Raw genomic sequence first — 72,089 nt, forward strand, 5'->3', positions numbered from 1 at the left:
GATCAAAGGTCAAGGAGCTTGGAACATTCGTGTCAAAGGGTGAACTTCGAAAACTTATAAAGGCAAATCTTTGGAGCGAAGGCTAAGATAAAGTTGCATAAAGATTTTATTACTTAATATTAAAATGTATTACAAAAGCAGTAAATATCTATTTTAATCACCAAATAATGAAATTTTATTGCGAGTTGTGTATGTGCATGATCTATTTTTATTTATAGTTTTTTATATAATTTTTTTTACATAAATATATATATATATATATCAATATACTTCCGTATATCGTATACGAAAATATACAGAAATATATTTCCGTATATTATCGAGCTCTGTTTCCATATGCAAAGTTGAGGTTTGTACTAAAATTTATTTTTTCTACATATTATTTATACTTGAAAAATCTATTTTAGTTATCAAGTATTTATTTCCAAAGCAGCTATTGGTTAATACAGCACTACAATCAGTTGCCATTAAATGACAGTATTTTCATGCTGCATTTAATTTATGCATTATTAAACACCACATGTTTATCTGGTCGCTATACATATATCTGATTCACTTCTTGAAAAAACAATTTATTTACTTTAAAGTTTCAAGAGAAGATAAATACTGTTTTTTTTCTGAATCCAAATATACTATTTCAGCAACTTTGCTATCATTTTGTTTTTCACTATTTCAACTTTACTAATTAATACAATACATGTTAACTTGTTTCACTTTAATTTTTTTTGATTTCCTTTTCTTAAGTTGTCAAAATAGTATATTGAGGTATCATTTCATGCTACAAATAAAGATCACTAAAAATTGTGAGATAATCTTTATGAACATCTAGTATATTACTAGCTGAGTGCCCGGTGTTGCACGAGTAACAAAATAATTACTTAATGAGATTGAGTAACTTCCTTGGTAAGCTACTAGCTCTAGCTAAATAATAAGAGCCATGTGTGAAGCCAGCTTAATTATTGTTACGTTACGCGTAATGATCAAAGCGTGCTAGTTAATAACCTCAAGTTCTGCAAGTGTGAGTATTTTAACACATTCGGACATGTGTCTAATTGTTCAGTTGTCACATGGTCAATTGTACACATAGTCTAGTTGGTAGATTTCCTATCTGTATACCTGGAGGTTCCAAGTTCAAACTTAGTGCAAAACAGAATTTTCATCCTTAAACTTTATTGCTATTATTCAAGATGGTCGGTTCCCACAGATTAGTGGAGGGTAACTCCAAATTAAGTTTCGCAAAAGAATTTGCTTCTTCCTCTGGTGTAAGGCTTTTTTACTTGATTTCAGCTGGATGATTTTCATCAGAACTCTGAGCTTTTTATCATCAAGTGCAAATTTTGTCTTGCAAAAATTTGTCAATTGAGGCCTACCTCGCTTCTTTATTTAAAAGTGATAGCTCATTTACGATCTGATTGAATAAACTTGCATGTGATGGATTCAGCCAGTTTAGCCTTAGTTTTATTTACTGGCTGACCTTTGTGTGATGAGGCTTAAGCTACCTTTCATGATTGAAGCTAAAAGGTATACCAGAGTGTATCAGAGTTTAAGAGCTGCAAAAAACTGACTCAACCATATGAAGGTGGACATGTATTGTGTGTTGTGAGAGATGAACTTAGAGATTGTTGAACTGAAAGAAGAGAGATATACCAAGGGGTGGAGAGAAAGAAAAAGAATCTTAGAGCATTATGACAGTCCAAGAGCAAGATATTGAAGTTGACTTTTATCTGTGCAAAGCTGTAGTGAGATGTTGTACTGCTGTAGAGAAACTTTGTATTGATGTGGATAGATGTGTAGCCTACTGCTGTAGTGAGATGTAGCACTGCTGTAGAGATACGTTGAATTACTGTACAGAGGTTGTATAGTGCTGTAGGGAAATGTTGTTCAGTTGTAAAGAGATGTTTTTCAGCTGCAACGAGAGATGTTTCTGAGCTGTGAAGAGTGAAGTTTCTTCGATGTAAAGAGAGATGTTTCTCAACCACAAAGAGATGTTGTACAAATGTAGAGTTGTTTCTTAGTATTTTTATTATATGGCGAATCCTTTTATAAATGAATGTATAACTTTTCGTTTAATGTTCATCATTGTATGCCTACTTCAGCTTCTCTGCGTGACACTTGATTGTACTTGGCAGTATTTGCTTGCCCTAAATCTTATTTAACACAAAGCAACAAACACTGCATGCATATCTCTGTAGGTGTTAGCAAATATTCTTAAGTGAGATGACAACGCTTCATTTTTGCGAATCATTTGTTTAACTGCTTGTTAATTAAATAATCATGTTTTGTCTTGGTTTAGTGCTACATAGTTGATTATAGCAACAACTAAAAGGAGGGGGCTTAATGAATAGAGTAGCTTAACATTCTCAGTTTTAAAATAGCTTCAACTAAAGTTTTATAAAATAACTAAGCGAGATATCCTTATGCAATGTATGGTAGTCTATTTGAGTGACAATATCATTTCAACATAAGTGCATCAATACAAATTACTACTATTCTCTGTGGAAATGCATTTCTTTTACTTTCGATTTTTTTTGTTCATCTCTTTCAGTATAAACAAACAAATAGGAATTTAAAACCTTTCAATTTTAACTCCTTTCTTTATCACACTCACATTCAGAAATAATTACAAAATCTGGCTTCAGGTGCAGTAGAATGCAGCTGCCTTAACAAAACTAAAGACAAATTTAGTAGATCTTCTCATCTTTTAGTTTGACATCGAATTTTTATTTTTAAGTTTCTCATTGTTAACTTTGTAGAAATATGTTATACTGCTGTAGAGAAGTTGTACTGCTGCAGAGATTTTGTTCAGCAGTAAAGAGTGATTTTTCTCAGCCACAGGAAGATGTTGTACAACTGTAGAGAGCTGCTTCTAAGTATTTTTATTTACATGTTGATCTATCTTACTCATGAAAGTGTAACTATTTGTTTAATGTTCATCATTGTATGCCTGCTTTAGCCTCTTTGCATGGCACTTGATTGTACTTGAGAGTTTTTGCTTGCCCTAAAAATTATGTAATACAATGGAACAAATATTACATGCATATCTCTGTAGTTACTAGCAAGTTTTCGTGACTATTACATAAACGCATTCTATGCTATAAAATATATATAATTTATAAACTGCCTACTGCTCACACCAAACCATTTATTGTTCTGACTATAATAAAGACACTCACTTCATCACTCCTGACAAGCTACAGCAAGTATGTACCTTGTGTACCTTATATGTTATCACATCCGGAATAAAAAATCAATTCCCCTTGTGAAACCATAACTATGATTTTAGATGATGTACATTAATAATAACAATGCTAATCGCTTTTGAGCGGCACTAATGCTAGCGCTCAACAATAGGGGAAGTCCTGATAAAGAATTTTTGTAGGGGAATCCCCAGTTTGGAATTTCAATTCATTATTTAGTTAGTTATTGTACGCATGACTAGCAAGCGCATCAGCTAATACAAGCCATTCGGTTATTGATCTACGCAGCGTAGCGTGCACACCCAGCACGAGTCAGACTGCCTAGTTGACTAAGCTAAAAGCTAACAAGTCTAGAATCCAATTGCATTCATTCTCTGAACAGCAGGTAAGTGTAGCGTAGTTGTTTAGCTGTAGTCTTTCTAGGGCATTTGAATGATAGAACTTTTTTTCGCGCTAATCATTAGCATGTGCTTCAACTAACTGTTCTCCTGCTCCTAGTCAAGATCTATATCAATTTTGTTTAAGTATTAGCTAGTAAGGTCTGGTTAACACCAATTTCTTATGTTTGGCATGCAACGGCGTGTGAGGTTCTGGGCTCTGCTATCCAAACTTATGCGGGTTTGCGATTGATGTGAACCAAGTAGCCACTAACTCGCAGGGTAGCTCAACTGAATAGCGTGTGCACTCCGCAAAAGCGTTTGGTTAGGCAATCGTGCGTAGCCATGGATTTGTTACCCTATGCTAAGATTGGCGTGAATCGAATTTGCCACACAATTTCAGGTTGATTGTGGGGTTTTGTCCCTCCATCGCAAAAGAGATGAGTCAACGACTTTGTTCATTTACTAACAACGTAAGGTTTTTTGTTTTGTTTGTTTGCTTTAGTTTTTATTTTTTGTATGAATATGAAAGATTTTGCAACTGTTGATGAAATACAATTTTTAGAAGAGATACTGAAACACGAAGTTTTATATGATGCAAGCATTAAACAGTATTGTTTAATGCTTGCGTTAAATAAGCGTTCAATGTATTAAATGCTTATTTGCTGCCTGTTTTCCTTTATTTAATCTTTCGAACAATAGGAAAGCAACAATCCGTCTTTTTGGATGTTGCAAAGAAACAGCTTTAATAAATTTAGATGTTGGAAAACGCTAGTAATAATGTCATGTGACATTTTTAACCTGGCCAAAAAGCAATTCGCGCAAAGTGCGCTCTATGCGAATTGCTGTATCACAAATACATTTAACTGAGGACATAACTGCTCGTGTGAATTGCAGCACGTAATTCATTATCCAAAAGTTTTGGTCAGAACCAGGCCTAATACCCAGTCCAGCAGAAGCCAGGCAGCAAGCGTCATAAAATGATTCAAGGTGTTTCTGCAAGTTATGACAAATTTGGAATAGTGCATGAGCTTACCGCTTTACATTTTTATTCTGATCTACAAAGTGTTTTACAGCTCAGAACCAAAACTACTTTAAAACTATAATCATCGCAGTTCACTCTTGCTAGTTCAGGCTCATCAGATAATTAATTAATTGCTTTTTTGTAAAAATGCCACGCATTGATGTCACCTTTTCGGCATGTAATCATTTTTGGAAAGTTTCTAAGACAGACATCTAACTTGTGGACAGTTTTTCTCTTCAAATTTAGGTATTTTATGAACTTCACCTAAGGTTTCCTTTCTGTGTCTAGAAAAAAATTAGCTGTTTCTTCTTTGTCAACTATAACACAGTTTTTGTTGGCCAAAATGTTACCCAAGCCTTTTAATTCTTTCAGTTTCTTTCTCAGTTTATCCAGGTGCCACTCAATTAACTCTTCCAAGTTCTCTCATTCACGTAACAGATGTTCTCAAGTCACCTGGAAAGTTGAATATTTTGGGACTTTTATATCTAGTAGTGCATTTCACAAATGAGATGTAGCATTTTTTCACTGAGATGTTCTGCACCCGAAAAGTGTTTTATTTGGAAGTTTTTCCTAGCAAAGGTAGTACTGTATAGGTATCCAACACAGGGTCAGCTTCGGCAGTTTGCTAGCACACCCACACTATTGTATTTTTTGCAGAGCATGGTCACTTGTACTGTTGTATTTCATGACAGGTACACTGTATAGGTACTTGAGTAGACCATTAAGTTTCTATAGTGTAGAAAAGGTCAATAGGTAATGTTATCAGCAGCATTTCGCAGTAAGGTCAATAGGTACTATTGAGACAGGGTCAGGGCGTTTAAACTATTAAAGCTACTATTAAAAATAATAGTTTGAATCAAATTCCCCATAACAGAAAATTGAGAAAAGGGGAGTTTGCTATTGCATATATCAGCAAATGTTGGTGACATTATCCATGATGCAATCACTCTCTATTTAGTCAGCCTGTTTACATTTGACATCTCTATATGTAAATATTAGATTACTACTACTATTAGTACAAGGTGAGCTCAGGGCAACAAACAAAGAGACCATTAAGACCGATTAGACCCTTAAATTTCTATAACGTAGGGAAATTCAAGGGGTAATGTTATCAGCAACTTTGCGCAGTAAGGTCAATAGGTACTACTGTGACAGGGTCAGGGAGTTTAAACTATTAAAGCTTTTAGTAAAAATATTAGTTTGAATCAAATTCCCTACAACAGAACACTGAGAAGAGGGGAGTTTGCTATTGCATGATGCTGATGCAGCAGATGCTGGCGACATCCATGATGTAATCACACTATATTAAGTCAGCCTGTTTAAATTTGACAGCTTTATACGTATAATAGACTACTACTATTAGTACAAGGTAAGCTCAGGGCAACTAGCAAAGAAAAGGGTCTTAAAAAAGAGAAACTATTAAGTTTTAGCGGGACTTTTGAAGAACATAGAAGAATTAGGATTAACACATTAGATATGGCTTGTTAATACTTCAGTTTGTAGTATATCAAAATAATGTAACATCATCCAAATTTATTACTCTTAGCAGCTAGGAAGTCAGCTGTTGATCATTATTAAGAACAAAATTGGCGTACTGCCATAATCACTTCTACCTTGTAAACTAAAAAGCACTTGTGCGCTTCACTTGTCTCTGCTCACATGAAGCGGAATTCCAGTGATACGTTTAATCCGGAGGCAACGAGATAATAGCCAGCTCCAAGCTCACTCTTAAAAAACTAAACTGTATGTCTGTATTCTGACTTGTCCACAAAAAAGCAAAGTAACACAGATAATTTAATGCTCGGCAGAGATGAGGTGAGACCTAACTATCTAAAAGCACCGTTCAAGCCATGCTTTAAAAAATTACCTGACGTTCACTATTTCAGAATGATGAGTGAAAGAAACGAAGCCAAGATTAAGACACTGATGGACTTATGCAAGTGTCCGGTTTGTAAGCAGGGGTTATGCCAATTGAAGTTGCTGCCGTGTCAGCATGCTATATGCATGGAATGCATTAAAGGGCTCCATTTGAAAGGCAATCGCTACTTATGTTCTCAGTGTGATGGGGTTGAGGTAAGCAAATTGTTTATTTGAAAATATGTTCACATTGCCTATTTAGGTTTGACGCTAATATTATTTCATTTTTCTATAGCCCTGTGGATGCAAATTGAAGACATACACATATATGCAATTATGTGCGACTGTTTAGCTTGATAGCTGTTTAAGTGTTTTAAATTATGGTTTTATAAGCTGTTTGCGATTATACTGTTCTTTGTAATATCATAAAAGTTAAAAGTCAAAGGACAATAAAGAGAGGCACTCCAAAACGCTAGCGCTAGCATCAACTTTGCTATGAATAATCTGTGAAAACCTTGCAAAAACACCAAACGCTAGCATAATATGATAACCCTGACATTTACCAAGATTTATTTTTTAGGATACTTGTAGTATAGATGGTATGCTCTTAGTATTACTTTTATTGTTATTTGTAAAACAGTTTTAGTGAGAGTCATGTTGTATTGTTTTAGAGAAAGTAAGTTTTGATTACAAGTGAAACCGTTGCTTTTGGTACACTTTAGATTTTGCTTAAAACATGTTATTAATCATCAGCTAGTTAACTACTGTATATCCATGCAGCAGACAAATAATATCCAGCACTTTTATACACAAGTGTTTGCTGAAGTTGATAGCGGAACTTGCCTAGATTATTACTGAAACTAAACTGATTTAGCTGTACCTGGCAAGAGAGCGATATACCAGCTATGCAACAGCTAAAAGAGATAAACTCACAACTATGTAAGGTTCAAAGTTACGACTAGATAACGCACACAAGACAAAGAAAAAAAGCAGACATTAAAACGTGCAGACACATACCCAAAGAAACTATCACTTGACCAACGGTATTTACTGCAGGTGAACGTTGCCACATTATTGCCAGCAAATTTTTCCATGAATTTGCTTGATTTTTTTTAGTGAACTTCGGTCATAAGCTGAGTATACACTAGTCAATGATCTATTATTAACTCCTAGCCGGCTTTGTGAGTAACAATTCTCTTTGCAACTGAGCATAATTTTGTTTGAAACTTTGTGACTGAGTACCTGCCTGGCTGCTCAGTCGAATGTCTGAGTTTGAGTTCCGGGTGATGCAATTCATTTTCCGACATCAAACCGTCGCTTTGGACAGATGAACAGAAGGACAGTTAGCATGACTCTAATTGCAAGAAAGATTGGGGCATGCTAGGTAAAAAATATGACTCAACTCAACCTGCTCCTACCGGACGTCATAATTTAACATTTATTTGGAAAAATGAACAAGTTCAAACTATTTTTTGACTAATTTTCCAGAAACCTTTTTTGGAAAATAAAAGCCAAAAATAAGAGACTTGGAAATTATCAGTTGATTGGTAGGTTGGCAGATTTGTCTGATTATCTATTGCGTACACACCGCTTTGGGGATCTGATGTGTGTCTTTGAACTGTCGTTTTGTTAAAAAAGAAAGCATTTTTTCAGTGAAATGATCTACCTAGAGGCCTGGCTAATAGCACTTTAACTCTTTCAAATAAATCTAATTTACTATTTACTTATTTAAATATCTAATTTAATTAATTTAATTATATAAGATTATTTAATTATCTGATTAACTCTTTTTTATCTCTCTGCCAAGCAATTGTTTCACCGAAACAGGATAAATCATTTGGTAAAATATATTATAAGAACACATGTAACTTGTAATAACTTCCAAACAACACGGTTTATACAAATATTTTGATAAGAATTTAATTAGCATAAAATTTTACATTATCTGATGCCATAAAAAAGGCTACAAATATTGCTTTAGAATGAGCTCAGACACTTTTATGGTCATTCTCGCTACTCACCTAGAGTAGATTATGAGCTAGACAGCTTATCAATATTATTATAGTTCGCGGCATTATTATTTGTTGCTGCTAAAACTAAGATAATCACTTTCAGTCATACTATTGTTTATAAAAATCACTGAGAGTCTATTGATCTACAAATAGTGAATCCTCAGTCACTTTAATGCGTCTGACCCAACTGTTTTTTTTAAAATAAAAATGACGATAAAAACAAACTTTTTTCAAAGCAAAACTAAGCTCAGCATTGGCCGAAAACATATTTTCTATTGGTTCCACGCAGGTAAATGATTGTTTCCTGTTGTTTAAGTACAGTCGCAGTAAGTGAGTTAATCAGATACTCACTAATTAAAAGTCTTTTACGAAGCCTCCTAAGACGACACAACACTGAACGTTGGTCACAAGGAAACTCAGTATACCATACAGTATGCAAAGAGTTAATAGGCAGTACAGTTTATCACTTCCTAAAACTTACATTAAAATGCTACCGTATATATGTATAGTTTTGTGTTATGTCCTACACTTTAAAATTCATCCATTGAAAGCTTTAAATATAAAAAGCAAAAATAAAAAATTAACAACATGTTAGAACTTATCATTTTGATCTGGCTGTTTAAATTTTAAATTTAAAATCTGAATGCAAGTCGTTGAAATCACTTTTCAATAAATCTTTGACAAAAGATATGAAAATGTTTTTGTTGGTTCTTTTTTTTGGCATTGTGACCAGCCGATTTTTTCGGTTTATGCGTGCTCAAAAATGCTATCATAACATATTATTCAGGAATATCCGATGCCAAATGGAGGATTCAGCTATCTTCCTGACAGCTTGATATCCCATCAAGTAGCTGAGTTGGTGAAAGAAAAAGGAGCAGGGAATGGTGAGAACCAAAAACAGCAAACTTTATAGAGTTGCCATGAAAACTAAAATTTAAATAAGCTAACCGGAGATCGTTGCTCAAAGTCTGCCTTAAAAAACAGCTTGATTAAGCATGTGCAGGATTTGTTTTACTTTTTGGTCGCACCTCTTTGTTCAAATGCGTAAGACTTCTTTGTCATGACATGCTGCAAAGTAATAAAAACAAACAGCAGAATGTTCGATACTTGTGTGCGCTTGCCTCAAGTTAGTTATTTATCTAATTCTTCATTTGAGGAAAAGCTAAAAATTTTGTAAACAGTTATCTCCCAGTCTATCGACTTGTTCAATGATATCTAAAAATTTGGTCTAGAAAGCTTCAAGTAGCTGAGCTTTTAAAAGAGTTGTGATTAATGAAAAAGAGAAGACATCTTTAGCATAAATTCGAAGCTGTTTTGTGGTTTTAGTTTTTATTATTACACTTGATGAGCTACTTTGCAAAAAGTCTATTCGAACACGGATTAGAATTAACCGAACTCGGATTAACAAATTTACATTGACCCAACTTTAAAAATCAATCTAATCGATGCACATATTACTCACGCATAAAATGTGATGCTACAATAGTAACAAGATTGTAGTGAGAAGTACATGTATTTTTGTGAAAAGAATAAATCTAGTCAAAAATGGGCCAAAAAACTAGGCTCTTCCATTTTGTCTTGCTACTAGCCTCAGCACATCCCCTGCATATCTACTTCAGTTATTAATTTAAATTTTATTCACAGTATGAGACATCATGGATTAGATTAAAAAGGATATATTTTGAAAATTGTGTAACACTAATTGGCAGTCCATAATGTTACAAATAATCCTGCATTTTGGTAAGTGTTGCCTTTAAAGATTTGATCAAATTTTGGCTATTGGCAGAGACTAGTTGAAATCATTTGCTAATGAGAGGAAGAGGTATTTTGAATTTAGCATTATCTACTTGACAAACCTTGTACTCTCAAACTGCACTCTGATAATTAGATGGTAACACAAATTAATTATATTTCCCAAAATTAAATTATACAATGTTTCAAATCTTATGGTAAATTTGCTCTTTTCAAGATTATAAACACCCAGTTTGAATTTCCAGTGCAAATGGACGATATTGACAAAGAAAAGTTGAGAAAAGTGCTGGTAGAAGAGTTGACACTGGCTCACAGATGGGATTTAAGAGCAGAAGCTATGGTAAGCAGAATACTTACTAAATATCTTTTTACTAATCTCATATTATAGAGATTTGTGCTGTATACCAACTCAGCCTATGGATGATTCTTGTTCTCTATAAAGTTGACAAAAATAATTGGTATGCTGTTTATAGGTCTTGACATAATTCTTCCCACAGTTTAAAAAATTCAAACATCTGTTGTTTTATTTTCAAAAATTAAACTACTATTATTGCAATTTTTAGTTGTTTTATATTTTAAAGTAAAATCATATTTTTTCTGATGATGTTTTACCTTGCGAAATAATGTATCATGTATTTTCTTGTTAATATAGATATATCGCTTGTTTATTTTTTAACTAATCGAGTGATTAGTATTCTTGTTTGTGTTATCAGTGTTGTAGGACCAGCCTTGAGATGTTTACAGTCCACTTCGATCTCGGTGCCATCCGTGGAAAGATAAATAAATACGGCAAAGAAACAAAAGAACGATGCCACCAAAAGGTAACTAGCAAAATCACTTTTTCATATTTTAATTATTTTAACAACAATTTAATACATGCACAAAATGGCAGTGCATATAACAGAGGTGGGTATGACTTTGTAATCGCCAATAAGGGCTTTATTTAACCTAAAATATATTGTCCACCAGCTTTAAATCAATAACGTTGTTTTACAGTATAACCGAATCTTGTGTTTAAAATTTTATCCTTTAATAATAAAAGACAGTTAAAATGGTTTATAAAAATTTGTTTACTAAAGCATCAACTCTGAGCTTCTGTTCCATAAGTTTATAAGCGCATGTTTACTAAAGCACCAACTCTGAGCCTCTGTTCCATAAGTTTATAAGCGCATATTTTCTAAAGTACCAACTCTGAGCCTCTGTTCCATAAGTTTATAAGCGCATATTTACTAAAGCACCAACTCTGAGCCTCTGTTCCATAAGTTTATAAACGCATATTTACTAAAGCATTAACTCTGAGTCTCTGTTCCATTAGTTTATAAACGCATATTTACTAAAGCACCAACTCTGAGCCTCTGTTTCATAAGTTTATAAACGCATATTTACTAAAGCACCAACTCTGAGCCTCGGTTTCATAAGCTGCTAAAACTCGTACCGTATGATGAGTAACCCAAACCAAAAACGTATTATTATACATTTTGTGTACATTCCCATACATAATCAAATATCTTTTATTGAGATGACTATTATTGCAATAAAATAAAAATTAAATATGATAATTTTTCGGCTGAACGTATTTTTGCAGTGAGTCAAGGATATGTCCCATTTAACAAAATAGATAATTGCTAAACATAAACATAGAAGGACAACAAGTTTTCAAGCAGATGGTAAACTATCTTATGTAAGTTATCACCTGGTTTTAATTTTTATCCCTAATTAACTTCAATGTTATAAATGCAAAGAGTATTAATTATATAAAATAGGATAGAAACAAAAATGATCCTCATATTTTGTGTAATTTGTTGTTTAAGCTCTCAGGCATTACTCAGCGACAGAATGAGGAGACAGCAGAGCTGGAAGAAGGAATCAGCAAGGTCAAGTTCTTGAAAAAGCTGAAAAGTGCTGTGGCGCAGGCGATTCAAAACTTAAAAAGTGGTAAATGCTCAGCTAAAAACTTTAGAAATGCCAAAAAGCTTGCAGAAGATCTGGAGAAGAGTAAAAACAGCGTACAAGACATGAGAGCTTGTAAGTTACACAATTTGTAAAAAGGAATGTTAATTTTTACACTGTGGCCATTTTTTTTGTAAATTTAAATGTAGTTTGAAAGCCAACGATGACTTTTAAAAATTCAGAAAATTCTTCTTGTGTAAATTACCAACTATAAAACTGAGAGCAAATTCGTAAATGCTTGGAGAAGCATGAGTGTTCATGAAAGGAAATTGGTATACATGCATGACTTGTTGTCTATAAATTAATTTTTGGTACCCATTAATGAGAATAAAATAGGCCTTTTCAAAATCCACAAATTTTTTTCCTGTATAAACTATGTATTTAAAAATTACTAAAAAATAACTAAAAAGTTGCTACAAAACTAAAACATAACTAAAAAATAGATGGAAAGACGCAATCTCTCATTTTAAGGAGTTTGTGTGCCTAGTTTTTTGCCACCATTTTACATTCAGACCCCTAATATTTTCAAATATATATAAACTAATGGAATTTTTACTGTTGCGCGAGTAATAAGAGAACTGCCCAATAAATTTGAGTAACTTACCTAATAAACTAGTAATTTAAGCTAGTCTAAATTTTTGCTGTAATAAAAGCCATGCACGAAGCCAGCTTAATAATTGTTACGCGTAATAATCAATTATGCTAGTAATAACAAATAGGATTTTCCCAAGCGCTTTAATCAAAAGTATTTTACCCAATGTAATAAATATAGGCACAATTATTCACCATGGCTAGTTGGACACATAATCTAGTAGTTAAGCGTGCCTGTCTGCGGGCCTGAAAATTCCAAGTTCAAATACAGGGCAAAGCAGATTGTTCATTCCTAAAACTTTATTACTATAATTGGACAGACAAAAGACAGACAAACACTGAGATGCGTATATTTACACATACACATCTAGTTCTCATTATATAAAAACTATGTTTTTGCTAATGAAGTTTACATTTAAAAAATATTTGCTATTTTTCATATTTAAACTGACTTGACAGCAAATTTTTAATTGAAAAAGTAAAGTTGCAATAATAGTGAACAAAATTTGTTTGCAAATAAGCCAATGTTTTGGTTAGTTTAAAGTTTACCATCTGACATGAAGAACAAATTAGCTATGCAAATATAAAGATAGCAGCCTTAAAAAGAGTTACTACAAGTAAGTTATCTATTCTATAATTTAAATAAAAAATAATGATAGATTAAGTGTTTTGTAATACGCTTTTTTATTGTTTGTTAAAATGCAAACAGTAACATCTACAACTGAACAATTTCTACACAACTGCCACACGGAATGCTGTATCAGCTATATGATATGTTCTTAGTATACATGTATAGATACAGATGAGTCCTCAGAGCTTGAAGTTGGAGACTCCGTGAGATTCAAATACGACCTTGGTGAAAACTTTGATGATTTCATTTCAAGTGACGTAACTCATCTGAGTGTTGGAATCCTGTTGGAGAAGCCAGAGAATGATGAAGCGGTTCGTTGCTGCAAAGTTGATTTTATAATCGGAAATAAGTTTTGCTTTGACACACATGTCCAGTCTCAGCTATTTAAAATCAGAAAGCTACATATTTTCAGCGGCTTTCTTACTCCTATTGCACAGTTCATTTGCTTGTTGCATGGCAACCACTAGCAGTAGCTAAATATTGTTTGTTGCTGTAAAGGAATTTGCCAGCCTTTACTTAGGCATGATCTAGAATTTTGGATAAAGAAGAGAGATTAAGTACGGATTTTTCGTTGCTTTTATTTATGAAGGGAAATCCATTAGTTGAGGAGCTTACAACAACTGCTCTTATCTTTTATCGAGTGCGTTTCCTTTTATATACATTCCTTTACCCAATCCAGATAATGGAACTGAGTAAGGAAAAACCAACTAACAATAAAAATAAATGGAATCGCTAATTTGTTGGCATGGTTATAATAGACAAACATTACAATAATGATACAACAGAAACGGACGCAAAACATAATAGCGATATAGTATAAACGAACAATTTATTAACAATACGATAAAAAGAGCCAACACAACATGCAAGATATATATACGAGTATTTTTAGGATTAAGAAAGTCAGGGCCCAGCGTCTACCACACCATATTCATCTTAAAATTTTCTACAAAGTACAACCTGTTTGAAATCAATCCTATACCGCCAATATGAGAGGTTCCATATTTTTCCAAAATCGGTAATCAAAAACAAAGGCTAAATTGCAAGAGCCAAGTATCCAGTTGATTTTTATTGCTATGAAATGGGCAACAGAATCAATCTGCATTTTGTTATGCAAAATCTCTAGGAGTTTCTGATTTTATCTTAACTAAGCAAAAATGTTTTAGCAACGTCTCTGATCAACCAATATAACTGGCTAGTTTCCTTTTTACCCAACTAGCGGCTGTGCAGGTATTTTTGATTTCGTAATTTTCTCAGTTAGTATCAGATATGGAAACATATTTTTTTGTTTTGCGCAGAAAAAATTGTTTTACAACATAGACTGAGTTTTTTAACTGCAATACAGGTTGTTTTGTCTCGCTATATATTTTTCTGTTCCCGCTTTTTACTGAGGTAAGATCTTGTTTTTGGCAAAGTACATGTAGCTACATGTAGGCGTGCAGGCGTTTATAGCGCTGACTACAATCAAAAAATTTATATTTGAGAGCCAGAGGCTAGAATTAACAGTGAAATAAATAGTGATAGTGATTTTGAGTTAGATGACCCTCATTTTTTATCTGGTTTAGATAATTTACATGGCAATGAAAGTCATTCTTCTTATCAATACGATGCAAATTTTGCAACTACTTGCAATAGTAATGCTAATAACAACAAAGCTGCTAGTACTAGTATATCTTTTGATAATAGCATGCTCTTGGCAGGTACTTTAATCTAATTGTACCTTCTACAAGTAATTTTAACCCTAATGGGCCTTCCATGAGCTGTTTCACCATTTCTGATTTACCTTTTGCTATCTCTTCTGCCACAACTAGCAGCATTAGTAATAAAACTTAATATTTAAAATTTGATTATTGATTAGATTTAAATGTAGACTTAAAATTTAATAAAATCAAGGCCAATAATGACTTAAATATTTTTGTAGAGTGTGGGATACTTGCGTATTCTGGTATCAAAATTTTTTCAAAATCCCAAAACTAGAAGGATAATAATCATACCAAATATGATCTCATTCATAATCAATGCTGCGGATTCTTGTGATAATTATTTTTTTATACTCAAATTTTATCATTTTGCTGCAGAGTATTTAAATAAATTCAGGTAGAATCTTCTACAATTGCACTAACATTTTGTCTATATAATTTTGTCATGAAAAAGAATTCTTTGTCAAATTTTTATGTTATTCTATTATTTAAAATACTGAATTTTGAAATCCCAAGTGTCCCTCTGTTTTTAAAAATGTTTACCTATCTGCTTGTTTTTATATGTTGGTCTTTGTAAGATATTATAACAAAATTGTCTTTTGTGACTTTTTACACAAAACCAAAAAGATCAATATATGTTTTAGGTTAGGGTAGTATTTCCAGAAGATTTGATGTGGAAGGGAAGCATGAGCGTGCTTGAGAAATCTCTAAAGAAGTCAAAACTGCCGTACATTGGAGATGATGTTAAGATACTTGCTGAGCAGCCACACTTTGGCTGGCAAGGTGTCCGCAAAAAGAATTGGTAATTTATAATGTATTGTTAAACATTATATCATAAATCATTCATGCATACAATACAAACGCTTCCATTATCAGAATTATCAACAATGTATTGTGTTATATAGTATAACTTATATAACACAATAGACAACATATAAAAATGTATTACACTTTCAATTCATTATTTGAATTAACGATTTTACCCGTTTTCATCAGATTTGATTTAAGATGTAACCAGTGGCAGCCATGTAACAGATATATATATATATATATATATATATATATATATATATATACATATATATATATATAAATCTTACTGTTTGTCAGTCGTCTGTCCAATTATAGCGATAAAGTTTTGGCAACAAAAAATCACATTCGCACCTAATTTCAGCTCGCGACATTTAAATTGCAAATCTACTAAAAAGTGCTCACTAGGCTAAGGCAATCTTACCACAATCATAGTTCTTATCATATATTGTATATCCCTTTTGAAATTGCACTTGCTAACTTATTAATTAATACAGCGTGCTTTCGAGCTACGATGTTCCTGTTACACAACTTCTTTTTGCTTACGAATTAGATTACGATGTTTTTTCATCTCATGTCAAGAAAAAAGGTTTTTTACTTTTCACACGTAAAATATTGACATAAAATTTTATCAAAATTAAGATTTAGCAGCCAGTGCGCAGATTATTTCGTAAAGAAAATTTGCCAAAGTCCCTCCCACAAGATTATATGCTCAATTTCAGTTTGGCGTTATTTGTTATAAGTTACAGTACAAACGAAACCAAAAGAGATAAGTGATGAAACTGTAGCCCATCAAAAAGGTGAAGTTTAGTTTATTAAAATACATACTAAAACTTAACTTTAAGTATGTGTTCAGTAAGCTAAATTCAACATTTATATTATACATTTGTCTCGAAGGTAAGAACTGCTTATTCCCTACGTTACGTACTGCATGTATTACATTGTAATGTTAAATTTTGTTGCAGATAATAGTGCGCTAAAGTTACTGTAGGTAACTATAGTTACTAAGGTTAACATATAATTTGTTACTAATTATTAATATGTACAGTGTGTAAATATAATTTTCTTGAGTTTTACCAGAAGGTGTTTGCATTAGATAATTACTATAAATTTGTATACTACTGTATATGAAATTTTAGCCTGAAACTAATACACTGAACACACTGAAACACTAAAACAAATTAAAATCGTATAATTTTCTACCAAATCATTTTTCATTGAAATCATAGCAAAGCATACTCTATCTAGCCATTATTTGTTAAATACTTCACATTCAAACACCTTTAAAGTTGTTTTACTTTTTCTCATAATTTAACTCAACTGCACAAAACAATTTTTTTCACGATATGATATTTACTTGAAAAAGTTTGAAAACCTTTACAGTGGTTTTACTGGTTCTCCTAATTTATTTAAGCTGTACAAAACACTTTTTCCATGATACAAAGTTCAAAAGTTAGAATTATAACTGTTATTATTTTTACACAAAAAGAAATTTTTTGTGCTAAAACTTTTTTATACCCAGGCAACATCAGGCACTTATCTAGTATATATAAATTTGTGCTATGCGTGCATGGTTATAGCGATAACGTTTTGAGAATGACAAATCTTTTGCGCACTGGATTTGTACTCCAGCCTGGAGCCTCCAGTTCTGCAGACAGACTTATATCCATTACATTAAAATGCTGTCTAATTGGTTATTCTATAAAATAATTTATACACATACATATTACACCTACCATTATTTCATAACTTTACACTTATTATATCAGCTCGAAGTATGCGTGAAGCCACACAGAAAAAAATATGCACCTGTATGTAAAGAAAAATGTTTAAACTATGACAAACTATTGTTATTGGTAGAGAGCTGTAGTAGACACTGCAACCGTTACAGTAAAAATTACACAAAAATAAACATACATGTAGTACACAGAAATAAACACAATACAAAGAATTAAACAAATGTTTCATCTAAGGTTAGAATGATAAATGTTGTATATGCTGATTAAAAATTAATTGTTTGTGCAAAACCTTTTTAGTACTCGTGCAGTGACAGGCATTCAGGTAGTTTCATTATATAAAATATTCACACAAAGCATCTTTTAATTTTTATCAAAAATATGTATTAAATTATATCATATTACATCGCATCATATGACAACCTATTATATTACATTGCAGTACATTATATGTTATACTATAATATATTACATGCTTATGTTACTATATATATATAGTAACATGATAATAATAACACAATAAGTAACACAATAATAATGCTAATAATATATATATTATTACCATTATTATTGTTATTATTGGTCATTATCCATCTGTCTGCCCTTTCATCTGTTTGCTTTTTATCACAAAGAAATCTTTGTTCCATAATTGAGAAACTATTCTAAGGCTTTGAAAGGGGGCCACTTAACACGTTTGTTTAAGATGTTGACACCATATGCTGAACGTTGTGAGTTTGACCCTTGCATTGGCCAACATTGTAGTCTTCCTATCAATATTATTATTGGCTATTTTCCGTTCATCTGTTTGCTTTTGCTGCCACTGCACAATGAAATTTTTATTCTCTTGTTGAAATAATTGATAGATTTGAAAGGTAGCTGAGTAACTCAGGCGGTTTGATTGCCACTCTAATAAGTTGAATGTAATGGCTTTGAGTCTCATTTTGGTCCACATTCTAATCATATTATTAGTAGAATGCACAAAATTTATCATTTGCAAAAAAGTTGACACATTTACCGCAATGGCTGTAGTAATCGAAAAATAAAAGATTTTAACACTCATTCTGTTCTGTATTATTTTTGACGGTTCAACTTTTATTAACAACAAAACTGGGTATTTTTTTAGATAATTCCCAAATGAAGTTAACTTTAGGTGGAGGCATTACAATAGAAATTACAATCTTTTTAATAAGGACCCTCAAATTATATATAAAATATATATATAAATACATATAAAATAAAAAAGTTATTTCTCCCTCGTTAATTTTAAAAGATAATGTACAGAGAGGAAGGTAGCTATCATTTTGATTGACCAATTGTAATAAAGAAAAGTACATTTGTTAAATCTTTTTTGTTTTACTTTTGATTATATGCAGGTTGAAGGAAGTTTTTTGAACTTCCAAAATTATAAGCAATTGTAACTCTTTAGCGACCGTAGGCCGATGTATTGGCTTATCAATAGGGTTTCACTTTTCTTTTTATTACGAAACCCTCACATTAGCTAGACTAATTAAAATTTGTCTCCAATGAAATGAACTTGTTGCCAAGCATGTGCAATCAATAGAAAAAAGATTTAGCTCAACAATTCTATTTCTGATCATTTTTTCAAAACGGCCAAAACTAGATCGTTATCGTCATGGCAAAGAGAAACACACCGTGTTAGTTCAGCGCAATTAAAGTGTCCGAAAAATTGCGAGATTGAAATTGACTTAATGGTTTTAAACCTATCTTGTAGATAATTTTTTCTGAATAAAATGTGTCTTACAATAAAACTACATATGTTTTTATTCTCGAGATATTGCTGAAAAACTAGCGATACATCGGTTTTTTGAAAATCCGTTTGAATTAATTTGGGCAGAATAATCGTTCGGTCAGAATTTAAAGCGGTAGCGAAAGAGTTAATTAACAGCTCCCATAAAAATAGCACAAAATGTCGATATGCAAATAACATATCATCATTTTTTATTTCATCAGAATTGGTACAACAATCGTTAAATTTTAATTTTGAGAGAAATATTTGTTGAAATCTTATGGCAGAAAAATTTTTTGCGTAAGTATGGCGAACACGAAAAAGCATCGTTTCAAAGAGTTAGGCGTAAAATATGTTGTAACAATGGCATCATAACCCATGAGTGCAAAATATCCATTAATACGTCATTTAGCGCATACAATCGAGCAAAGGGTATACGGTATATAGTAGGAGTTATAGAATTCTAAAAGCTGTATAGCTCAGTGGTTAGATGCTCGTTTAAAATCTGGCTATTGCAATCTTTGTGAGTGCAAATCCAGTGCGAAGAGAGCTTTTCATACCAAGATTTTAATAGCTATGGGCAAACAGACCGAATCACAGATGACACACAAACGTTGAGATTTATATATATATATAAGTTATATGCAGGTTGTAGGAAGTTTTGGAACTTCTAGAAATATAAGCTGTTTTAACGTAACAGCTTTCATAAAAAGACAGCGCAATATTTTTCCTTTTTATACATGGTAGCTAAAAAACTATTTTTTTTATTACTTTTGTACAATTGTAAACTTTACAGCAAATATAGTTTGAATAGCATAAAATTAGATGCATGGTTTCACTTAATTTAGCTTTATTTTTTTTTTGTCCATTTTAATAATATATTTGCTAAACTTAAATCACGTCGCAATTCTGACAAAAATGCTTATTTTGCAATCAACCCTTCATGTTTAGGTGTCATATAGTAAGTTTCTAAAAATTACTTTTTTAGTCCAGGCACTTTGACAAAGTTTGATCTCTCTGATGCAGCCTCTGGAAACAGCCCCATAGTCTACGTAAAATTCCCCGAGGCTAACCAGTGGAAAGGGTTATACAAAGATCTACTGGAGCAAACTGCACCTCAGGAGGTACCATAACATTATTTTTATCAGAATAGTAAGATGAATTCCGCTTTTAATAACAATTAGATATATTTATCATATTCCTTAATGATCTGCTTTTATATCGGCTCCGCTTTGCAAAAATCAATTGACTCTACAAAAAATATAAATAACAAAAATGTGTAGGAATAACACAAGTTTTCATGAATAAGGAAAATTAGAATAATGAATAGAATAATGAAAATAATTACATTTACAAATACTTTAACATAACAAAACAACATTTTGTTTGTTTACCTTTTATTATATTGTTAGTATAAAGGAAAATAACATGCAGTATTATCTTGTGGTGGTTATTTTGTACATAAATATGAATCAATATTATTTGTATTATTTTTTTCTAATAAGAAAAACACAACTTTATCAATTTTTTAAAATTATGTAAGATTTGGCTATACAATGTTTCTTATCTTTTAATATTTTGATTATAGACAAAAGTATTTTATTTTTTACTTGCTTTTTTAAATTTCATCTAATGTCAAAGTTATAGCAATTTCATAAAGTTTTTTAGTAAAAATCTATTTTTAGAAAAACACAAAAAATAATTATTTTTAATTGCAGGCATGTCTGTTGGCACCATAGCCTATATCTCTAAACAAACTTCAAACTCTAAACAAAGGAAATATATAAAAGTGTCATGTGTTAGACTACTTACATATAGCTATTATAGAATATTAGCATTAATCTATTACAAATTTCATCACAACAGTTATTAAATGATTAGAATAAATATGCGTAAATGTATGATAACATAGCATGTGAATAAATAGACAAATTTCTATTAACGAATATAATTATAAATAATATACATACAGTGTATATTAGTAAAATATAAAAAGGTAATGAAAGACTGGTCTATATATAGGTTATTGTGATCATACATATTACATATAACTCTTATTACCATCTTAATTTTACTTTAGAGGCTGACTGAGGGGGACTGGCTGTTTACAACTATGCTTCTTGGTTTGTTTGGACATCCTGAACTTATGCCACCAATAGCAGAGGTTTTTGAGCATCCAGCATTAACATGGACAGATGAAGTTCCAGGTATCTTCATATTTTCTTTTACACTTGTTTATGTTTTGCGGGTCTGTATTTCTGTGCAACTTCGGTTAATAATTTTATCAATTCAAAAATTGCATTTATAATAATATTTTTGTTACAAAGCGGTATACAGAAACATATGCATCAAATGTTAAACAAAAGCTTCTTTAACAAAAATATAATTAAATTTTTTATGAGATTTTTGAGCTCTTGAGTTCTAAACAGAGAATAAAGTTATCTTACCATGCCATGTTTGGCATAAAGTAAAATTACTCAGCTAGTTTGATAAGAAACGGTTGACTTGCAAACAGAAAAAATCTCTGTAAAGCGTTTATCTTATTGCTAAAGTCTTGTAAGAAAGGAGTTGTCATTTCAAACCAAAACGTAAGTTATCTGTTATCAGTGAAGCAAATTTGATTTGTAATACAGAGGTTCATGCTTTATGGTTTCTAATTGTTGATTTTAATAGATTATACTAAAAGATGATTGAAGATCTGCTATTATACATAAAACACAACCATAGACAGTCTTACGCATCTGGACTGATTGTGGAATAGAGTGATTGTTAGAAGTTACTCGCTGACTTTTGCAGAACCAGCGAGTCAGCAAAAAGCTCAGAAGAAGCGAGCTGTAAATAGAGCTATAGCTTTATCAACTGTTCAAAGCAAGCCTTCCGAAATCGCCAAAAAAGGTAAATTGCAAAAGAGCCTTGTTTATTTTATTAGCTCTACTATTTTAGTAACAGGTAACCAAAGTTCACAAATTTTGCGAGAATTCTCAGTGCGGCCAACATCGTAGTTAATAGTAAATTCCTTATTACGCAGCTTGTAGGCAATTAACATGCTAGTGTACAACTATAAGGCAAACACAAGTTATTCTCATTATTTATATGTAGCTGGTCATTTTCATCGCTAGATATAAATAGGAAGTACTAACACAACTGGTACTATGGCAACGCATCCTTATCTCACATTTTGTTTTTGTCAGAATAATTTCCAGACCATTGTTAAAGATATGCGGAGACTGGTCACAGAAATAAATTCTCCTACAAAGTAGCAAAAATGAGTATGAATATGTTGTTAGCTCACTAGTATTGACTGCACTGATAAACTGATGACAGCTACAGAACACTCTTTATTAATAGAATTCAGATTAGATCTATTTAAATAAAGTTTGGTTGGCTTTTGCTATTTTGTTAAATTAGCTTATATGTTACAACAAAAGTGCAAGTCAAACCTCTTCCTTCAGCTGCGTTAAAGTATATAGGCGAAATGATTTTTTTTTATTTTTGTTAAAAATTGTATTATCGAGCATTGCAAAGGAAGCGGTAAAATATGGACTTACTTGTTCAGTTGCGTAAATAAATACCAAGGGATTAATAACTACAAATGGTTTTGACATAAAAATGTAAAACTAGTCACTACTTTGTTGAGTTCCTATAGATCATGTGTCCCATTTTTTAAATAACAAATTAACATCGTTTACAAAAATTATGGTGCTCTGTTTACTTGGTGCTAAAAATCTGCTGATTTTAGAAATGAGGAGCCACCTGCAAAGACTCAATGACAGCTGTTCCAAGTTGAATGAAGAACCAGACCTTTTGGTAAAGTTACTTTAGTTTTTTTTATTTGGGAGTGTGATCACGTAGTTAGCGTCAGGCAGAAATAAAATATTAATTCAAATTAATTTCTAACAAAAATTAAGAGCAGAACATTTTTAACTATGCTAGATATCAAATATTATTCAATGCATTAATATAAATCCTATAATCCATCATGTTTGATATTGTCTACTTACTATATTTTGGCCAGTCATATAAGTTAGCACAAATATTTTGTTGCATTTGGGCGTTGAAAAAATGAACTACAGTGAAACTCCTGTTCTGAAACTCCAAGATGGCTGTCATCCAGACACCGATATTGGATAATCCTATATTGCTAATTGGTTTATTTTTTATGACAACTATTCACCCATTTTTATCCAAGACAAAATTGTATAAGCAAACATTGTTTACATTTAAAGGTGAACTATAGAAGATACCCCCAATTAACCAAATTAGATAACATTAGAAAAATGGTCTCAGCTGTCCTGATATATGTGTCGCGGTCACAGAAACCATGGTTAAGTCACAAATCACGAAGTTGAGTTATCCGACTTTGAAGTAGTACCAACTGAATTTACAATATTGGTAACGATTTCTGTAACACATGCATCTGGACCAATCAAAGAGTGATCTTTCTGAATCTTAAGTCAGTTTAGCCAATAGAAGTCTTCAACCCTCGGCAAAAACCCTCTTAAACCGTTGCTAAGCTAAACAGGAAGTACTGAAAAATGGCGTCCGATAAATATAATCGTTTCTTTTTTGCCGATTTTAAAGATAACTCTGACATTTTGCACACTTATAATGAGTACTTTGGTGTTCCAACTGATGTAAAAAAACAGTAAAAGTAAAGGGAATTACGATGATAATTTCCTAACAATTCTTAAAAGATTATTACATTATTTAATCATAAGAATAATTATTCGATTTTATAGGATTATTATCAGATTTAATTATAAGAATAATTATTCGAATTTTCAAGATCGAAGTATATAGTGACCGATAGTGCGCAATATGTTACTGTTGTTACTTTTTTAAAGATTTTGATGATGATTTGGCTGTACCTGATATTGCGGTACTGCCAAGCCCTTTTAAATATCTACAAAGTTAGGTAATACATTTACTTATAAATATACAGCTATTTCTGTGACAACCAGCTAAAATCCGTTTAGATTTTTGAATTCAGCATAATTTTTGGATAGAAAGACAGAAATATAGACGAATATCACACCCTCTTGATATTGGTTGCTATGACGTTTTGAAATGTAAACAAAATTGGGCATTGGTTTTCGTTTCTCAAACTTTAACACCAGTTTTCTCGGAACTATTTTTTCGCACTAATGGTAAACGCGCATTCAGTGTATTGACCATGAAATCTGCTGTAATTAAGCTAGAATCAAAACTTTTTTGCAAAATAACTGTGAGAATTTTCTCCTTCTGCTAATGTAAATAACTCCAAATGTTACAATCCCGACTTAACCATGGTTTTTGTGATCATGACCCAAATATTCTGCAAAGTTTTCAACTTTGGATATTGTTTATGATTTAATAAAATAATGTGATTCATAGAAAGCTTCAAGGCTTAAATGCTTTTTTCTTTCAAAGCAAAAGATTGTTTTAAAGCAAATCTTTTAATTGTTATTTATTGAAACTGCAATTATATAACAATGCTGTGAAGAATCATTCTTACACATAAAAATTTCCTCGAGAAAATTTTTAGACCTCCTAAATAATTGCAAGCACAAAAAAGCTTTTAGAATCGTTTACATTAAAAGAGGTTTTTATGTTAAAATAAAATTAGTTTTGCTTTTGATGTACTGTTCTGTGTGACTGCAGATCAGCAAAGCCAAGAATACTAAGGATAGCTTACCAAGCAAAGCAGACAAGCTGAAAAGGAAAATTGAGGATGTGATAGAAGTCACTAAGGAAAGGTGTACAAAGAAAGTAAGCAATTTCGTTCCCTTTTTTCTAAAACTAATAACTAAAATTGAGGAAAATATTAAAGTAGCGTGAGAGAGAAAAGGAAGAAGTTTAAAGACTGGTATAATATATGGCCGTAACTTTATCCATTGGATGAGTACAAGAAGAAAAAATTGATAAATTCCCAACTATGCTTTTGAGAGTGATTTAGATATTAGCCATTTTAAACTACTATTCATAGAATTAATTCTGGCTAAAAAGGTATATAGGAATGGTCATTTTTGTAGAAAGTTTGAATCTCATTTAGTCAGATAAACGTGTGTTAAAAATTTCTTCCCAAACTTTAAACTCAGTCAGCTTTCAGTTGCTGACCCTGTGAGACTAACGAACCCCTAAATATATGGGTATGGTCTCGGAGTTAGCATCTCTCGAGGTTGTTGCTCTCTCAAATAAGGAATACCAAAGTTCCCAAGTAAATAACAAACACAAAGAGAAACTTTGTTTTTTTAATTTATAGGAGAGATATAGACAGACAAAGGTGGCTGTAAACAAAAAGTACATGCAGGAGGTAAAATAACCTAAAGGAGACTGTTCCTTTGCTCATCTCTACAGATAAATCCTCAATTCTTTTCAACCGATACTAATTATATTCTGAAGAGACTTCCTATATTTACTGAAAGCTCATGTTGTGATAAGCATAGAGTTTGACGTTTACTGCTACCAAAACTGTAATTGGACTCAAATTAAAATTTCACAGCATGTAAACAACAGAAACTCAGAAAAACTAGTTACAGATCTCTTTTCAGTTTTTTGCTTGGTTTAGAAACTTTTAATGAGCCATCACTGCAAAGAAGGCATTGTAAACAATATAACAGTACTGTTATGACCTTATTGTCAGCTAACACTATCAGTAACTGTAATGAACAAACGAGAGGGAGATACCAGGGCTGTGGTAACCATAAAATGGAGATTCTTCAGTGTGACAGAAAAAATATTTTATTTAATGTACTATTTTTTCAGTATGAGCTGGAGCCTATATATATGTACCTGTATATGTATCTGTACAGATTTTTGATAGGAAAGTTCAAAACTAAGCAAATCACTGAAGGCAAAAACCAAACAAAAACAAAAGTTTACCTTAAATAAAGCGAAGATCACCAAGTAAATCAGAGAACTGGCATCTAAAAGTCTGAGTTAACCCAATGGCGTTATGCTATGACCCGGCGCAGTACGCAAAGACGTTGAGTATTTGCTACCGTATAATGAAATATATCAGCTAGCTTTGAAATCAATCTCTGTGGCCTAATTGTTACGGTGCTGGACTTGCGAACGAGAGGGTCTGAGATCAAATCTTCTTCGATGCAGATTCCTTATTCCAAGATTTTAATAGTTATAGCCGGTAATAAAAAAGCTTTGAACCGAAAATTGATTTGTATTTAACATATAACAATATTTGCCATTCTAACTTTCAAACTACATATCATGAGGGAAGTTTTTTGTGTAGTTGAAATAAATTAAGAGAGAAAGTATAAACAAATGTAAAAAATTTCAAACAACTGTAACTTTCAAACTTCATATCATGAGGAAAAGATTTTGTACAGGACAACTAAATTAAAAATAAATAAAGCAACTGTAAAGGTTTTCAAACCACTGTAAATTTAAAGTTTCATAATTGTCAGTGATTTACTGTATATCTTTTATTAACGTACCATGGAAGAAGGTTGTTCGAAAACCGAGTTGTTCGAGATCCGAAACAATTTTTTCCATTAGAATAAATTTATGTAAATGTTAATTCATTCCAAATTAAAAAAACAACTTCAGTAAAGTATTTTTTTAACATTTTACACCATAAACTGTACTTTATACTGCATACTATAAATAGAAATAGGTAAATGTAAGTCAGGTATAACTTTAATAAAAGGTTTTTCATTTATGATGATGGAAAATAAAACAAAAGCAAACATTTCATATGTTCGTCTCTTAAAGCATCAAAAAATTAAAGGTTAAGATACAATACTAAAAATTTCAGAAATTGATAATGAAACAGCAAAAAATCCAACAGATCATTTACATCAAAAATCATAGGAAAAATAAAATATAAACAGCAATGGCACATTTACTTCACATCTCTAAAAGAGAATCCTCCTCCAAAACAATTCAGAGTAACTCAACTGGAAGGCTTATCTCTTTGGCAAGGTTTTTTGGTAGAAGAGACGCCGTCCCAGATGGTTCCTCCCTTTTTGGTAGAAGAGACGCCGTCCCAGATGGTTCCTCCCTTTTTGGTAGAAGAGACGCCGTCCCAGATGGTTCCTCCCTTTTTGGTAGAAGAGACGCCGTCCCAGATGGTTCCTCCCTTTTTGGTAGAAGAGACGCCGTCCCAGATGGTTCCTCCCTTTTTGGTAGAAGAGACGCCGTCCCAGATGGTTCCTCCCTTTTTGGTAGAAGAGACGCCGTCCCAGATGGTTCCTCCCTTTTTGGTAGAAGAGACACCGTCCCAGATGGTTCCTCCCTTTTTGGTAGAAGAGACGCCGTCCCAGATGGTTCCTCCCTTTTTGGTAGAAGAGACACCGTCCCAGATGGTTCCTCCCTTTTTGGTAGAAGAGACACCGTCCCAGATGGTTCCTCCCTTTTTGGTAGAAGAGACGCCGTCCCAGATGGTTCCTCCCTTTTTGGTAGAAGAGACGCCGTCCCAGATGGTTCCTCCCTTTTTGGTAGAAGAGACGCCGTCCCAGATGGTTCCTCCCTTTTTGGTAGAAGAGACGCCGTCCCAGATGGTTCCTCCCTTTTTGGTAGAAGAGACGCCGTCCCAGATGGTTCCTCCCTTTTTGGTAGGAGAGACGCCGTCCCAGATGGTTCCTCCCTTTTTGGTAGGAGAGACGCCGTCCCAGATGGTTCCTCCCTTTTTGGTAGAAGAGACGCCGTCCCAGATGGTTCCTCCCTTTTTGGTAGAAGAGACGCCGTCCCAGATGGTTCCTCCCTTTTTGGTAGAAGAGACGCCGTCCCAGATGGTTCCTCCCTTTTTGGTAGAAGAGACGCCGTCCCAGATGGTTCCTCCCTTTTTGGTAGAAGAGACGCCGTCCCAGATGGTTCCTCCCTTTTTGGTAGAAGAGACGCCGTCCCAGATGGTTCCTCCCTTTTTGGTAGAAGAGACGCCGTCCCAGATGGTTCCTCCCTTTTTGGTAGAAGAGACGCCGTCCCAGATGGTTCCTCCCTTTTTGGTAGAAGAGACGTCGTCCCAGATGTTTCCTCCCTTTTTGTAAAAAATTTATGAAGCATGAAATGCTTCTCCGTTTGTTAACGAATGTTTCCATGCTGCTTAGAGAGCTGTTCTAATTCCAATGTGCATGCTCTGGTTTGGTCGAGAACCGAATTAGTGTTCGAGCTTCGAGATGAACAAACCTCAAAATCTCTGGTTGAAAATTGAGTTGGTCAAGAAACGACGCGTTCGAAAACCAAAGTTTTACTGTATATAATCAGTACACCAATCCCCAAATTTTAATTTCCAGATGAATTATTGTTGATGTCGTGGGGCCAAACAATTTAGCACTAATGAAAAAAGACGAATAATCATTACGTTGCATATACTTAGGTCCCAAAATATTTCTGAACAGGAGCATCGTAATTCGTGGACGCAAAGCTAAAATAATTACCGTGCTCCTGGTGTATCCGGTATATAAAAGCGTACCTGTTCGCTATGGTGTTCTAGGTCGGTGGTAGAGCGCCCGGATGAGAAACTTCTTGACGCAATCGTCGTGAGTTTAAATCCATCGGTACGTGGAATTTTAATATCTAAATTTTAAAATCTATAGCCGGAATGACACACATATCCACAGACATACATGTACATTAAGAAATATATATATAGATATACTGCTTTCGAACTATTCTCATTTTTTTAAGATTTGTCTCCTCTCGCATCTGCAATACTGAATGGCTTTAACACTGCTCTTATCTTACCCATCAGCTCCAGAAGGAGCCACTTGAAGCTCGAGCTCTGCTAATAGAGTTTGATGCCTACATTAAGGAGCTCCGGGATCTTCGAAAGAACCTCGCACTTGTGTACAAATTGGCCTCTGAATCTCTGAACGCTCTCAGTGGGAGCAATACCTCGCCTCTCCATTTGAGGCAAGCAGAGGCAAATATGTATAAACTGAAGTCTACTAACAACGCTGTACGGAGAATGCAGTTTGGTAAGAAATTTGTCTTTTTTTGTAGTCAAATGCTTAATTTTTTTAACCTGATTGCATATAACTGGTAACAGACAAATATTGGCATTTGAAGAAATCTTGGATAAATTAGTCTAGTATTGAATTCTGTACCCGATAAGCATGAAATTTGCGATCTATATTAATAAATACTACTTTGCTACTGTGTGTAGAGTATGTGTGTCTTTTAGTTTGTGCAAACCTTAGCGTTTTCAACTTTTTTGCCGATTTCATCCAAAGTTTACACACATGTGCTCTGTGCCTTCTTTCAGTGTGCTTAATATACCGTAAAATCTTTATTTGAATGCAATGGAGCTGTATTGTTAACCATTCCCTTATAGTAGCATTTTATTACAGGTGCAATTAAAAAATATGGTGGCGCTATAGTTTTTGAATGCTCGTCAAATTTATGGGGAGATAAATTTAACCCTTTCATAGGCAAAGTGATGCCAATGCTTCCTGTATTTAGCAATCTCTTTCAGGCTAGCGACATTAATCCTTTCAGTTTCAGCATTTTTGTTAAACCATTTTTCGTATACCTCAGAGTATCAGACCGAGTTAGACAAGAACTACGTTGAGTGAAAAATATTATCAATATACCATTATTAGTTATTTCGATGTGGCACTTTCTAAGGTTTGAAAAAAAAATGTAAAGCTTTCGCCTTGGAAAACAAATTTTGATACGCCATGGCAATGGCTGCTATTACATTGTTCGGTGTTCTTGAAGAGTATTATCATTGCTCATCAAAAAGCTTTAAAGGTTTTCAGGTTGTAAACCGCACTATGGACTAATCAGAAGATAATGGATTGGATTTAGATTTAGTGACTTCAAATCTGACTGTAGTTTTGATGATTGTGATGATTAATCTTTTTAAGTACACCGTCACTAAATTCGTGACAACCATTACCAAATTAAAATAATAACAACAAAATAATTAATTGTTAATCATAAACATCATTAGTTGTATTGCTATAATTATTGTATTGCTATAATTGTTATAATATTGCTATAATTGCTATAATTGTTACTATACATCATTATTAATACTCCTTGTGAATACTTTTTGTATACAAGGGTTCATAAAGATCAAAGAATGTCAAGTGGCAGCCAAATAGAGAAGTCATTCAATTAGAGGGTGGCTTCAAATTCGAACAACTTTGGTCAAAGTTTAATCAACAGCTAATGGACATGAAAGAATGTTAGGCGCTACATGTGTGAATATACAACAACAGTGTGATATAGTTTTACTGCATAATTGAAGTTTGAAAACAAAAATCTGTGCTGTTTCAGGAGTAGACAGCTTCTATGAATGGAAGGAAGGAGCATGTACTAGGTTAAACCCTTTAAACTTTACTCAGGAATCAATGAGAAAGTACATGGAAGGAGAAACTACTATTGGCACAATTGGATTGCAGCTAAAACTTGGCCAACATAAGCATAAAGGAAAAGTTCTAGTAAGTTAGTATAGACTCTCCTCTATATGCTTGTGTAAAGTTACCATTTAAGAAAACTATTTGCTAAAAAGTTTGAAGACTTTAGAAATTGACAGCACGAGCTATGGTTTTAAAAAGAGATTTATGGCAATATTGATCTGCCAGACAACATTCAAATGAACCTGTAAGCCTTAGATCTTTAGGATAGACAAAGATCACTGCCCTAATAAAAAGAAAAAAAAACTGCGAATTTTGTTGTATTATTGGCGCGAGTTATGGCGAAAACCCCTCAATGGCCAAGATACCCTTTAGCAACAATTTTAAAGAAGATTCTAGACTACTAAAATCACTGCTCTATAACTGCAATATTAACTTTGTATGCAAGCCATAATTCTTCTGTTGTGGCTATTATTTTATTTTCATTTGTAGTTTTTATTTTTGGGACCAAGATAAAGGCTGTAATAACACAAGGTCATTAGATCAAACAACAAAAAAAGTTTCTCAAAGCACACTCTCAATTATTAACGCTGCAGTTGGCCATAATTTAACTCTGTTCATACTAGTAAATATTATTATTGCTCAAAAACAGATTGTAGGGCCTATATGTTAAACCTAGATAATTCAGGTGTTTAGTTGTTATCTTAAAAATAGCTCATCACTAGATGAGCTGGTAGGAGAATTGGTCTCATCACAAGTAAATCTTTTGATGCTTTTATAGTTTAGCTTAAAATTATAAAATAAAAATTTGTTAATTATCCCAGATTTAAATTTGAACTTGCACAAACTTTTAGTAAATTATATTAGAAAGTGTCAGTATTTTTCTATCATCTGTGATTGTTTTTGATGTTTGAGGTGATCTGATTGCCAGAATTTTTTAAGATTAAAATCGATAAAATTTGATCACGATTGAAAAGCATAGGCCAAGTCAAAGTGCAACTAGAATGTCTATAATTGCAAAGATTTCAACAGAATAGAGACGAGTAATGGGGGCAACTTGAACGCAATAGCTGATATCAACTACCACAATGATAAAAACTAGTTTGCACATATTTTTCTTCTGAGCATTTGAACCACGATCACCTTTTGCTGATTTTAATCTTGAAACATCCTGGCAATCAGATCAACCAAAACATAAAATACACTCACAAATGATAGAATAATACCGATACTTTCCGAAAAAATCTACAACAATTTTGTGTAAGTCCTTATGAACTTACACAAAGTAAGTACTTATAAACTTACATAACTTACTCCGACTTTGTTTTGATCGTTTGGCTCACTGAAGTATGTTAAGTCATACCAACCAGCAATACCTTTGATAAGCTCATCCAATATATCTTTCACTGAATATGTTATATTTTTGTCTTTTATAAATGTTAATATGAAGTATTAGCATTTATAAATGTATAGTAATTTTTTGCTGCTTTATTGATGTTTTTTATTACAAGGTAATCTTTGACAACGATGAAAATCCTCAATGGGTAGATGGAAGTGATACAGCTTGGATACTGGCTCGACGACAAATTCCTTTCAAAGGAGACAAAGTCAGGTTCAAAAGATTAGCTATAACCATGGAACCTCACAGTGAGCAAGCTACCACTGAACAAGTCAGGTAACAGCAACAGTTTTCTTTGCTCTTTGTTTTCTTTTAGCGTTTATGTGTGGTCTTAGATGTTGATTGTTTCAGACAGAAACTTTAAATAGTTAATTACTCATTACCAAATGGTAAATCTCAGAAGTGCCTTAGTCATCAGTTTACCGTTGAAAATTTCTGCAGCCACTGCCAGAATGAAATCAATATTACCAATTTTGTTTTAAATTACGTGACAATAGACATAAAAATACAATTTCTGATTGTACAATTTTAGCTTTAAGTTTACAACCAGATGCTTGAAAAGACATTGAATTCGGTTTGGCTGATACCAGTTATTAGATTCTGATATTAGATACAGTATAATGAGCAATGTCCAGCTTTGCATTAGTCAGCAGCTCACAAAATATTAATAATTGACAAGGAGTACTCGCTTCCTGATATTGCTTAATAACAGCTGCGAGTTAGCAGTCAGCTAATAAGAGAGGCTTGCAAGTTCTGAAGCTGTTTCAACTGTGCTATGTTATAATTTTCAAATTTTATTTAGTATCAAGTAATTGGTTATTTCATCACTCTTCTGAGATACAACTGGTTAAATTCTTACACTCGTAGTATTGGTTAGCCCCTTGAACCAATGAAAAACTATAATTGACCTCTTATCACTTTTTAGACATAATTGGTTAGCTTTTCAAACTCATAAGAGGTGACTGGTTACTTTCTTTCATTAATGAGCTACCATTGACTTGCTCCTCTGACTCACTGAATACCAGTGGTTAGCTCATCTGACTAACTGAACACCATTAGATAGCTACTCCTACTAGTGAGCTATCATTGGCTGACTCCTTCCGTTCATAGATACTATTGCTTAATTCCTTCTTCATTATTTATATTGGTGTTTGAAATCATAAAATCAAACAATTTAATGTGATGGTAATACCTGATACTAATGTCAAATATTGGTATATGCATAAGCAATTATATAACCAATTGCAGCCCTAATGGAATTCTCAAAAACATCTTTCCCAAAGCTGTGGTAGACTTTCCTGGTCATAAAGAGCCTTGGGTTGGACCATATAAAGACATTGAACTTGTTCCGGAATGTGAGTTTGAGGTAATATATTTTATATGTTTAAAAATATGCAAGCTCTGTTAAATAAACAAAGTGTTAAAGTTATATAGTAGCTGAAATAAACAAAGAATTACAAAATCTCATGTTGTTGGAGTTATTACCTCCTGTTGTTGGAGTTATTACCTCATGTTGTTTGAGTTACCTCATGTTGTTGGAGCACTAGTAAATATCTCATTTTGGTAAATCATATGAAAGCAGTTGTCCTCTCATGAATTACTTCATGTTAGTTTCTTTGTAGGTCAAAATATTTTACTTGCTGACAAGAAAAAAAATGCTTCACTAACTGACACTTAAAAACCAAAGCAACTTAACTCAGCTGTTAAAACTTCATGTTTAGATTTAGTCATGCTTTAACATTTATAGGCTTGAAGGCTGCTGTTGGAGTTGTGCATCCATTACATGTTTTACTGTTTTGATCAATTAGTTACAATTTTTGCTGAATGATGGAACATTCAATTCAATTTGGTGTTTACATTTGCATTAAAAGCACAAAACTTCCATTTGCTTTACCAAAACTTCATGATCGGCTGACTTGAAGATGCTGATTATATTTAGTATATTTTTTATATATGTTACTTTCGCTGCCAAATTTAATATGGCTGCTACCTAACAAAACTCTACCTAATGATGCACAATGTGCACCATTCACAAAAGAAAAGAAATTAATTACATAAACAATAATGAACCCAAATAACTTTACTTATGGCGCTCAACAAAAGCAGTCTTGGGCATGTTTAGTTTTGTAATGATAAGATGTCCAAACAGACTAGTTTTGGTTTTTCAATACATCTAGAGCTGAAACAGATCAACTGTTAGACATATTTGTTATCAATGTGCAGCTGAAGACAACTGCCTAGTTGAATAGTTGAAATGGGGGTTGGGATAGTAAATTGAATAACTCAGCACAAGACTATTCATACAGATAGCAATATATATATATATATATTATATATATATATATATTATATATAATATATATATATATACATATATATATACAGTTTTATTATAGCTAGCAACATTGGCATCACTACAACTTAATTTTTTCTGCCACATCTATTGGAATGGAAAAGCGTTAAGAATTTTTATCCATTTTAAAAGAAAGGTTGTAATTTAGGAAACCATCAAACTTATTTAACACAAAGATTCAATTCTTTCAGAATACATATTCAACATTCTAAATATTTTGTGATGCTAAAATTGTCACAAAACATTAAAGACTTGGTTAAATTTTAAGGCCGAATGTAAAAAGCTGTAGGTATTACAAAGAAATCTTGAAATTTTATACAATTCGGCCCGAAAGCTCAATACTGTGCTACAAATACACTTTTACATTTGAAAAATTTAACGTAGGCCTTCTACTGAAATGATTAAAAAAGAAAGTTTAAATATTGTTTGTAGGGTTGGTTGACAATCTATGAAATATGCATATATGTTGTGAGTTGAGAATAAAGATCCCAAAGCAGCATATTTAAGAAATTAAAGAGCTTTAAGAAGAACTTTAAGAGCTAAACTGCAGAAACTACATGAAAATCTCGTCTTTTTTGGCTAATAAAACATCATTTTTATATTTTAAATGCTTTTGGAGAAGGATACACAACTTCAACTGCTGTGCTTTCAGCTGAGAAGAAGTGTTAATTAGTATTGGCCCTATGTCAGAAATAGGCATTCTGTCTGAGGAATCAACAGTTTTCAATATTTTATTTGGTAAAAGTAACATATGTTACTTATTAGAAGCGATGAAACAAAAAGATACTTAAAAAACTGCAATTTTCTATAAAAAAAATAATCCCGCTGCAAACGTCTTTATTACATCATTACAAATTGACCGCATCTTCAAATGTCAAAGTTTTGCTAATTTTTTCTAATTAAAATTTGTGTTGTTAGGCTGTTTTCAAATGCTTATCTCAATACCAAAGTTTTAATATGTTACATGTATCTAGTTTCTTTAGAACATTTAATTTTTCAGGTTGGAGATCGTGTTTGGGTGCGAAAGATTATTCCGGAACCATCTCGAGGTTGGGGTGAAGTAAATGGCAGCTCTGTTGGAACCATTACAAACATCACGAGAGTAGAAGGCAAGGAAGAGATAACAGTAGATTTCCCTGAATGCGAAGGCTGGATTGGACTGCCAACAGACATAGAAAGAGAACGGCTTGCTAACAAAGAAGACGAAGTTCAAGTATGTTACCTTTTCCCTCAATTCGTACATTACGCAAGAAAATGTTTAAATTTTTATAGTTTGTATGTTACCAAAATAATTAAATTACTCAGCTCTTTTTCTGTGCGTTTTACGTAGTAGCAAATATTTGGGTTCATCTTGGTAAAAACTGTGGTCTTACCACTACTTATATCGGTATGAAAACTTGCAGATTTTATCAGTGCAGTAAAAGGAAATCGGTAAGGGTAAACTATTCCTCCTTGTTTTTTGAAATGGTTGCCAAAATTAGTTTTCTTTTGAGCTTATACTGTCACCTCTTTATTACAAATGGCAGTTTAGTAAGTTACTGAAAACAAAAGTACACTAAAGTGCAAATCTGTGGTTTCTTGAAAAATGAACAGAATACATGGACTTGACAAGCTGATAGTTTTAAGAAAACAGTATTTCAAATAAATTATGTTTTACACCCGAATAAATATTCTTTATGGTCTTGTTGATTTTTGGATTTCAGATAAAAATTATTTTTATAAAGCAGAAAACTATTAACCTAGTAAATTTGTGTATACAGTAGCTCTCTATCATTCCACAGTCTGTCATAAGAACGATTTTAGACCTATTTATTATATACTGATCAGATATAACCGATGTTTGATCGAATAAGTCTCCTTGTCGATGAAAGCCATCTTGCTGATGATGTCATACTTTGCGTATTGAATAATCTCTGTAAAGTTTTACCGATCTTAGTGACATTGCTCAGTTTCAAAGGAAAAATAAAGTTACTATTTAATTTGGTTTGAAGAGTGGTGCCATAACTTTTCTTTTACAAACTATAACCATCTTTATGTTTTAAAGCTCAGAAAATGAAAATGAAAAATTTAAATTCAAACATTAAAACATTAATCCTTAACCCTTTGGCAGGGGAAACGACCAGAATGTCGTTTACCGGTTGCGTGAGGAAACGACATTTATGTCTATTTCGGTAGGCGTTTATAAAGCTGTCGCCTAGTAACGTTAAACAAAGGATATGAACACTAGTAAGTTTTAAATATCATCAACAAGATATGGGTCGATGATTTACAATATGAAACGATTATTTGAGAGGCGTTGCTTTGTGCTAAAAGCTAAACAAATCGCGATTCCTTGGAAAAGATTAAAAGTTGGAAAAACCAGTCAACATCGGCTCGACTTTCAAAACGGTAAAATAAAAGATTATTTTATCCTGCAATCGTTAGTGATTTTTTGTCTGATCAGAATAAAATAATTCAAATGATAGAAGTGATGTAAACTTTTTGGACTTTTAATATACTTGGATTATGCAGAGAAAATGATCGTTATGTTGGCTCACACGGCTACGTTATAGCTTTTGACTCTACCGAAAAAAATGCTTCCAAGCATTTCATATCATACAGGGACAATTGCACATGGTTGTAATTTTTTTGAGTAGTAGACATGTGAATGAATGTATATGTACAAAAAATTTTGTTCATAGAAATAAATTTAAGATTTGAGCTATTCATGTTCATCAAATATCGATTTTATTGAATTTTCGAAAATAAATTACATGAGTTTCGATTGTTTTTGGGGGGCTTATACCTGGCCAAAGGGTTAAACATTATTAGCAGAAAGCAGCCTTTTTGTGAACTTGCTTTTTAGTTCAAACTATGGGCAGTTTTTATATTTAAAACATCTAGACATAAAGCTATAATCATATCATAAATTTTGTTCGTTTAGGCAAGATGAGTGCACCAGCACATTTTCATTAGTTTTTCTGCGTTTCTGCATGTTCTTTGCATGAACAGTTAAAAACTCTTTGAAATGTATCGCTTACTTTTAAAATAATTTTATGTCCAATGCTATTGCTGGTTTCAGGTAAAACTATCTATCAATGAGCCAAGGTATGGCTGGCAATCTGTGTCCGAGCGTCATGATGCAATTGGAATAATCGTCGATATGAATGAAACTGGAACAGGTGCGTAGAACCCATGTTAGTAATTATTTTCAATTTAATATGCAATAACATCAGAGTCTCTGTTTTAGTGATAAAAGCCACATCATATAGCTAAGTATAGCATCAGCACTATCTCCATTAAAGCGGTTGGAATTGTGGAGTTGCTCCCTACTGGTTTCAAAGCATCAGTGATATTTCATAACATTTTACAGACGTCATTGGCTTTTTGAAAATCTATAAAAACCAGTACACTGGTAATTTTCAGTAAATTGGACAATGAGCTATTAAAAATGTAACACTTCATTAGTTATTGCTGCTAGTTACCAACAAAGCAGTGTAATTTTAGCTATCAATGTTCGTTACATGTGTTTTGTAAATGGTTTGGTGATTGGCAAATTTATACAGCTGAGGCTTAGTTCTATACAAGATGAGATTTCAAGGACACGTCATTGTGAACTCTAGTAGGTTCTTGATTGTGATAAACTTATAAATATTATTTTACATGTTCAGGTTGTTTCCAAGAGTCAAACAACCTGAATTGATATGATGGTTTCTGTTAGAAATATTTTGTTTCAATTAATATTTAATGTTGTTTTGAAAGTTAAGAAGTCCTATTGAGTGATTTTCATTTTTATTTTACCAAATTTTAGATTTCATAAAATTTTAAAGTGCTACTGCCAGTAAGCATGAAAAGATTATTTTCAGTTTTACTGTTGCTTTTCTATCCTTGCGACTGGCTGTTGCACTGACGGATTTTTAATGTTTAGCTGGTGAAAAGCTAAGTTTTACTCAAAAATATTTTTTTTAAAACCTGGTATTGCTTTATTCTATGGAATTTATGCAGAAACATTTCATAGCTCAAACTGGATGAACAGACAGTTAATACCAATAAAACAGTACCACAGATTTATGCTGTACAAGTAAAGATTGATCGAGAATAGATAAATACAATTTAAAAACAATCCCGTAAAGAAATTTTGTCTATTGATTTGGATCGACCATAAATATCAAATTTGCTGCAAAAGATTTTAACTTCACAAAGCAATTAGGTCAGCAGCGTGTAGATGCATGACACTAGGTCATCACGTGTTTCAGTAACCATTCACAATGTATCTCTGTATCACTTACAGAATGTGCAGTCGCCTTTGGAAACACCAAGTTTAAATGCTCCATTGATGAAATAGAGCCATACAGATATCATCGAGCACACTATGATATGCCAAGATCAGAGGTTGACGAGCTTGGAACATTTGTGTCAAAGGATGAACTTCGAAAACTTATCAAGGCAAATCTTTGGAGCTGAGGCTAAGATCGAGTTTCATAAATATTTTATGAATAAAAGTTGAAATGTATTACAGAAGTAGTAAAGTGTCTATTTTAATCCTAGAATAATGAAATTTTATTGTTAGTTGTGTATGTGCATGATCTATCTCTATTTATTTTTTTATAATTATATATTTATCTATATATTGACGAGCAAAGTTCAACTTGTGAACTCGGTTTCCATAGGCGAGATTTGTGCAGAATTGTGAGATTTGTGCTAACATTTATTTTTGCTACATATGATTTATACTTGATAAAATTTATTTCAGTTATCAAATATATATTTCCAATGAAGCTATTGGTTAATACAGTACTACAATCAGTTATTACTAAACGACTGTATTTTATACTGCATTTCATTTATGCATTATCATCTTACTTCTCAAAAAATTAATTTACTTGCTTTTGAGTTTCAAGAGAAGATAAATACTGTTTTATTCAGCATTCTTATACACTGCTTCAGCAACATTGGTATTATTTGTTCTTGCTCTGTTTCAATTTTAAAATTTATTACATCTTAACATATTTCACTGTTATTGTGTGTTAATATACAATTCTTAAGTCGTCAAAATTGTATATTCCGAATTGACATTCATTTTATGCTACAAATATAATACTCTAACAAATTGTGGAATAATCTTTATTAACATTTAGTACATGTGGATTACTACTTGAGTGGAGTGCCAGGATTGCACAAGTGATAACATAACTACCCAATGAATTTGAGTAACCTCCTCGGTAGGCTAGCAGCTTTAGCTAAATAATAAGAGCCATGCGTGAAGACAGTTTATTAATTGTTACATTACATGTAGTGATTAAGCTTGCTAATTAGCAACCAATAGCAGTTTTAATAGTGCTTTAAGAGTTAGTATTTTAACAGGTTTAGACAAAACTCTAGTGGTCATGTGGTCGATTGGGCTTGTAGTCTATTAGACAAATTTCCTGTCTGTATACCCGGAGGTTCTAAGTTGAAATCTAGTACAAAACATAATTTTCATCCTTGAAACTTCATTGCTATAGCTGGACAGATGACAGACAGACACAGAAATTTATATACAAACAGGAGGCATGTCTGCCCATCTATCCAAAGCCAAAACTGGATCTGGAAATAAAGAATTGATTTAAACAGGATTTGAACACGTGACATTTACCTTGGTTGACCAACACACTAATACATTCTCTAATTGACCACCTTTGGGTATCTCAGAACCCTTGAGCAGATAATTATTTTTAGGGACTACCGGCTCACCTGACAATTTCTCACAGCGCACTTAACTGCCAGAATATTAGTGTACAATATATAAGATGCAATGATCTACAAGATGTATGAACAGAAGTGAAAAATCTTTAACATACTAGTTTATGAATAAACATCTGTGAAAAATCTAACAAAAATGAAGAAAGTTTATATGGTATAATTATTATAGGAGCACTATATTTTGCACATTCTTCATAAAAATTTTAATGCTCAATGAAAATTATTTTTGTGGTAGAACGGCGAAAAGCTCAGCAAAGTGCCTAAACAGTAAAAGTTGACAATACGCTAAATAATGTATATCGAATATGTTCTGTAAAGCGTTACCCACCTCGGAGCCATCACTCAGCTTAAAAGGAAAAGTAAAGTTACGATTTAATTTGGTCTGAAGAGTGATGCCATAAATTTTCTTTGACTAAGTTTAACCATATCTATGTTTTAAAACACAGAGAATATTAAATCAAAACCTAAATTCAAAAATTGAAAAATTAATTCTTGAACACTACCGTAAGTCCTCATGCTCAAGCCATGCGGCTTGTCGTTGGGCGCGGATTCTGGTTCCAGGTCATAGACCGCCCGGCTAAGGCCATTCTTTTAAAACTTACGTGGGGCTCAGGGCGGCTTCTCGATAAATGCAGTTTCTGCTCAGATCCCGCGCTATAACCATGGAATCGCATTCATAATAGACTTTTATGTACGGTGATTTTAGCGACCTACTCGTTTATCTTCAAGGTCATGTTTATGGAATACTTTAGACTAAAGAAGAATTTATCGCTCTAAATCTTGATGAATTTGTGACACACGAGTGAAAGACAAGCGGTTGGGAGCGTGTTAATACCTGCTGACATCAAAGCAGAAACTATGTACCAAACTGAGTGCAAAACTCACCGCATCAAAATGTTGCAGCAAGCCACAGGTATTTGCAAAAAACAGACTATTTGTGAACTTACTTTTTAGTTAAAAATATAGGAAACTTTTAAATTTAAATATTTCTAGACATAATGGTATCATAAACTTCATTGGTTTAGGCAAAATGAGTGCAACATCACAATTTTATTCATTGTTCTGAATATCTGCATGTTTTAGCATGAAAAGTTAATAAAAAACTTTTTAAAATGTATCACTTGTTTTTAAATTAGTCTTAGGTTAAAGGTTATTGTTGTTTTAGGCAAAAATATCTATCAATGAGCCACAGTATGGCTGGCAATCTGTGTTCAAGTGTCCCAAAGTAATTGGAACAATCGTTGATATAGGTGAAACTTGAACAGGTGTAAATAGCAGCTATCTTGGTACTTATTTTTAATAACTTTTCAATAACCTTAGAGTCTCTGTTTTTTGTGATAAAAGCCATGTCATATAATAGCTCACTAAAACAACTTCACTCCAGGTCATTTAAAATGGCAGTTGGCTAGTGATAGACCCTCCCTAATGTGCAGATAACAATGTAGATAACCTAATGAAATTATTCAAGATTGTCTGTTTCCACAGATTAGCGGAGGACAACTCCAAATTAAGTTTAGCAAAAGAATTTGCTCCTTCCTCTATTGTAAGGCTTTTCAATTGATTTCAGCTGGATGCTTTTTATCAGAACTCTAAGCTTTTCATGATCAAGTGCTAATTTTGTCTGGCAGAAATTTGTCAAATGATGCCTACCTCATTTTTTCATTTAAAATTAATAGCTCCTTTTCAACCTGATTGAATAAATCTGAATGTTATGGATTCAGCCAGTTTAGCCTTAGTTTGGTTTACTGGCCAACTTTTGTGTGGTGAAGCTTACTCTACATTTCACAACTGTGTCTCAGAGTTTAAGTGCTGAAAAAATTGTTAAGACTGACTCACCTATATAAAGGCGGACATGTTTTGTGTATGCTGTGAGAGATGAACTTAGAGGTTTTTGAACTGAAAAAAAGAGATGTACCTTTGGTACATCTCTCATGGGTCAAGAGGAATAATAGAAATCTAAAAGCACTATCACAGTTTAGGAGTTTGGTATTGAAGTTGCTTGGCTATCTGTTCAAAGCTGTAGTGAAATGTTGTATTGTTGTAGAAAACGTTGTTTTGTTGTAGAGAATTTTTGTACTGCTGTCGAAAGATGGTGTAATGCTGTAGTGAAATGTAGCGCTGTTGTAGAGAGACATCGGATTGCTGTAGAGAGATAGTTTACCGCTATGGAGAGATATTGCACGGCTATCGAAAGTTAGAATACTGGGGTAGAGAGAGGATGTTCAGTTGTAAAGAATGATTTTTCTCAGCTGTGAAGAGTGATTTTTTTCAGCCACAGAGAGATGTTGTACAAATGTAGATAGTTGTTTCTTAGTATATTTATTATGTGATGAATTATTTTGCATAAGAATGTATAACTATAAAGGTCATCCTATAAAGGTTAAAGGTCATCCTTATATGTCTGCTTCAGCCTTTGTGCATGACACTTGATTGTACTTGACAGTATTTGCTTGTCATAAAGCTTATTGAATACGAAGCAACAAACACTACTCGCATATCTCTGTAGGTGCTAACAAATACTCTTATGAGAAATAATTCTTCTTGTTTGCAAATCATTTGTTTGTTAAGATAATGCTTCAAATCTTTTGTATGACTAGTTGCTAATTAAATAGCAATGTATTTGTCTTGGTTTACTGTTATATAGTTGTTTATAGCAACACATAAAATGAGGGGGCCTAATGAATAGAGCAGTTTAGCATTATCAGCTTTAAACTAGCTTTAGCTAACATTTCTATAAATAGCAAAACGGGATATCTTTAAGCAATCTACATGTATATAGTAGTCTGTTTGAGTGACAATAATATTGTAACATAGTTGCATAAGTATGAATTACTACTAATATCTATGGAAATGCATTTCTTTTACTTTTGACTTTTTTATTTGGTAATCTCTTTCAGTATATACAAACACTGGGAAGCTAAAGCCTTTTAATCTCAAGTCCTCTTATCACACTCATATTCAGTAATAATTACAAAATCTGGCATCAGGTGCAAGTACAATGCAGCTGCCTTAACAAGACTAAAGTCAAACTGGATAGATCCTCTCATCTTATAGTGTGACTTCGAGCTTTTTTAGTTTTCTCATTGTTAACTCTGATAATGTATTGTTATTTAAGGGATGTAACATTCATTATAGTTAACATCCATTATAGTTAACATTCATTATAGCTAACATTCATTATAGTTAACATTCATTATAATTAACATTCATTATAGTTAACATTCATTATAGTTTGCATTTATTATAGTTAACATGCATTATAGTTAACATTCATTATAGTTTGCATTTATTATAGTTAACATTCATTATAGTTAACATTCATTATAATTAACATTCATTATAGTTAACATTCATTATAGTTAACATTCATTATAATTAACATTCACTAGAGTTAACACTCATTATAGTTAACATTCATTATAGCTAACATTCATTATAGTTAACATTCATTATAATTAACATTCATTATAGTTAACACTCATTATAGTTAACATTCATTATAGTTAGCATTCATTATAGTTAACATTCATTATAGTTAACATTCATTATAGTTAACATTCATTATAGTTAGCATTCATTATAGTTAACATTCATTATAGTTAACATTCATTATAGTTAGCATTCATTATAGTTAACATTCATTATAGTTAACATTCATTATAGTTAACATTCATTATAGTTAACATTCATTACAGTTAACATTCATTATAGTTTGCATTTATTATAGTTAACATTCATTATAGTTAACATTCATTATAATTAACATTCATTATAGTTAACATTCATTATAGTTAACATTCATTATAATTAACATTCATTATAGTTAACACTCATTATAGTTAACATTCATTATAGTTAACATTCATTATAGTTAACATTCATTATAGTTAACATTCATTATAATTAACATTCACTAGAGTTAACACTCATTATAGTTAACATTCATTATAGCTAACATTCATTATAGTTAACATTCATTATAGTTAACATTCATTATAGTTTGCATTTATTATAGTTAACATTCATTATAGTTAACATTCATTATAATTAACATTCATTACAGTTAACATTCATTATAGTTAACATTCATTATAGTTAACATTCATTATAATTAACATTCACTAGAGTTAACACTCATTATAGTTAACATTCATTATAGCTAACATTCATTATAGTTAACATTCATTATAATTAACATTCATTATAGTTAACACTCACTATAGTTAACATTCATTATAGTTAACATTCATTATAGTTAACATTCATTATAATTAACATTCATTATAGTTAACACTCATTATAGTTAACATTCATTATAGTTAGCATTCATTATAGTTAACATTCATTATAGTTAACATTCATTATAGTTAACATTCATTATAGTTAGCATTCATTATAGTTAACATTCATTATAGTTAACATTCATTATAGTTAGCATTCATTATAGTTAACATTCATTATAGTTAACATTCATTATAGTTAACATTCATTATAGTTAACATTCATTACAGTTAACATTCATTATAGTTTGCATTTATTATAGTTAACATTCATTATAGTTAACATTCATTATAATTAACATTCATTATAGTTAACATTCATTATAGTTAACATTCATTATAATTAACATTCATTATAGTTAACACTCATTATAGTTAACATTCATTATAGTTAACATTCATTATAGTTAACATTCATTATAGTTAACATTCATTATAATTAACATTCACTAGAGTTAACACTCATTATAGTTAACATTCATTATAGCTAACATTCATTATAGTTAACATTCATTATAGTTAACATTCATTATAGTTTGCATTTATTATAGTTAACATTCATTATAGTTAACATTCATTATAATTAACATTCATTACAGTTAACATTCATTATAGTTAACATTCATTATAGTTAACATTCATTATAATTAACATTCACTAGAGTTAACACTCATTATAGTTAACATTCATTATAGCTAACATTCATTATAGTTAACATTCATTATAATTAACATTCATTATAGTTAACATTCACTATAGTTAACATTCATTATAGTTAACATTCATTATAGTTAACATTCATTATAGTTTGCATTTATTATAGTTAACATTCATTATAGTTAACATTCATTATAGTTAACATTCATTATAGTTAACATTCATTATAGTTAACATTCATTATAGTTAACATTCATTATAGTTAACATTCATTATAATTAACATTCACTAGAGTTAACACTCATTATAGTTAACATTCATTATAGCTAACATTCATTATAGTTAACATTCATTATAATTAACATTCATTATAGTTAACATTCACTATAGTTAACATTCATTATAGTTAACATTCATTATAGTTAACATTCATTATAGTCAACTTCGTCATTGATACTCATATCACATGAAGAACGTTGTTCTGTCTTTTAGTGCCTACACATATGACTAATCAACTGATTGTTGCACCTACAGCAGTCAAACATTTCTATTGAGTGAAGCTTGAGAGACTATAGAAAATTGCTAAAGCTACATGCGCCATCTCTGAGTGAGTCAGATTGGTGAAACTTGTCAAACTGAACTTTTTCGGAGAAATTGCTGAAGTCTCCAGTCTTTTAGCATTAACCATGTTGAGTGAATCAAAACATAAGGTGGAGTCATTGCTCTAATTCACAGCAATATTTTGTCAACTACCAGATGCTAGTTTCCTATGAAGCCTAATGGAATAACCAAACTTTTTGCAACTACTTTATAGTAATAAACAAAAACCAGCAATGCATAATCGTTATTGAAAAGACGTTTTTTTATTCATACAGCTCACTTGAAGTTTAATACTGGCCTGCACCATAAGACATTTCTTTAGTTACTGATTTGCTAATTCACCTAACCCATAGCAATCTTTGCAATAATAGCAATAGGTTGTTTTCTACTGAATTACCTTCTCCGTAATCACAACCAAAGCAATTTCCAGATTATATTAACTTTTTAATGTATGTATAACTTTTTGTTGGCATTAGTAACACCATTTACAGAATAATGTTTTTTTTATTAATTTTCATAACAAAACTGATAAAATAACAGATGATAAAAAAATGATGAAAATCAGGAGTTATCGAATAAGTTGAACTAAGGCGTTTAAATATTGGTAAGCAAATAGTGAGACAGAGTAGTGGAGATAGTGGCATGTAGGTTGTAGTAACAGAAAGTTCATAAACTGAATCATACAATGATGGATGTAGTATTTTAGCGTCATGGAATCCAAAAGAATTTTGTCATATGTATAGGAATATAAATTTAAATATTCAGAGCAGAGTTTAACCAGGAGTTTGAAGTCTGTAACGCAAACGCAGAAGCAAACAAGTTTGGGATAAGGCAACATGTTTTCAGATTTTGTAATGTGATAGGTAAAAGTGTGATGAACTGCAACAAGTGACCAGTAATACGTAAGCCTTAGTAAATAGTTCTGCAAGAGGGAAACCTTTTTCTGCAGCTGGTATGGTAAGACAGATAAACATATACAATGGTATTGATCAGATGACAGTGCATAAATTAAAAGTGAAACAGCATGCGGTCTTGCTGTTCATAAAATATCCTAATTGCATCAAAAGAAATGATTTTCTCAGACTTCACCATTCTGGCTGTTTCTGTTCATATAGTACCCAGTAGATGTTTTTGTGACCTAAATTGGATTCAGCTAAAAGGATTTTTTACTTGTTTACTATGTGTGCCATTTTATTTACTTCACAATCAGTCAGGTAGCAGCAAGCCATGATTGTGCACAATTTTTTATGCTTCATAGGTTCTGCTTTTATTACAAACTTTTTTCTGAATTTCAAGCAGCGAAAGTGCACTTGCTGGCGATCTTCTGTTTTCTAGGCTCGTAATCAGTCAACTGTTTTTGATCGATGTTGCAACATAAAATGGTTGACGCAAACATTTTAAGACGAGAGACAATAATTCACTTAAAGTAACCTGCCTTAAAATTGAACTCTTCTAATTTTCCTGAAAAAAAAAAAACATTTTAGATCTGCAAACACTTACACTAGTAGCTCGACAGCAATTATTTGAAAAAGCTGCAACCGACCTTAATCTATAAAAATCCAAACTATTACAATGTCTCTGCAAACAAAGACTGTGCTTCTTCAAGGTAAGACGTGCTCATTTCTATCTAATGTCTATCATGTAGGCAGAGCTGCTTTTGTTCTTAGATGTTCGGTTACAATGTTTGTTAAAAACAAACAGATCTTATCCTCTTGCAAGCGCATATGCGACAATCTAGTTTGCCAAGAGGGCAGAGACTATTTGGTCTGGCTGATATGGTGGATTCAAAAATGCATTTGTTTTACTTTTCACTTTTCTTAATTATCAATTTTTTTCCGCCTAAGCAAAACTGAGGAGCTAAACCTTTCAATCTCAAGTTCTTTCCTTATCACACTCATATTCCGAAATAATTAAACAATCTGGCATCAGGCACAAGTAGATAGTTGCTGCCTTAACAAGACTAAAGTCCAATCGGTATCCTTTCTTATCATAGTGCGGCATCGTTTTCTATGTTCTAAGTTTTCTTGTTGTTAGCACTGGTTTATGTGCTTCTCTTTGAGTAGCATAACTTTCAAATGCTTATGCTATATGTACCAACTGTAGGGAGAGTAAAATAGGTAGACCATGTGAGAAGTAAATTTTTGACTGCAGTCATGTGCAAAAGTATAACACCGCCAAATAACTACCAGGATTTTTCAGATATTGAACTACAAAGCTCAATAATTGCATCACAGTCAAGTTAAATGAAAAAAAGTTATATATCATTTTAATCTTAAGAGTTTACACTTTTCTGCAATGTTAATGTGTTTTTTCAGAGCTGAAATTTATTTCGTCTAACTACAGAGTTATCTCATGTGATGAGTTCTGCTCTGTTTTAATGAAATATTAACAAAATTTACAAATTGTTAATTTTTTTCCTAAATGTTTTATATTGCTACTTCTCTAGTATTATTAATTTAGCAATTTTTTGATAGTTTCAGCACTCGTTTCTCAAAATAACTTCGGTAAACAAAAATATTGACATTTGAACCTGCCTAGCAACACAACAGCAGAATATTGTTTTTCAAGATTAATAAATAAGAAAAACGAATCAACAAGATTCTGCACATTAAAATTATACCAGGTTTCTGAATTTTTGTTTTTTTAAGACATCTTTCAAAAGTAAGCTAAACTTTATTTCATTTATCTTATTACATTTTGTTATGAAAAATGTTGTTTTATTATTACTGAATGTTCTTTAAATGTACTATTAACCAATATAGATTACTTATACAAGCTTTAATTATACTTATATAATCCTTAAACATACGTTTCATACAAAATCACAAACTGAGACAATTTACGAACAAATTTACTTAATGAACGGTTGTTCAGAATGTATTTTGTTTGTATGTTGAGAAGTGTCTGCTTGTTTCTGAAGCCTCTAGTCTCTTAGCATGAGCCAAAATGAGGAAGCCATACAATATGGTGTTAGCCACTGCCCTTTAGTTTGAAATGATGATTTTTTCAATTTTTGGACGCCAGAATTTCTATCAAACTACCGAAAAACAAAACCCTGGTAGCCAAAAATTATTGGCACTATTGATAGCACTCTATTGACTTTATAGCTCTTATGCCTCTGTTTGTACATATAAGCTTCGTTTTATGTAAATTCCACTTGACAGAAAAATTTAACAATTTTTTTGCATCATATTACATAATAAATTATATATATCTTGAAGCATAAAGTCGGTGCAAGCTCATAAGTTTGATTTGAACAAAGAGAATCACAGTTTGCCTAAAAATTATTGTTTTCACTTTTGCATCACTTGAAAGTGGAAACGACATAAAGGGGCATCTCTATTACGTATACTAGTACTGCTGTAGCCTAGTGTGTCATGAGAGATTGTCAGGTGCGCTTATAAAGCACAGGTGATAAGTAGCTGCCCAACTATTCATAAATACCTAAAAGCAGTCGATTAGCACAGCTGTTCAGCGTCAAGCTGAATACCTGTGCTAAAGTCTTGTTTTAAAGTAGCCTTTCATCTTAACCTCTAATTCCTTAAAAAAATGGATGGACAGGTAGTGGACTGGCACTGTTGTTATTATAATAAAAACACACTTATATTTTACATTCTTCTAGAGCTATACAATATTTTTCTCCTCTAGCATAGACAGCGCTGTGAAAATATTGTCAAAATATTGTGTCAAAATTCACTTATTAAAATTTCAAGAGATTGCATTGTTAATGTAAAAAGAAACATTGTTTTAGACCCTGATACTGTAAAATCTTTACTAGAATGCCACTGTTATTTGAAAGCCACCTCTAATAGAACACCTCTATAGTGTAAGGACTAGAAAATACAGCACCATGGCACTCAAATGAAGGTTTTACAGTAACTTTGCAATTAACAAACCTGTTTGAAACAGTTTGGATTAGTTTGAACCAGGTTGGGCAACTTTTGGCATCCGAATAATTCTAATTTTTGAGCTATACTTAAAATTCTTACTATGGACTAAGATATAATGTTAATAAGAATAAGATACAATAATCCACTTAAAGTAACCAGCCTTAAAATTGAACTTTCGTAATGCTCCCTAACAGAGATATTTCAGGTTCGCAAAAGTTTGGCAGCCCAACAGCAGTCATTGACTACCAAATCCACCACTAATCTTTTTTCATACAAGCCTAAACCAATACTGGGTCTATATAAACAGTCATTGTGTTTCTGCAGCGTAAGACATGCAATTCCCGCTTCATGTCTAGCATGTAGGCAAAGCTTTCTTACCTAGATGTGTAGTTACAACGGTTGTTTAAAAAAACAAACCTTATGTCTAACAAAATCCTTAGCAACAATCTGCTTTGTTCTAAGAGCAGTAACTATTTGGTCTAGCTGATATGGTGGAATAATTGTACAACGAAATTTCAAAAAGCTTATAAATTAGCTCAACGTTAAGAAATACAGTTTGTGGTAATCACGTTACCATGACTGCATTTGTTTGACGCAACATGCTTTTGGTAATAAAATAAACACTTTGGCTGTATATAAAGAGGGGCGGCTGATTCCACCCGCTCAAAGGTATCACGAGGCAAGCAGTAGACACAGAAAAGCCACGAGTCTACTCAACGAGAATGAACTTCAAAAATCAATTTCTTGTATGGTTTCTTTTTTTCTCCGCTTCCATTGCAGGTATGCTTAGTAAATATTTATGTGTCATGTTGCATTGAGTGGCTAGCAATAATAATGCAATAACTATTTGATTGGAAACACTTAACAATTTTTACCATAATATTTTGAAGTGCGTTTAAATTGTGTTTGAATTGCATTTGCTAAAACTTAGTAATAAGCTGTTACATATTCAATGTATAAAAACTTAGAAATTGCATTTTGTATGTGCTGTGGCAATGTATGTATGTATATGTATGTATAATAAGGTATGTAATGCATATGCATATATATATATATATATATATATATATATATATATATATATATATATATATATATATATATATATATATATATATATATATATATATATATATATATATATATATATATATATATATATATATATATATATATATATATATATATATATGCCTTACATACATTATTCTAAATACATACATTGCCACAGCACATACAAAATGCAATTTCTAAGTTTTTATCTATTGAATATGTAACAGCTTATTACTAAGTTTTAGCAAACACAATTCAAACACAATTCAAACGCAATTCAAAATATTATGGTAAATATAATATTATGTCAAGTATTTTATATGTATAGAGATATATAAATAAATGTATAAATATATATATCTATGTATGTATATAAACATAAAAACACTAAGAAAGCGCTAAAAAAAGTTTTCTTTAACTATTCGGAGCTGAAAAAAGAGACCTGAAAACTGTTCAAATCACACCATGAAAAGAAAACAGTAATTCATTTTTATGATAACTGTTTGCTCAATGCCCTGCCTTGTTTACTGCAATTACAGCTATAGTGTAATCACATTGACTACCGGATGTACATGTAGGTACTTCATTAGATGCCATATAGTTATTAAAAGATTTTACTTTGCTATTGGGCGTGTTAGTGTGTTAGTCTGTGTAAACAGTGCACATTTCCACATTGTTGGTCGATTTTGTCCAAGTTTAACATGCATATGCTCGTGGACTTTCTCCAGTCTACCAAAACACTGCGGCTTCAAAATTTCATCTACCTCTTGAACACCCACTTTATTGGAAACTTATAAGAATACGCCTTTTCATGCGTCAAGAACTATTACCTTCAGTGATACCGCTAATGAGCTATCTGACTGCACACGTGCTGCTAGCTATCTGAATAAGAATGGAAAATGAAATTTTGGGCATTCAAAGCTTAATTCTATTTGAGATTATTTGAAACTATTAAATAATAATAACAGTAATAAACTATAATTTATGTACATTGTTTTTATGTTTAGCCAGATTTCGATTCCTTCATAAAACTACCGCAGGAATTTCATTGAATTAAACAATTTTTTCTCATTCTTAAAGGGCTTAGGTATTCTGTTTGCATATAATATATGTAGCACATTATACATTACATGTTATCTGTTACTTGTGTGTGTTAAATATTATACAATATACTAAATATTTAATACTACACACTATTCACCACAAATATTGGATAATGTGTAGTATACTATCTGTCGAATATTCTATATAATATACTGTAACGCCTCTATTTGATTGCCACCTTTATTTGAACTTCACCTCCATTTGATCGCCACTATAGAAGGAGGGTTGAAACTAGGACGTCACTCTTTAATTGAATGCCACATCTATTCTACCTCCACTTTGACATTCTTTGCTCTTTACAAACCCATAATAGCAAGCTAACAGTAAAACAGTGTCCACAAAATGGTACTAAAATGACTCAGTTACATCAAAAACAACTAATTATTGTGTTGTTGCTGTTTGTATCAAAATTGTTTTTTAATTCTAAAGTTTTACGGTGTCTTGTTTAAACTTGGAAGAAGCACCATATAAATTTTAATAACAGTAGCAGTGCTTGTTTACCTCAGTCTTGATATTTTGATGTATGTGAAAACTGGTTTTTCAAGTTACGATATGAGGAAATCTGTACTACCATTCTGAGGCTAAAACTTCTGCTTAGGATGCAAGAGCAAGCTTACACATGGCTAATTTTTTCTTTAGTTGCTCAAAAATTGTATTAGAAATGGCGGTCCTTATTAAAAAAATTGTTTGAACATTAATATCAAGTTGTTCAGCAGTGAAGAAAAAGGGTTGAGGATGGAAGACAGTTTAGAAAGTATTGAACAACCAGAACAATATGAAGTGTGTCGAAATGAAAGTAACAATCTGAATGCAACTGTCCTATCAAACAACACAAATATTTTTCTTTCAATACTTTTAAATTTTGTTGTCTTTCTATTATTATGAATATGTTATAAATGTTATAAATAATATATCTATGTATTAAAATATGGTTTTTTTATGTCACTTGTTCTTGAATATATATTTGTAGCATTTAGCAGGTTATTATTAAATAACATAACTTGCCAATTTGCGGATTTATAGCATATCAATTGGTAGAACCATTTTCTAAACTTGACTTTTGATCAAAGCTCAAAACTCCTGTTTTATTACACATTCAAAGCAAGTTTTAGCTGCAAACTCTAGCAATTATATCAGAGCTTTTACACCACATTGTTAAATATAGTTATAAAATAAAAATATGACTTCAAATTTAGAATGAAATAAGAAGGTGAAAGCGCCAACGAATTGCAACGCAGGTTATAAGATCATTCAAGGTTGTCCGCAGGCAATATAATTATATCAACTGGTTGAGATATTCTTCAGCTTCTCAATGCATATTTATTTCAAGATTTACAATTTGAAGGTAAATCACAGCAGACTTCTTACATTTTAAAGAGTTAATGTCACTCCGCCAGTAAGATAGCAGAAAATATAGATGTCATTCACTTTGCTAAAAGAAGGATAAAATTTATCTCTCCAAAATTCAGACGAGTTATTCAAAAAATACAACGCCTCGTTCTATTTGACAGCCACTTCTAATAATGGTCCCATATAGAGGAAGAGCTAAAGATACAGCGTTGTGGCATTCAAATAGAGGTTTTACTGTAATATATTTTTCAAATTGGATATTATAGTAATTATTTAATATTTATTATATTATTGTATATCATAATCTGTGCATTATCCATTGCATAATAACTATTATATATTATCTATTGAATATGACATATTGCTTTATGTTGTACATCTTATAATTGTTACAGTGGTGGCAGCTCTTAGCTGCATGGCCTGTTCATCAACTCTGAGTGATGACTGTAAGCCAGGCACTACGGCTAAGAAGCATCAATTCGATTGTACAAAGTATGGTACAGCTCGACAGCATAGTTGCACGCTCACAAGAATAACCTTTAGTCAGAATGAAACACTTGAAACTTTTCTCAGGTTAGTTATTTCTATTGTTAGAACAACAATTAGCAAATTAAAGAATTTTAAAATTTTAGAGTTATAAAATGCAAAATTTATAGAATTAAGTGAATAGTATGAAATCTCTTGTTATATTATATATGTCTGAAAGCAGCAAAGATAAGGAAAATCAATGTCTGTGAACAATCAAGCTACCAACAATTGCATTTTTCAATGTTTTTTGATAACGACCTTTGATGTGATCTTTTCTTCGGCTAAAGAGCCTAAACGAAAAATATGATGTGAATAGTTACAATAGCTGATATTGGCGATTGCGTTCAAGTTGCAGCATTACGCGTTTCTATTCTTACGGTCTTTGTGCAACGATCGACATCATAATTGTATTTTCAATTGATCTGAGCATTTCAACTGCAATCAAATTTTGTCAAATTTTTAATTCTACTTCGACTTTAATCTTGAAACATCCTGGCAGTTAGAACATGTTAACCATCAAAAGCATTGGCAAGTTATAAAAAAGCACCAATAATATGGGTCAGAATATCCTAAGATTTGGTATCAGGCCAAGAATGTAAAACTGTCTTGAGACTAATGTAAAACATTTTCAACTTTTTGTTTTGCATAAGAGTTGTCAAAGCATTATAAACTGGTTAAGCAAATTATACGGTTGCGCTCACATATCAATAACAGAATTTGTTAGCATGTGTTTCCTCATGTAGTTATAAAATAACTCGTTAATAGAGTTGGAGTTAATGGAGTTGTCCAACTTTGATGATCAGATAGCCGCTAGAATAAAAACTGTCAACATGATTAAGTGTTTAAAACTACTTAAAAAGCAATTCGTGTCATTATTTTATAGTTCTGAATCATATTTCATTTCGGTTGAGCTGAGAATCTTACTCTGATACATCAAATGGATTTCAGTATAGTGGTAGTGTATTTTTATTGAACATTTTATTAAAATATATCATAGTTATATTATTAAACACATCAAAGCGTATTAAAAGACTCATGATAAAGATCTTAACTAATATCATTAAAGCATATCTTCATTCAAACTTAAGACCAGATTAACTTCATAACGAAATTGCCTTGGGACAACAAGAACATTCCGTTGTTGCAACCAACTGATGCTAGGGGTCATAAAACTGTTAGGAGAAGATCAATATAATCATTTAGTTCAAGCTTCTGTCGCTATTCAATTGAATTTATTCTTCTAGTAAATTTTGTGTGGAAAAAACAGTGTGGTCTTGGTAAACTATAGCTCGCTTTATCAGTGACAAAATTGTTGAGTTGACCAAACTTTCAAAGGAATTTTTTTGAGGGGCGACCTCCTAGATGAAACTAATGTTTTGTTTCATCATAAGCTTTGTTAGAAATCTACTTTTGTGTGCAATAAACATTGCTTATGATATTTAACAAAATTGTTTGTAGAATGAAGAATGCAAGACACTGGTTGAAGGGTTTGACCCAGCAATTTCAGAGCTTCAAAATGTGAAATTATTTTATCATTTAGTGGAAATATGAGATATTCTGCCAATTGTGATGGCAAAGAACTCACACCACCTCAGTTTATTGTCACTCTACGGGATACTCTATGTGTATGGATAAAGCATTTTTTGTTGCTACAGGACCTGCGTAGATCGCAAATATGAAGATGGATGCACTGTAGTTGAAAATTACCTAGGATACAAGGTAGAAATTTGTGTCTGCTCTGACAAGGACTACTGCAATGATTCATCTGTTTTGAAGCCATCCTGCCTTGTTACTTTTGTACTCTGCCTTGTTGGCCTCAAATTGTTCTATTAATCGTTCTGGAACATGCGGCTTTTGACTATAATTGGTAGACAACTATCCTGATATTTTTGTCATTTGTGTTATTTCAGATGTTTGATTGATCAATGGAGTGTGTAAATCTACATATTAGCTACTCTGTGGATATTTGTATTTCAATGACTAGATAGTATCATGTTTTTATATCCAATACAACTAAAACTGTTTTTGGCTCAACTTAAAGTCACAAAAATAAAGGATGAATCAAAAAACTAATAAAGCAGCATGTAAATTTTGCAAGTAGCCAACCAATCAGTAAATAGTATGCTTCAGAAACTTTCAGATGAACACCAACCTAGGGCAACACAAACACTATCATTCTAAAAGTAAATTCAATGCCTTGATAATGCAACTAATATTGAGTTATATTGCAATACTGACTTCAAAGTTTGGTTTTGGTTGTTAACACGGTTTTTATTTTAAATATTGGTACCATTTTCTACATTTCTTTCAGCATATTCATCACAAACACATGAAACTTTAAAATCTCAGCTTCATAATCACCTATGAAACATATTTACCAAGTTGGGCATTAATATTTTTGCATAGCAATACTGTTATTCAACACAAGCTCCAGTTTCGTGGTTTCCTATGCCATCAAATAAATGTGCGGAGTTGTCCAAAAATTAAAACAAGCAAGGTTCAACATAATAACTAATTATTTTGGAATATCATAGTAATATTCTTTACTGTACCAAAAAATATCCTCATATCTCCATCTGTCTGAAGCCAAAATTAGAGGTTAAGAAAAAGGATTGCTTACAACAGGATTCAAACTCATGACTTTTGGTTTGGTAAACTAACTCTCTACCACATGGGTAATTATGCAGTTCGTTACTAGATTGAAAGATCTCTCATGCCACATCGCATTGGACTGGTAGATACTAGTATCAAATAGTATTGTAATTAAATTTCGATTGAATGGGTGCCACCGTTGTCTTCAGATATTGACACTGGATGTGATGAAAATATTCTTTTAATCTGGTTTACGCTTTGGAATTTTTTCTAATTGAAAAGACTATAAATTAAAAAACTGAAAGAAAGCATGCATAAGCCGAATGACAGATGGAAACTTTGCTAAAGCTTTTTAGTATAAAAACTCAAACAAAATTTTAGAAGCTTTTTTTGAAGCGTGAAACTAGAATGGCTGCATTAAAATGGTTATCTATCAAGGACATGTGAAAGGAACATGCTATGGTCACAGATGTTAACAACTCTATCAGTCTATTATCTAACTTGTGAGTGTAATGTGATGTCAAGGATTTAATAGTTTGTATTGTCGGTAAACATTCAGAGACGGTACGTGTCAAAGAGGTTACATAGATTTATCCACAGTATTTACAATATCATGATATAACTAAAAACAATATGCACAACAGTGAGTCCTTTAAACATAAATACAGCATTAAACCACGCTTTGTCGAATTTGTAATTTTATTTTGTGGTTCTGCGGGCAAAGTTTTTAGTGCACAAGACACACCTGTCTAGGCAGGAAAGAGAGTAAATACCCAAGGCTTTACCAATTTCAGTTATCACTCTAGGAGTGAATACAACTTTAGCCAACCGGTTCACAAGGCTGGTATGTGAGAATAGGATGCCGATATACCGGGCAAGCGTGTTCTGCTGGGCATTGGAAATAATATTAAGTTAAGCAAAATGACTAAGGAAAGTTGCAGAGACATTCATGTGACCAGCAAAACATGTAATCTGGTATTGCATGTTTAGAACTGAATTCTTTCAGCGAAGAGCATTAAAAAGACAATTTAGCTTTATACAAGAGCACAGCGGCTAACAGACATACAATTTTTATAGAAGGTTGTATAATTGCGATCTGATAATACATCGTTGGTAGTGTAAGAAACTAGTTTTGTTGACAGAGTAATTGTATAAGATCTGCTAGGATTGATACTTTGTTTAACTAAAACTAAAAGCTAGATTATATATATTATATACATGTATATAATATATTATATATAATATATATATATATATATATATATATATGTATATATATATATATATGTATATATATATGTATATATATATATATGTATATATATATATATACATATATATATATATATATATATATATATGAGCTGCACTGTTAGGGCTTCAATAGCCGAAAAGTACTGTCTGTAGCATGAGTACTTGCTCGCTTACTTCAGTTCAGTTGGGCGCTCTGTGAGAGATGCGACACTATTAGCCTTAGTGCACCCATCACAAAGGGTGATTTGAGCACTTTGGTGTCAGCACATTGACTTTCTTAAAGTCTGTGAGACAACCTAGTTGTTGCTTGGCAGAAAGTCGACTCTCATTGGCAATTAGATTTGTCTCTCTTGCCTGCTTTGAGCTGCACTGATGAAGCTTCAATAACCTAATCAGAGAGCCTAATTGGAAAGTACATTGTATAAATTATATACTCCCAACAATAAAGTCAGTTCTGTATTGTTTATCTATGATTAAAGTTTTGGTTAGAGATGCGATGGATAATGGAAGGTACTTCTCAAACACGGCTGGGCTGTTTCAGCAGACATTACCACATGCTTCAGTAGATTTGGCTATGTTAAATGTAAGTCTTTGGATTACAGGCTATAGCTGTTATTAAAAATATTGCTCACATGGGTCAGCTGACAAATCCATAATTAAGTAAATTTTTACATGGTGTAGGCCAATATTAAATTTCAAATGTCATAGCATATTAAATTTTTAAACGTCATAGCTAACAATATCAAGAAGTGATATTTATATAGATTTTTAGAAAATCTATTTAAAAAAGTGTATAAAGGCGGACATGTTTTGTGTATGCTGTGAGAGATGAACTTAGAGGTTTTTGAACTGAAAAAAAGAGATGTACCAAAGGTACATCTCTCATGGGTCAAGAGGAATAATAGGAATCTAAAAACACTATCACAGTTTAGGAGTTTTGTATTGAAGTTGCTTGGCTATCTGTTCAAAGCTGTAGTGAAATGTTGTATTGTTGTAGAAAACGTTGTTTTGTTGTAGAGAATCTTTGTACTGCTGTCGAAAGATGGTGTACTGCTGTAGTGAAATGTAGCGCTGTTGTAGAGAGACATTGGATTGCTGTAGAGAGATGGTTTACCGCTATGGAGAGATATTGCACTGCTATCGAAAGTTAGAATACTGGGGTAGAGAGAGGATGTTCAGTTGTAAAGAATAATTTTTCTCAGCTGTGAAGAGTGATTTTTTTCAGCCACAGAGAGATGTTGTACAAATGTAGATAGTTGTTTCTTAATATATTTATTATGTGATGAATTATTTTGCATAAGAATGTATAACTATAAAGGTCATCCTATAAAGGTTAAAGGTCATCCTTATATGTCTGCTTCAGCCTTAGTGCATGACACTTGATAGTACTAGACAGTATTTGCTTGTCACAAAGCTTATTGAATACGAAGCAACAAACACTACTGGCATATCTCTATAGGTGCTAACAAATACTCTTATGAGAAAAAATTCTTCTTGTTTGCAAATCATTTGTTTGTTAAGATAATGCTTCAAATCTTTTGTATGACTAGTTGCTAATTAAATAGCAATGTATTTGTCTTGGTTTACTGTTATATAGTTGTTTATAGCAACACATAAAATGAGGGGGCCTAATGAATAGAGCAGTTTAGCATTATCAGCTTTAAACTAGCTTTAGCTAACATTTCTATAAATAGCAAAACGGGATATCTTTAAGCAATCTACATGTATATAGTAGTCTGTTTAAGTGACAATAATATTGTAACATAGTTGCATAAATATGAATTACTACTAATATCTATGGAAATGCATTTCTTTTACTTTTGACTTTTTTATTTGGTAATCTCTTTCAGTATATACAAACACTGGGAAGCTAAAGCCTTTTAATCTCAAGTCCTTCTCTTATCACACTCATATTCAGTAATAATTACAAAATCTGGCATCAGGTGCAAGTACAATGCAGCTGCCTTAACAAGACTAAAGTCAAACTGGATAGATCCTCTCATCTTATAGTGTGACTTCAAGCTTTTTTAGTTTTCTCACTGTTAACTCTGATTATGTATTGTTATTTAAGGGATGTAACATTCATTATAGTTAACATTCATTATAGTTAACAATCATTATAGTTAACATTCATTATAGTTAACATTCATTATAGTTAACATTCATTATAGTTAACATTCATTATAGTTAACATTCATTATAGTTAACACTCATTATAGTTAACATTCTTTATAGTTAACATGCATTATAGTTAACATTCATTATAGTTAACATTCATTATAGTTAACATTCATTATAGTTAACATTCATTATAGTTTGCATTTATTATAGTTAACATTCATTATAATTAACATTCATTATAGTTAAAATTCATTATAGTTAATATTCATTATAGTTAACATTCATTATAGCTAACACTCATTATAGTTAACATTCATTATAGTCAACATTCATTATAGGTAAATTTCATCATTGATACTTATATCAGATGAAGAATGTTGTTCTGTATTTCAGTGCCTACACATATGACTAACCAGCTGATTGTTGGACCTACAGCGGTCAAACATTTCTATTGAGTGAAGCTTGAAGGACTATTGCTAAAGCTACATGCGCCATTTCTGAGTGAGTCAGATTGGTGAAACATGTCAAACTGAACTTTTTCAGAGAAATTGCTGAAGTATCCAGTCTTTTAGCATTAACCATGTTGAGTGAATCAAAACATAAGGTGGAGTCATTACTCTAATTCATAGCAATATTTTGTCAACTATCAGATGCTAGTTTTCTGCAAAGCCTAATATATTAACAAAACTTTTTTGTGGCTACTTTATAGTAATGAACAAAAACAAGTAATGCATAATCGTTATTGAAAAAACGTTTTTCTATTAATACAGCTCACTTGAAGTTTAATATTGGCCTGCACCATGAGATTTTCTTTAGTTACTGATTTGCTAATTCACCCAACCCATGACAATCTTTGCAATAATAGCAATAAGTTGTTTTCTACTGAATTACCTTTACCATAATCACAATCAAAGCAATTTACAGATTATATTAATTTTTAAATGTATGTATAAGTTTTGTTGACATTAGTAACACCATTTACAAAATACTTTTATATTAATTTTTAAAACAAAAATGAACAATGAAAAATGAAAAAAATAGATGATAATAAAGTGATGAAAATCAGGAATTATTGAGTAAGTTAAGCTAATGCGTTTAAACATTGATAAGCAAACAGTAACGCAGAATAGTCGAGATAGTGGCATGTAGGTTGTAGTAACCGAAAGTTCATAAACTAAAACATAGACTGATGGATGTAACATGTTAGTGTCATGGAACCGAACATGTTTTTTGTCATGTGTATAGACATAAAAATATAAATATCCAGAGCAAAGTTCAAGCAGGATTTTAAAACCTGTAACATAAATGCAAAAATGAACCAGTTTGGGATGAGGCAACATGTTTTCAGATTTTGTGATGTGATAGTTAGAAGTGTGACGAATTGCATAAAGTGACCAGTAATACACAAGCCTTATTAAATAGTTCTGAAAAAGGGAAATCTTTTTCTGCAGCTGGTATGGCAGGACAGAAAAATATATATCAGCGCTACTGATCAGATGACAGAGTGTAAGTTGAAAGTAAAACAACACGCCGTCTTTCTGTTTATAAAATATCTTAAGTGCATCAAAAAGAAATGATTTTCTCAGAATTTACTATTTTGGCTGTTGCTGTTCATATACATATTGTGAAGGACTGGGATGGATACTAATTATTTACACGTATTATTTTCTTATTAGCACTTGCCTGACTATATGCGTGTTGCTAAGCTATCATAAATAAAACTACTATACTCGCAGAACTGATTATATTGATGCTTGCCTGGTTGGCTCAACGGTTGCACAAGCAGGCTCATTGTAAACGTCAGATCGAACTGCCAGGGTGGCTCTATGGGGCTAGGGATTGATCCACAGCTTTGTCTAGACTTGAACGAGTATGCCATGGCATAAGAAATCAAGTCCTAGGACAAACTGCTAGTGGATCTAGACTAGCCTGATATAGGGACCTAGAGGGCAGGCCAGAATTGGTTTCGAAGTAAGCCTGACTACCAGGTACTTATCTTGGACTGACTTGACCACTCTTGGCGTGTCAATCAGGCCTCGGATAAGGCAGACCAATAGCTCAGGTTACGACTCCCTTGTTAGTGAAGTAAAGCTGACTCAGCTACCCGAGTCAGTCCTTTACAGTATTACCCAGTGGATGTTTTTTGTGACTTAAATTGGATTCAGCTACTGTAAAATGAGTCTCTACTATGTGTACCATTATATTTACTACACAACCAGACAGGTAACAGCAAGCCATGACTTGTGCACAACTTTTCATAATTCATGAATTCTGTTTTAGCCCAACCTTTTGCTGAACTTAATTCAAGCCGCAAAACTTTACTCGCTGTCAGTCTTCCGTTTACTAGGCAATAAATCGACTGTTTTTGATCAACACTGCAACATTGAAGGGTCTACCCAAACATTTTAAGATAAGAGACAATAATTTACATGTACTTAAATTAACCTGCCTTAAAATTGAACTCTTTTAATTTTCCTGAAAAATAAACATTTTAGATCTACAAACACTTAGTAGCTTGACAGCAATCATTTAAAGAAGCCATGCACAACCAACCTTAATCTATAAAAACCCATACCATTACAATATCTCTACAAACAAAAACTGCTTCTGCAAGGTAAGACGTGCTCATTTCCATCCAGTGTCTATCATGTAGGCAGAGCTGCTTTTGTTCTTAGATGTGCGGTTACAATGTTTGTTAAAAACAAACAGATCTTATCCTCTTGCAAGCGCATATGCGATGATATAGTTTGCCAAGAGGGCAGAGACTATTTGGTCTGGCTGATATGGTGGATGGCAAAATGCATTTGTTTTACTTATCAATTTTCTTAATTGTCAATTTCTTTCAGCATAAGCAAAACTGAGGAGCTAAAATTTTTCAATCTCAAATTCTTTTCTTATCACACTCATATTCCGAAATAATTAAACAATCTGGCATCAGGCACAAGTAGTTAGTTGCTGCCTTAACAAGACTAAAGTTCAATTGGTATCCTTTCCTATTATAGTGCGGCATCGTTTTCTGTTTTCTAAGTTTTCTTGTTGTTAGCACTGGTTATGTGCTTCTTTTTGAGTAGCATAACTTTCAAATGCTTATGCTATATGTACCACCTATGGGGGGAGCAAAATAGGTTGACCATATGAGAAGTACGTTTTTGACTGCAGTCATGTGCAAAAGTATAACACCGCCAAATAACTACCAGGATTTTTCAGATATTGAACTACAAAGCTCAATAATTGCATCACAGTCAAGTTAAATGAAAAAAGTTATATATCATTTTAATCTTAAGAGTTTACACTTTTCTGCATTATTAATGTGTTTTTTCAGAGCTGAAATTTATTTCGCCTAACTACAGAGTTATCTCATGTGATGAGTTCTGCTCTGTTTTAATGAAATATTACCAAAACTTTAAAAATTGGTAATTTTTTTATTGAAGTATATACCTGCGTCAAATTTTTTTGTTTTCCTAAATGTTTTATATTGCTACTTCTCTAGTATTATTAATTTAGCAATTTTTTGACAGTTTCAGCCCTCGTTTCTCAAAATAACTTCATTAAACAAAAATATTGACATTTGACACGGCCTAGCAACCAAACAACATAATATTGTTTTTAAAGATTAATAAATAAGAAAAAAGAATGAACAAGATTCTACACACTAAAATTATACCGGGTTTCTGAATTTTTGTCTTTTTAAGACAACTTCCAAAAGTGAGCTAAACTTTATTTTATTTATCTTATTACATGTCATTATGAAAAATGTTGTTTTATTATTATTGAATGTTTTTAAATGTAGTACAAACCAATATAGGTTACATACACAAGCCTTAATCATAGTTATATAATCCTTAAACTTTTGTTTCGAACAAAATCACAAACTGAGACAATTTACGAACAAATTTACTTAATGAATGGCTGTTCGGAATGTATCTTGTTTGTATGTTGGGAAGTGTCTGCTTGTTTCTGAAGCCTCTAGTCTCTTAGCATGATCCAAAATGAAGAAACCACACAATATGGTGCTAGCCACTGCCCTTTAGTTTGAACTGATTTTCTTCAATTTTTGGACGTCAGAATTTCTATCAAACTACCGAATAACAAAACCTTGGTAGCCAAAAAATACTGGCATCATTTATAGCACTTTATTGCCTTTATAGCACTGATGCCTCTGTTTTTACACATAAGCCTCATTTTATGTAAATTCCACTTGACAGAAAAAAGTTAAAATATTTACCCCCTATTACATAATAAATTATATATATCTTGAAGCGTGAAGTCGGTGCAAGCTCATAAGTTTGATTTGAACAAAGATAATCTCAGTTTGCCTAAAAATTATTGTTTTCACTTTCGAATCACTTGAAAGTGGAAACGACATAAAGGGGCATCTCTATTACGTATACTAGTACTGCGGTAGCCTAGTGTGTCATGAGAGATTGTCAGGTGCGCTTATAAAGCACAGGTGATAAGTAGCTGCCCAACTATTCATAAATACCTAAAAGCGGTCGATTAGCACAGGTGTTCAGCGTCAAGCTGAATATCATGAGCTAAAGTCTTGTTTTAAAGTAGCATTTCATCTTAACCTCTAATCCTTGCTTAGAATGGATTAAAAAAATAGAGGGACAAGTAGATGGATGAATGAATGACAAATGGACTGGCGGGTGGACTAGCACTGCTGTTATTATAATAAAAACACACCTATATTTTACATTATTTTAGAGCTATACAATACTTTTTCCTTTAGCATAGACAGTGCTGTAAAAATAAAAAAACAAAAACTGTCTTAAATTAACATTGAAAGCATACCCTCTCTCAACTTAACATAAAATTACTGTTATCATGTACCCTAAACTATCTGTATATGATAAAAAGGGAAAATTTTTTGATACAAACCAATTACACCAAATTTATTGTACAGTCTTCCAATTAATAAGCTGAGCTTAGTTTTTTGATCTCCCACGAGCTGAAGGATGAGTATGGGAAAATTTTGGAACGGATCGGGCTATTGGTACATTGTGCTTTGCACGACGCAAAATCCCTATAAAGTTGATTTGCTCAGAATGAATTATGTACATTGTAAGAGTGTCACCTGTACAAAGAAGATGAGTTGATCATTGTGAAGAAGACAGTGAGAGATACGCTGTAAAACAATTTTTCAAGACTTTTTATCGATATTTTATTAAAATGTTGCTCTATGCGTTGTTTGTGAAATTGACAACTTATGGAACAAAAAGGGCAGAAAGCAAAAATATCAAGCTCTAAGACTATTTCAATTAGTAAATAGTGACGTTACAAAAATTCATTAATCAGAAATTTTTTCTCATCATAAAACCTGCTACAAAATACATGGTTGAAAAATATAAAAATATATGGTTCCTGTATAAAATCAAAATTCACTTATTAAAATTTCAAGAGATTGCATTGTTAATGTAAAGAGAAACATTGTTTTAATCCCTGATACTGTAAAATCTTTACTAGAATGCCACTGTTATTTGAAAGCCACCTCTAATAGAACACCTCTATAGTGTAAGGATTAGAAAATACAGCACCATGGCACTCAAATGAAGGTTTTACAGTAACTTTGCAATTAACAAACCTGTTTAAAACAGTTTGGATTAGTTTGAACCAGGTTGGGCAAGTTTTGGCATCCGAATAGTTCTGATTTTTGAGCTATACTCAAAATTCTTACTATGGACTAAGATATAATGTTAATAAGAATAAGATACAATAATCCACTTAAAGTAACCAGCCTTAAAATTGAACTTTCGTAATGCTCCCTAACAGAGATATTTCAGGTTCGCAAAAGTTTGGCAGCCCAACAGCAGTCATTGACTACCAAATCCACCACTAATATTTTTTCATACAAGCCTAAACCAATACTGGGTCCATATAAACAGTCATTGTGTTTCTGCAGCGTAAGACATGCAATTCCCGCTTCATGTCTAGCATGTAGGCAAAGCTTTCTTATCTAGATGTGTAGTTACAACGGTTGTTTAAAAAAACAAACCTTATGTCTAACAAAATCATTAGCAACAATCTGCTTTGTTCTAAGAGCAGTAACTATTTGGTCTAGCTGATATGGTGGAATAATTGTACAACGAAATTTCAAAAAGCTTATAAATTAGCTCAACGTTAAGAAATACAGCTTGTGGTAATCACGTTACCATGACTGCATTTGTTTGACGCAACATGCTTTTGGTAATAAAATAAACACTTTGGCTGTATATAAAGAGGGGCGGCTGATTCCACCCGCTCAAAGGTATCACGAGGCAAGCAGTAGACACAGAAAAGCCACGAGTCTACTCAACGAGAATGAACTTCAAAAATCAATTTCTTGTATGGTTTCTTTTTTTCTCCGCTTCCATTGCAGGTATGCTTAGTAAATATTTATGTGTCATGTTGCATTGAGTGGCTAGCAATAATAATGCAATAACTATTTGATTGGAAACACTTAACAATTTTTACCATAATATTTTGAAGTGCGTTTAAATTGTGTTTGAATTGCATTTGCTAAAACTTAGTAATAAGCTGTTACATATTCAATGTATAAAAACTTAGAAATTGGATTTTGTATGTGCTGTGGCAATGTATGTATGTATATGTATGTATAATAAGGTATGTAATGCATATGCATATGCATATATATATATATATATATATATATATATATATATATATATATATATATATATATATATATATATATATATGCCTTACATACATTATTCTAAATACATACATTGCCACAGCACATACAAAATGCAATTTCTAAGTTTTTATCTATTGAATATGTAACAGCTTATTACTAAGTTTTAGCAAACACAATTCAAACGCAATTCAAAATATTATGGTAAATATAATATTATGTCAAGTATTTTATATGTATAGAGATATATAAATAAATGTATAAATATATATATCCATGTATGTATATAAAAAAGAAAAACACTAAGAAAGCGCTAAAAAAAGTTTTCCTTAACTATTCGGAGCTGAAAAAAGAGACCTGAAAACTGTTCAAATCACACCATGAAAAGAAAACAGTAATTCATTTTTATGATAACTGTTTGCTCAATGCCCATGCCTTGTTTACTGCAATTACAGCTGTAGTGTAATCACATTGATTACCGGATGTACATGTAGGTACTTCATTAGATGCCATATAGTTATTAAAAGATTTTACTTTGCTATTGGGCGTGTTAGTGTGTTAGTCTGTGTAAACAGTGCACATTTCCACATTGTTGGTCGATTTTGTCCAAGTTTAACATGCATATGCTCGTGGACTTTCTCCAGTCTACCAAAACACTGCGGCTTCAAAATTTCATCTACCTCTTGAACACCCACTTTATTGGAAACTTATAAGAATACGCCTTTTCATGCGTCAAGAACTATTACCTTCAGTGATACCGCTAATGAGCTATCTGACTGCACACGTGCTGCTAGCTATCTGAATAAGAATGGAAAATGAAATTTTGGGCATTCAAAGCTTAATTCTATTTGAGATTATTTGAAACTATTAAATAATAATAACAATAATAAACTATAATTTATGTACATTGTTTTTATGTTTAGCCAGATTTCGATTCCTTCATAAAACTACCGCAGGAATTTCATTGAATTAAACAATTTTCTCTCATTCTTAAAGGGCTTAGGTATTCTGTTTGCATATAATATATGTAGCACATTATACATTACATGTTATCTGTTACTTGTGTGTGTTAAATATTATACAATATACTAAATATTTAATACTACACACTATTCACCACAAATATTGGATAATGTGTAGTATACTATCTGTCGAATATTCTATATAATATACTGTAACGCCTCTATTTGATTGCCACCTTTATTTGAACTTCACCTCCATTTGATCGCCACTATAGAAGGAGGGTTGAAACTAGGACGTCACTCTTTAATTGAATGCCACATCTATTCTACCTCCACTTTGACATTCTTTGATCTTTACAAACCCATAATAGCAAGCTAACAGTAAAACAGTGTCCACAAAATGGTACTAAAAATGACTCAGTTACATCAAAAACAACTAATTATTGTGTTGTTGCTGTTTGTATCAAAATTGTTTTTTAATTCTAAAGTTTTACGGTGTCTTGTTTAAACTTGGAAGAAGCACCATATAAATTTTAATAACAGTAGCAGTGCTTGTTTACCTCAGTCTTGATATTTCGATGTATGTGAAAACTGGTTTTTCAAGTTACGATATGAGGAAATCTGTACTACCATTCTGAGGCTAAAACTTCTGCTTAGGATGCAAGAGCAAGCTTACACATGGCTAATTTTTTTAGTTGCTCAAAAATTGTATTAGAAATGGCGGTCCTTATTAAAAAAATTGTTTGAACATTAATATCAAGTTGTTCAGCAGTGAAGAAAAAGGGTTGAGGATGGAAGACAGTTTAGAAAGTATTGAACAACCAGAACAATATAAAGTGTGTCGAAATGAAAGTAACAATCTGAATGCAACTGTCCTATCAAACAACACAAATATCTTTCTTTCAATACTTTTAAATTTTGTTATCTTTCTATTATTATGAATATGTTATAAATGTTATAAATAATATATCTATGTATTAAAATATGGTTTTTTTATGTCACTTGTTCTTGAATATATATTTGTAGCATTTAGCAGGTTATTATTAAATAACATAACTTGCCAATTTGCGGATTTATAGCATATTCTTTGATAGAACTATTTTCTGACTTTTGATTGACAAACTTAACTTTTGATAAAAGCTCAAAACTCCTGTTCTATTACACATTCAAAGCAAGTTTTAGCTGCAAACTCTAGCTATTATTTCAGAGCTTTTGTACCACATTGTTAAATATAGTTATAAAATAAAAATATGACTTCAGATTTAGAATGAAATAAGAAAGTGAAAGCGCCAACGAATTGCAACGCCGGTTATAAGATCATTCAAGGTTATTCACAGGCAATATAATTATATCAACTGGTAGATATATTCTTCAGCTTCTCAATGCATATTTATTTCAAGATTTACAGTTTGAAGGTAAATCACAGCAGACTTCTTACATTTTAAAGAGTTAATGTCACTCCGCCAGTAAGATAGCGGAAAATATAGATGGCATTCGCTTTGCTAAAAGAAGGATAAAATTTATCTTTCCAAAGTTCTGACAAGTTATTCAAAAAATACAACGCCTCGTTCTATTTGACGGCCACCTCTAATAACGGTCCCCTATAAAAGAAGAGCTAAAGATACAGCGTTGTGGCATTCAAATAGAGGTTTTACTGTAATATATCTTTCAAATTGGATATTATAGTAATTATTTAATATTTATTATATTATTGTATATCATATTCTATGCATTATCCATTGCATAATAACTATTATATATTATCTATTGAATATGACATATTGCTTTATGTTGTACATCTTATAATTGTTACAGTGGTGGCAGCTCTTAGCTGCATGGTCTGTTCATCATCACCTCAGAGTGATGACTGTAAGCCAGGCACTAAGGCTAAGAAGTATCAAGTCGATTGTACAAAGTATAGTACAGCTCGAGAGCATAGTTGCACGCTCACAAGAGTAACCTATAGTCAGAATGAAACACTTGAATCTTTTGAAAGGTTAGTTATTTCTATTGTTAGAAAAAAACAATTAGCAAATTAGATAACTTTAAAATTTTAGAGTTCTAAAGTGCAAAATTTGTAAAATAAGTGAATAGCATGAAGTCTTTTTTTATTTTATATTTGTGTAAAAGCAGCAAAGATTAGGGGACTCAATGTCTGTGAACAATCAAGCTATTAATAATTGAAATTTTTTTATAGCAAAAACGTTTGGTGTGATCTGACTGTCAGGATGTTTCAAGATTAATATGGATAAAACTTTATTGCAGTTGAAGGGCTTCAAAGGAAAATACGTGCAAAATGATGTCAATAGTTGCAATAGCTGATATCGACTATTGCGTTCAAATTACAGCTTCACACATTTCTATTCTCTTGGTCTCTTTGCAACGATAGATATCATAATTGTATTGTCGCTTCATCTGAGGATTTCAGTCGCAATCAAATTTTGTAGATTTTTTTATTCTTTATCGATTTTAACATTGAAACATCCTGGCAGTTAAAACATGCTAAACATCAAAAACATTGGCAAATGATAGAAAATTACCAATAATATTGGTCAAAATATCCTAAGATTTGGTCTCAGACCAAGAATGTAAAACTGTCTTGAGACTAATGTGAACAACTTTCAATTTTTTGTTTGGCATAAGAGTTGTCAAAGCATAATAAACCAGTTAAACAAAGTACACATTTATGTTCAAATATCAATAACAGAATTTGTTAGCATGTGTTTTTCATGTAGTTGTAAAATAACTAATTAATGGAGTTGTCCAACTTTGATGATCAGATAACTGCCAGAATGAAAACTGTCAACTTGATTAAGTGTTTCAAACCACTTAAAAGTGATTCTCGTCGTTATCTTGTAGTTCTGAATCATATTTAATTTTGGTTGAGCTGAGAACACCATGATGATACATCAGATGCATTTCAGTATAGTTGTTAGTGTATTTTTATTAAACATATTAATAAAATATATCATAGTTATATTATTAAACACATTAACGCGTATTAAAAAACTCGTGATAAAGATCTTAACTAATATCAAATTACATGAAAGCGACTTTTCATTAAACCTTAAGACCAAATTAACTTCATAACGAAATTGCCTTGAGACAACAAGAACATTCCGTTGTTCAACCAAATGATGCTAGGTGTCATAAAACTGTTAGGAGAGGATCAATTTAATCATTTAGTTTAAGCTTTTATCACTATCCCATTGGATCTATTCTTCTGGTAAATTTTGTGCGCAAAAAAACAAAGTGATCTTGGTAAACTATAGCTTATTTTATCAGTGACAAAATCGTTGAGTTGACAAAACTTTTAAAGGAATTTTCTGAGGTGCAATTTCCCAAATAAAACTAATGTTTCGTTTCACCGTAGGCTTTGTTGGAAATTTGCTTATATGTCAACTAAACATTGTTCATGAGATTTAAAGGAATTGTTTTTAAAATGAAGAATGCAAGACACTGGTTGAAGTGTTTGACCCAGCAATGTCAGAGCTTCAAAATGTGAAATTATTTTCTCATTTAGTGAAAATATGAGATATTCTGCCATTTTGTTAGCAACAGAATTGTACCACCTCAGTTGGTTGTCACTCTACAGGAAACTCTATGCGTATGGATGAACCATGTTTTTGTTGCTACAGGAGCTGGGTAGACCGCGGATACGAAGATGGATGTGCTGTAGTTGAAAATTACCTAGGATACAAAAAAGAAGTTTGCGTCTGCTCTGACAAAGACTTCTGCAACGATTCGACTGTTTTGAAGCCATCCTGCCTTGTTACTTTTGCACTCTGCCTTGTTGGCCTCAAATTGTTCTATTAACCGTTTTGGAGTTCTGCAGCCTTTGACTATAATTGATGGACAACTATTCTCACATTCGTGTGATTTGTGTTATTTCAGATGTTTGATTGATCAATGGAGTGTGTATATCTACATATCAGCTACTCTGTAGATGTTTGTATTTCAATGACTAGGTAGTCTCATGCTTTTCTATTCAATACAACAAATACTGTTTCATACAGCTTAAACGGAAAGTCACAAAAATAAAGGATGAATCAAAAAACTAATAAAGGAGAGTGTAAATTTTTGCGAGTAGCCAACCAATCAGTAAATAGTATTCTTTAGAAGCTGTCCAGATGAACACGAACTCAAGCAGCACAAACACTATTATTTCAAAAATAAATTCAACATCTTGGTAGCGCAACTAACGTTAAATTATATTAAAATACTGACTTCAGAGTTCGGTTTTGCTTGTTAACACGATTTTTACCTTGAGTATTAGCAACCTTTTTTAGCTTTCTTTCAGCACACTCATCACAAACACATGAAACTTTAAAATCTCAGCTTCAGAATCACCAGCAAAATATATTTACCAAGTTGGGCATTATTATTTCTGCATTGTAATGATGTTATTCAACACAAGCTTTAGTATCTTGGTTTTTTATGCTATTAAATAAATGTGTGGAGTTGTATAAAAATTAAAGCAAGCAAGGTTCAACGTATTAACTAATTATTTTGGAATATCACAATAATATTCTTTCTTATAACAAAAAACACGACCAGCTTTCCAAAACAAACTTAGAGGTTAAGAAAAAGGATTGCTCACCATAGGATTCGAACTCCTGACTTTCGGCTTGGTAGTCCAACACTCTCCAACCTGGGTTATTATGCAGTTCATTATTAGATTTGAAGATCTCTTACGCTTTGTCACACTGGACTGCCTAAGTACTAGTATCTTAAAATATAGTAATTAAATGTCGATTGAATGTGTGCTACTGTTGCCTTCAGGTACTGAGAATGTGATGAAAATATTTTTGTAATTTTATGTAAACTTACACGGTATGCACGTGTAGCCTTTGCATTTTTCAATTTGAAAAAACTATAAATTAAAAAACTAAAAGAATGCATGCATT

The 72,089-nt window shown here is 32.1% G+C and overlaps 3 protein-coding genes across 3 annotated transcripts; all 3 read left to right on the forward strand.

Moving 5' to 3' along the window:
• Window positions 1-9,263: 9,263 nt before the first annotated feature.
• LOC137402746 (uncharacterized) lies at window positions 9,264-39,293 on the forward strand. The gene is made up of 18 exons (XM_068089250.1): window positions 9,264-9,351; window positions 10,465-10,559; window positions 10,933-11,040; window positions 12,031-12,244; window positions 13,557-13,702; window positions 15,736-15,893; window positions 20,373-20,508; window positions 21,465-21,591; window positions 22,181-22,279; window positions 23,124-23,191; window positions 25,025-25,132; window positions 29,073-29,298; window positions 30,605-30,768; window positions 32,196-32,359; window positions 33,332-33,449; window positions 35,437-35,649; window positions 37,498-37,597; window positions 38,707-39,293. The coding sequence occupies exons 1-18, from the start codon at window positions 9,264-9,266 to the stop codon at window positions 38,877-38,879; spliced, it is 2,505 nt and encodes an 834-aa protein (XP_067945351.1). The 3' UTR covers window positions 38,880-39,293.
• Window positions 39,294-50,262: 10,969 nt separating this feature from the next.
• Window positions 50,263-55,962, forward strand: LOC137401754 (uncharacterized). The gene is made up of 3 exons (XM_068088225.1): window positions 50,263-50,364; window positions 53,487-53,664; window positions 55,275-55,962. Exons 1-3 carry the CDS (start codon window positions 50,307-50,309, stop codon window positions 55,450-55,452), a joined length of 414 nt encoding a protein of 137 aa, XP_067944326.1. The 5' UTR covers window positions 50,263-50,306; the 3' UTR covers window positions 55,453-55,962.
• Window positions 55,963-65,818: 9,856 nt separating this feature from the next.
• On the forward strand, window positions 65,819-71,165 carry LOC137401753 (uncharacterized). Its single transcript, XM_068088224.1, has 3 exons — window positions 65,819-65,944; window positions 68,998-69,178; window positions 70,821-71,165. Exons 1-3 carry the CDS (start codon window positions 65,887-65,889, stop codon window positions 70,996-70,998), a joined length of 417 nt encoding a protein of 138 aa, XP_067944325.1. The 5' UTR covers window positions 65,819-65,886; the 3' UTR covers window positions 70,999-71,165.
• Window positions 71,166-72,089: the final 924 nt, after the last annotated feature.

This window comes from Watersipora subatra, chromosome 8 (assembly GCF_963576615.1).
Source record: "Watersipora subatra chromosome 8, tzWatSuba1.1, whole genome shotgun sequence".
In the NCBI taxonomy this organism is placed as follows: domain Eukaryota; kingdom Metazoa; phylum Bryozoa; class Gymnolaemata; order Cheilostomatida; family Watersiporidae; genus Watersipora; species Watersipora subatra.

What these genes read in the sequence shown, in the direction of transcription:
- LOC137401754 (XM_068088225.1), top strand. Translation starts at nt 50,307, where the DNA reads ATGAACTTCAAAAATCAATTTCTTGTATGGTTTCTTTTTTTCTCCGCT. An exon ending in TTTCTCCGCTTCCATTGCAG is followed by an intron (nt 50,365 to 53,486) that starts GTATGCTTAGTA and finishes TAATTGTTACAG; the next exon opens with TGGTGGCAGCTCTTAGCTGC. An exon ending in ACACTTGAAACTTTTCTCAG is followed by an intron (nt 53,665 to 55,274) that starts GTTAGTTATTTC and finishes TTGTTGCTACAG; the next exon opens with GACCTGCGTAGATCGCAAAT.
- LOC137402746 (XM_068089250.1), top strand. Translation starts at nt 9,264, where the DNA reads ATGCCAAATGGAGGATTCAGCTATCTTCCTGACAGCTTGATATCCCAT. An exon ending in TGTACGGAGAATGCAGTTTG is followed by an intron (nt 29,299 to 30,604) that starts GTAAGAAATTTG and finishes GTGCTGTTTCAG; the next exon opens with GAGTAGACAGCTTCTATGAA. An exon ending in AGCATAAAGGAAAAGTTCTA is followed by an intron (nt 30,769 to 32,195) that starts GTAAGTTAGTAT and finishes TTTTATTACAAG; the next exon opens with GTAATCTTTGACAACGATGA.
- LOC137401753 (XM_068088224.1), top strand. Translation starts at nt 65,887, where the DNA reads ATGAACTTCAAAAATCAATTTCTTGTATGGTTTCTTTTTTTCTCCGCT. An exon ending in TTTCTCCGCTTCCATTGCAG is followed by an intron (nt 65,945 to 68,997) that starts GTATGCTTAGTA and finishes TAATTGTTACAG; the next exon opens with TGGTGGCAGCTCTTAGCTGC. An exon ending in ACACTTGAATCTTTTGAAAG is followed by an intron (nt 69,179 to 70,820) that starts GTTAGTTATTTC and finishes TTGTTGCTACAG; the next exon opens with GAGCTGGGTAGACCGCGGAT.